The following is a 72,089-nucleotide window of genomic DNA, read 5'->3' as shown; positions in this document are numbered from 1 at the left end:
CTTATTTCTTGTTCATCGATGAAAGCACAGATATCAGCCTAGAGAAGCAGCTATGTGTGCTACTACAGTACTTCCTTGAAGTGTATTACCACCACATTTCTAGGAATATTAGCCCTTGAGACTGGTACTGCACAAGGAATATTCAGTGCCATAACCAATTTTCTTGAAGCAAATCATCTTCAAATAGACAAATGCATTGGCTTAGCAACCGATGGCTGTATTACCATGTGTGGCAGAAATAATTCAGTAATATCAAGGTTTCGTGAAGTGTGCCCCAACATTGTACATATAAAGTGTATTTGCCATTCAATTCAGCTGAGTTCTTCACATGCCAAGGAACATTGAATTCATGGTTGCTGAGACCTATAACTGGTTCTGCCATAGTACTGTTTGCCAGCAGAAATACAAACAGTTATATCAATGCATTAATGTTGGTGAAGAACCACTAAAGATCCTGAGGTTGTCAGACACTCGCTGGCTGTCCATAGCTGCTTGTGTTCAGCGTGTGCTTGACCAATATAACGAACTGAAGCTTCACTTCCAGGTAGCGAAGGATGAGACATGCAGCTACACTGCTGACCAGCTGTATCAGATGTACAACGCACCAGAAAACAAGCTGTACTTGATATTTTTGAGGCCCATACTGCAGGAAGTCAACCGAGTGAACAAGCTGTTTCAGTCTAATAAAGCGAGCCCTGTCCGTTTGCTCGACGACCTGATAACATTGTATTGCACCATGCTGCTGCGACTTGTGAGACCGACCACATTCACATCGTGGGGAGCAACTCTGATGGAAGACAGGTCTAAGCATCTACCACTGGCAGCGATGAACTTTGGTATCAAATTCCATGACTCTCAAATAGAACCCGCATCAGCAGAACACATTAAAGAACGCTGTAGGGATTACATATTTCAACTTCTGACGGAAATGCGTCAGAGGCTACCGTCAAATGTCCAGCAGCTAGAGTCTCTGTCAGATCTTTCTCCATCTGTTGTCCTTGGAGCCCTGAAACCACAGCTGTCGAGGTTGTCATTTCTACCTCTGTATAACGGCAATGTTGGAGATCTGGAGCAACAGTGGCTGCGGATCAGCTCAGTGTTATGGCCAACCTACAGTGACAATGAGATCGAGCAGTTTTGGGTGACTGTAGCAAATCACACAGATGCTACAGGAGATCATGACTTCCTCCAGCTAGGGCATTTTGCCCTATGTATGTTGGCTTTGCCTTTCAGCAACGCAGCTGTGGAAAGAACCTTTTCTCAGATGAACCTTATCAAGACAAAACTGAGAAAAAGGATGCGACAAGGCACTCTGGAAGCCTTGTTGCATATTCGTAGCTACATGAGGCGCAAAGGCATATACTGCAATGAGTTTGTTCCTACAGATCAGATGCTGAGTTTATTCCACTCTGATATCTATGCAAGCACAAGCCAGGAGGAGGAGGATGACTCGATACCCGATGACTATTCTGCACCTTCCTGCAGCAGAGTTTCCATCGCTCATCCTTGATTCCCTCCTGTTGCAGCCTCTTCAGCTTTCCTGCGCCAGAGTCCAGCGTGGGAGAGCCCCAGTGTTCCTGCAGCAGAGTTTCCAGTGTTCCTGCAGTATATCGTCCAAGGCCGTAACAGCCCGGTGAGTACTCTTCTTAGTGGGGGTGGGTGTCAGTAACCTGACCATCGGGTGAGACAGTAATCCTTTATTCTCTCCTGTTTCTTTTTCAGTCCGAATTCCCGTGCCTGGCTGCGTCAAGAGAGCCGGGGGGGTTTCTGTGCCTGGCTGCGTCAAACGAGTCAGAGAGGGTTCCTTTGTCTGTTCGTGTGGAACGAGTCAGGGGGGGTTCCTATGCCTGGCTGCGTCAATCGAGTCAGAAGGGGTTCTTACGCCTTGCTATGCCACTCAGTGTTCCTGTGACACCTGGCTGTGTCATAGCCTGGTGAGTTCTCCTTTCCTTCAATCTCCTAGTGGGGCGATGGAAGCAGGATCTTTGCTGGGTCTCGGTAAGCAAGGGAGGTCGCTTATCCATCCTTGATTCCCTTCTCCTGTTGCAGCCTCTTCAGCTTTCCTGCGCCAGAGTCCAGTGTGGGAGAGCCCCAGTGTTCCTGCAGCAGAGTTTCCAGTGTCCCTGCAGTATATCGTCCAAGGCTGTAAGAGCCCAGTGAGTACTCTTCTTGGAGGGGGTGGGTGTCAGTAATCTGACCATTGGGTGAGACAGTAATCCTTCATTCCCTTCTGCTTCTTTTTCAGTCCGAGTTCCTGTGCCTGGCTGCTTCTGCGTTGGTGATGTTCAGCGTTCCTGTGCCTGCCTCGGGACGGGAGTTCAGCGTTCCTGTCTGTGTCAGTTCCATTTTCATCTGTTTCAGTGTTCTTCTAACTGTTCCATCCTAATCTGTTTCTTTTTCTTTTTCTCTTTCAGTTTCAGTGTTCCTGTGCCTGTTCCTGCCTTGGTGATGGACGGTGATGTCGTGATGATCCTGTTTTTCATGGACAGGATCTTCTAGCCTCACCTCTGAATATACGCCACGGTGATGTGCGTGACCCGGCCATCCAATAGGAATGCTTAAAAAGTAAATATATTCAAATTAGCATATTCCCGCTCACATATACAGTATAAATACCGATGACAGGTCAGACAAGTCAGTTTTATTTTTTCTGCGTTGACACAGCGACCCGGTATTTTTTCTAGTCAGTCAGTCATTCACCAATTTGATTTATCTAAATTATTATTGTTATGTCACAGAAATAGATTAAGGATTGTGCTACCTGCACAAATTATCCCTCTTCGCAGCGGAGAATTCATCAGTGAAATAAACCTTCAGCAGTGATGTCTTTACTAGCATCGGCTGGTTCAGACCTTTGGAGAATGTTATCCCTGCTCTCCCCCTTGCCTTAATGCCCGGGGATCAGGTGACTTTAAATCCTGCTCTCCCCCCTTGCCTCTTTGCCCGGGGATCAGGTCAATCGGACAGCAAACGCTTCGAGACGGTTTGCCTGACTCCGAGGGCAGGTCTGTGGATCGACGTTGAAGTTCATCGCGGGATCGGCGATCTCGAACAGTGACGTCACGATCAAATTCAGGAAGTGAACTCGACATCGATGTCAGGTATGGTACTTCATCTCGACATCGCAGTCCATCTAAACATAGCCGTTTTTATCGGCATCGCTGTTCTTCTCAGCACAGCTGTTCTTCTAAGAATAGCCGTCAGTCTATCCACTGCAGAGTATCGATGTCATCATCGACATCGTTCTCAGTTACTCCACCAAGGAAGCGCAGGAGAGTAAAGTCTCATGGAGTTCATGCACCTCCAGAGCATACAGATTCCAGGTATTCTGTTTCTCGTGCCTCTCCTATGGCTCATTCATCTACTTCCTCTCTTACACAATTGAAGTTGATGAATTTACTGATAAAGCTTATTCAAAATCAACAGAGTGTTAAAGAACATATAGCTTCTATCTCTCAATTTAATCAAATTAATTCATACAGATACCCATATTTGTTGTCTCCGCTGTTTGGGAAAACATCATGATGATTAAAAAAAAAACATTGTTTCACTTGTCTGGAACTTGTCTCAAAAATCGCTAGATATCAGAGCTTTTAAGTTACAACAATTGTTGTCATCTAAAATAACTTCTCTTCTTCACACACCTCAAAGGTACCAACTCAGGGCTGTATCTCCTTCAAATTCTGTACATGATAATTTATCATTGAAATCACAATTCAATTCACCAACATGTTTGGTGGTTTCTTCACTTCATAATACTCAGCTGATTCAGACAGAGCAGGAAATGCCTTCCACTTCTTCTAACTTTCTACTCATCAGGATGACGGTTTGCCAGTCAGGATGAGCCTTATGCTAAGTTTTTACAAAAATTGGTTACTGCATTAAATATTTCTTGATTCCTCAGGGTGATATTTCTGAGGATAAAAGATCAGTCACTATGTATTTAAATTTAGTTAAGCAATCTATAGCCTTACCTATACCTCAAGTGCTTCAAGATCACCAAAAATTGATATGGACACGCCTTATTAGATTAGACCTACTCAACGGTCGTTAGAGAATAATTATAAAGTTCAAGACCTCTTAGGTCATGGTAAAACTCAACTTCCCCATGCATCATTGGTGGTGAAATCTGCGATGCGCAGAAATAAGTTGCAGAAAGATATAACTAATCATCCACCTCCTAAAGATCTAAAATTTATGGACATTATGGCAAGAAAGAATTTTCAATCTTTCATGCTTTCAGCTCATATTGCAATTCATATGTTTCTCCAAATAGAATACTTATATACTGTAATGGAGGATTCGTCTAGATTACAGTCATTGCTTCCTCAACAAAACGTTCCGATGTTTCAGCAAATTATGTCCAGCTTGGAGGAGAGTTCTAAGCAAATGATCCGTACCACACATGATCAATCTGACATTTCACTCAGAAATGCAGCTTCTTCTATTGCGTCAAGATGCTTAGCTTGGTTTCGAGCTTCCACATTAGGTGAAGATGTTCATGACAAGGTAGCTGATGCTCCTTGTTTGGGTGATTCTTATTTGGAGATAGAGTTAAACAATTGATTGAGCATCTCAAGGAAGTTTGTACAACCCTTGATACTTTGGAGCAGGATAAGCACCAACCTTCTAAATTGACTTTAAAAAAATTACCTTATTTCAATTCTAGAACTAGATTTCAGCAAAGGAAGTATTTTGTTCATCAGCGTCCTGCTTATCAATTTAAATCTCAGTCTTAATGTTACAATTTTCACTCGAGACAAGGTAGAAAGCGGCGTTCTCAGAACCCTGCCGGATACCACAGCAACAAAAACTCACTCCTTCTTTTTGACCTCTCCCGGTGTCACTCTCAGGTGGGGGGCAGAATTCAACACTTTTTCAGTGCATGGAAATCAATAACAACGGACCGGTGAATTTTGGATATCGTTCAAAACTGTTATTCCCTGGTATTTTTACAACCCCCACCACTTCGATCACATACACATCTCCATGTTCCAAGTTTTCAGATTTCACAGTTCCAACAGGAAGTGTACAGGCTCCTTCATCTCAATGCTATAGAGAATGTTCCTACTCACGACATACTTAAAAGGTTTTAGTCCCAATTTTTTCTTATCCCCAAGAAGGATGGGGGTTTAAGAGCAATCTTGGATCTCAGACAACTCAGCAAATTTCTCCCGAAACAAATATTTCGAATGCCATCTTTGCCGACAATACTTCCTCTCTTAAGACAAGGGACATGGTTTTCAGCCCTAGATCTTCAAGATGCTTACCTTCATATTCCTCTTCATCCGTCTTCACGACGATTTCTTCAATTTGTATGTCAAAGTCACCATTACCAGTACAAGGTTCTACCATTTGTATTAACATCAGCTCCCAGAGTGTTCTCAAAGTGTGTCATAGCTCCTGTTGATTATTTACATCGACGAAGGTTCGTCCTTTTTCCATATCTCGACGATTGGTTGATTGTAGCTCAGACTCCACAAAAGAATCTTCAAGACTTATAGACTTCCATTCTACTTCTTGAAAGGTTAGGTTTAATAATCAATTACAAGTAATCACATTTGATCCCAACACAAAGATTGACATTCATAGGAGCAGATCTGATTTCTTGGGAGTCTTTAGCGAAGTTACCACTCGCTTGAGCTCATTTCCTGATACAATTAGTTCAACATCTCCAATCGGTCAGGACAATTACTGCTCGCACTATTCTGGTGCCATTGGGACATATAACTTCGACAGTTACTGTTCTTCTACTAGCACGACTACACATAAGTCCTCTGCAGTGGTACTTAAAGAAAAGGTGGATTCAGTATCTACACCCTCTTTCTTCAAAGATTTTTCTATCCAACCATGTCAAACTACAGATTTTCTGGTGGACACATCAACAAAATCTCTTGGTAGGAGCTCCCTTCCAGTCACCTCTACCAACCAAGATTCTTACCACTGATACATCCAAGGTGGGATGGGGGGCACATATCGGACACTTGTCAACACAAGGTCACTGGACGCTTCAAGAGAGCTTCCACTCCATAAATCTCCTAGAATTGAGAGCAGTAAGATTGGCTGTTAAAATCTTCAACATCTCCTTCAATTCCAAGTGATACAAGTTCATATAGACAACCAGGTAGCTATGTTTTACATAAACAAGCAAGGAGGTATGGGTTCTCATTGTCTTTGTCAAGAAGCTGTCAGACTCTGGACTCTAGTGCTATCACTCCATTCTGTGATTCAGGAAGGAAAAATCACATCGCAGATGTCTTAAACAGAAAACTTCAACCACACGAGTGGTCTCTGAAGACCACAGTTATTCACGACCTGTTTTCAGCTTTGGGGTTGTCCTCAGGTAGATCTATTTGCGTCCCCACTGAACAACAAGTGTCGCAAATATTACTCGAGGTGGCCTTCAAGGAACAGAATAGCAGCAGACGCATTTGTTCTCCTTTGGACAAACTCTCTGTTTTACGTTTTCCCTCCAATTCCTCTCATTCCAAGACTGTTACAGAACATCATCCGGGACAGATTGTTTATGATTCTAATAACACCATACTGGTCGGGGCAAAATTGGTTTCCTGTACTAACGTAGTTAGCTGTCCTCCAGCCACAAATTCTTCCGTCAGTTCCAGACCTCATATCGCAGAACAACGGTCAACTTCTATATCCAAATCTCAGCAAACTTCGTCTGACTGCTTGGTATCTTCAAGCAAATCACTAACTTCTTCCATTGTTTCTCAGCCACTTCTTAATGTATTGTTAGCTTCCAGGAAGCAATCAACTAGACTACTTTATGCGTCTAAATGGACAAGATTCCAGTTTCTTGCCCAATTCTACATTATTGAAATATTTCCTCCATTTATCGATGATTCCACAGTAATGGTGCATCCTATTTCAAAGAGATTTTGAAAGGGTTGCTCAATCTTAAACCTCCGATTCAGTTACCTCCAGTTTATGGGATTTAAATTGATTTTGGAAAAGTTCATGGAACCTCCATTTGAACCACTTCAATCGGCTCAACTCCAATTTCTTACTTGGAAAACATCGTTTCTTATCTCTATTACTTCAGCGCGAAGAATTGGAGAATTACATGCACTTTACCAGTGTTTTTCCACCTCCACATCAATCTCCTCAGCACAGTAGATTGCATACTTTGGACTGTATGAGAGCATTATCAATATCTTTACAGCGTACGTCAGATGCTCACAGACCTTAGCAGTTGTTTCTTTCTTACAGTAAAAAAAAAAAATCGACAACCAATATCTAATCGTACTTTTTCTTCATATGTTACTCACTATATACATTTTTGTTATAATCAGCATGCTTCATATCCTCATGTTACAGCTCATAAGTTGCCAGCTATGGCGGCCTCAACTGCGTTTTTACATAAGGCACCTCTCCTGGATATTTGTAGAGCAGCTACATGGTCATCTCTGTCAGGATCTTGATACATAAGCTAAGTTCTTGCTTAAATTAATTTTAAAATCTACTCAAAAATGTAATTTGAAAAGTGTATATATATATTTTCGAGTTCCTCATTAATATTCATAATTTCCTCAGTAATATTCATAATTTTTCATGAATATTCACAATTCCTCATGAATATTAACTTTGGGCTACTTTTGGCCACAAATTGGGCGGGAAATTTTTTTGCCATCTGGCAACACTTTGTAGCCTGGATTGGCCACTGTTGGAAACAGGATTCTGGGCTTGATGAACCTTCGGTCTGTCCCACTATGGCTCAAAAGCAGCGTTAGTCCTCTAAAGTGGAATTCAGCAACCTGCAGTACTGGGATCCCACAGGTTGCTGAATTCCGCAGGGCATCAAGGTATGGTAAAGGGCAAACTTTTACCACACCCTGATGAATTCCCCCCCCCCTTAAATCTGTTAGTGCACCTGTAATAGGACCCCTAAGATACCACAGGTTAGTAACTCCTGCAGTAAACTAAGGTGAGTACAAGCCCAACTTTTACTGCAGTTTGATAATAGGTATCTTTTACATTTTTCTAATATTGTACAAGTAATTTTAAAGAAGGCAACACCAACTGCTGATCATTCTTTCTAAAATCTTTTCATTATTCAAAAGAATAGCAAAAGGAGTAGAGCGAGAAAGAAAATATGGACATAGTGGGAGAAAGGACTGAAGTATTAATCTTTGAAATGGAGGATGAGGATGAAAATGGAAAACAGAATGAATAAAGGAGGAAGCAGAGGGTCTCAATGATGAGGAGGAATCTACAGTTGAAGAAGAAATGTGGGAAACTGTGAAAGAGAGGGGATAATTTTGTACAGTTTATGTCGTTATTCAGATTTTTTGTAGAATTCATATATAAATTAAAAAATTAATGAAAATTGCATATGGCATTTTCCTTCCAGAACCTGTGTTACACATGGACAACTGTATGGTGCATTTTCAAGAGTAAGAACTCTTCTGATGCAATTGTTAAAGTGATTGATGGACCTCAACAAGGACAGCTTTTACTTGATTGTAACAAAGTTTATACAAAAAATATTGTTTATAAAGAAATCTTACAAATGTAAAAAAAAAAATTACATTCGGAATACAACTGAATTTAATGTACATACATTAAATATCAACCACAGAAAAAGAAAACAATACAAATACATACAAGAATATAAATCTCATTTTACTCCATAATATTACACATAATACAACAATGAAAATTATTCATTACCATCACAGCACATTTATCCTATACACTTCCATTAAAACATTAATGGGAGAAGGTCATTACCTTGCTAGCGCCCATTTCATTTGTTTGAGGAAACGGGTCTTTTTTCCTAGTAGAAAATAAAAAGTTAATAAAACATAAACAAAAATATTAAAATATAAAATAAGTTTTAAGGTTGAGCTTAAATTGGAGTTAAAGAAGCTTCCTTCCTCGCAAAATCTGATGGGAGTTCCATACATAACGAACTTGCCAAACGCGTAACAGCGACACGTGCCTGATGTGTATTCGGGTAGGGTCAGTAACTACCTACTACTTATCATTTCTATTACGCTACTAGACGTACGCAGCGCTGTACACTTGAACATGAAGAGACAGTCCCAACTCGACAGAGCTTACAATCTAATCAGGACACTAGGACAGACAAACAGGACAAAAAAAGTGATAAGAAAATTACTTAAGGTGGGAATGATAATCACTAAGAGGAGTTTGAACTGTATGTGGCAATGGATAGGGAGCCAATGAAGGACTTGAGGAGAGGCTAATAGAGCATAGCGACTCTGGCGGAATGTAAGTCATGCAGCAGAATTTTGAACAGATTGAAGGGGAAAGAGATGGCTTAATTGGAGACCTGTGAGAAGCAAGTTGCAATAGTCTAAGCGCGAGGTCATAAGAATGTGGATAAGGTTTTGGTAGGGACTCAGGGGCGTAGCTACAGGTGGGCCTGTCTTTTGCAACCTTCCAATCAGTGCTGCCCCTTTCATCCACCCACCGTAAGCTGCAGATGCCTCCGCAGCAGCAAGACCCGACCTGGTGCTTGTTTCTTTCTCCCTCTCTCCCCTTTCATCCACCTGCCGTGCAGCACAATCCCTCCCGTTGTACCTCGCCGGGTCCGCACTAATAAACAACCAAAGCAGAGGCGCGGGGTGGGGTGGTCGTCTCTGCAGTGCCCAAGCATGAAAAAACTAAAATGTTTTACATTTAATGCTGATTGCTGATGAGCTTAAGGGTGGAGGGAGGGGGAGATTGGGAAGGAGTAGGGGAGTTGCAAGACTATGGGGGGGGGGGGGGTGACATGTAGACGGTAGTACAGGGCTGATGCTAGGCTACAGGGCGGGGTGGGGGGAGCTAGGGTAGAGATGATGCCTAGCTGCGGGATAGATGATGGGGAAGGGATGGATAGGGCTAATGCTGGGCTATGGGGATGGATGAGGGTTAAAAAAGAAGGGAAAGGTAGGGCAGGGAAGGGCTGATGCCGGGCTACAGGACAGTTTGTAATTTTTGGTCCTCTATTCTGTAATTCATGAGGGTTGGTATGTGTTCTGCATGTGACCAAGGTGAGAGAATCTGCTGGCATGTGGTTTGTGTGGTGTTATGAGTCTGACTTGTCTGAATTTTCCAATGGAATGCAAATTCCTGCTATGTATATTCACCGCTGTCTTTATAAAAGTACTGTTGTTAGTATTTGTGTTCAGAATTGGTTTTAAGAAGCTTCTTTGCAGGCTTTAGTGTTGCTTCATAAAGCACCTGGCAGTGAAGGCATTTTGTATTGCTATTATTGAGGTGCCACCAGAATTTGAATATATTTTTCCTATGTAATTATACTGTAGGATCCTGCCATGTGTGTTGAGAGGTTTGCCGTTGTAGTAGACATATGTATGATCAATTTTAAGATAATAGGATAATGTAATTATATTTAAAAATATCAATTTTTCTATAAGTAGGTATGTGGTTATATTGATGCAGGGCAGCTGTTGGGCAGACTACTTAGAAATCCATCATCAAGTGAATTCTAAGGCATTATTTTGTAGGATCCCAAGAGACACTACTCATACTTATATACACAGTGCGTGCCTACCCATATTAGTTCTGGGCCCACCCAAAATCTCAGGTCTGGCTACGCCACTGGGTAGTGTGCTCAGAAAGGAAGGGATGAATTTTGGTGGTGATGTAGAGAAAGAAATGACAGGTTTTAGTAGCCTGTTGGATAAATGCAGAGAGAGGGAGGAGTCAAAGATGACCCCAAGGTTACGAGCTGATGAAACAGGGAGGATGAGAGTGTTATCCACAGAGATAGAGAATGGGGAAAGAGGAGAGGTGGGTTTAGGGGGAAAGATAAGAAGCTGGGTCTTGGTCATGTTTAGTTTCAGATGGCGGTGAGACATCCAGGCAGCAATGTCAGACAGGCAGGCTGATGCTTTGTCCTGGATTCCTGATGAAATTTCTGGTGTGGATAGGTAGATCTGGGAGTTGTCAGCATAAAGGTGGGATGAGATCAGACCACCAAGGGAAGAAGTATAGGTGAAGAAAAGAAGAGGTCCCAAGACAAATCTCTGAGGTACACCAACCGATAGTGGGATAGAAGTGGAGGATCCCCAGAGCATACACTATCCTATATAATAAAAAGCACCTCCAACATTCTAAAGCCGACTCTGTGGCACTGTAGGTTCGTAAAGTCTGTAGTTCAGCGTTTCATTGGCTCTCACTGTCCCCGCCCTCACGTCGAGGGAAACGGAATGCTGCATAGTTGCCAAGCAAACAAACGTGATGTCACAGGAACGAAGAACCAATCAGACAGAACGGAACTTGGAGGAGGGAAGTGGAGTGGAGTGAATCTCTAACAAACAATCATATACAGGGAGCAGTGTTGCCAGGTGGGCGGTTTTACCGCCCAATTGGGCGGTTTTCCGCGACCCGCCGCGGGAAATTTTTGCCCGCGGCGGGTCGCGTTTTTTTGGGCTTCTTTTTTTCTTTTCTGCGGTTTTTCGGGGCGGTTTTTTCAGCCGCGGGGGGCGGGATTAGTGACGTTTGGGCGGGGTTAGTGACGTTCTGGGCGGGGCCGATGACGGCGGGGGTGGGGGTGTCAGGGGCGGGGTTTGAGTTTGGGCGGGTTTTGGGCTGTTTTTAGGCTGGATTGGGTGGGAAAAAATTTTTCCACCTGGCAACCCTGACAGGGAGGTACAAGCATCAGTGGAGGCAAGTGCACAGAACGGAAGGGAAGACAAACATTTAATCACTTTGTCACTCACTTACACACATCACACACACACACACAGACAGACATCACACACACACAGTCACTCTGTGTATCTCTCTCTTACACGTCTGTAAAACACACTGTCACTCTCAGTCTCTCACATGGGCAACTATATGTTGCATTCTCATGAGTAAGAAGCTCTTCTGATGTGATTGTTAAACTGATTGAAGGGCCTAAACAAGGAAAACTTTTACCACATTGTAACACAGTTTACACAAAAAATATTGTATATAAAGAAATCTTACACATGTAAACAACAATTATATTCAGAATACAACCGTGGAAACATTAATGGCAGGAACTCATTACATTGCTAGCGCCCGTTTCATAGCGTTAAGAAACGGGCCTTTTTTACTAGTAAGTGTATAAGAGATAAGAAGAAAACCAGGAAAGAACAGAGCCCTGAAATCCAAGTGAGGACAGCTTATCAAGGAGTAGGCGGTGATCAACATTGTCAAAAGCCGCAGATAGCTCAAGAAGAATGATGATAGAATAGAGACCTTTGGATCTGGCCAGGAACAGGTCATTGGAGACTTTAGCAAGGGCTGTTTCAGTTGAATGAAGAGAGCGAAAGCCAGAGTGAAGTGGATCAAGCATAGCTTGATTTGAAAGAAAGTCAAGACAACGGTGGTGAACAGCACGTTCAAGGAGCTTGGATAGGAAAGGGAGGAGGGAGATGGGGCAATAGTTGGAAGGACAGGTAGGGTCCAATTAAGGTTTTTTGATGAGTGGAGTACCTACAGCATGTTTGAATGCATCAGGAACAGTCGCAGTGGAAAGTGAAAGATTGAGGATATGACAGATAGAAGGGATGACAGTAGGAGAGATAGTGCTGAGTAGATGGGTCGGAATTGGATCAGAGGAACAGGTAGTCAGTTTGGAGGAGAAAAGAAAATGTAGTTTCCTCTTCAGTGATTTCAGAAAAGAAAAGGAGGCAGGGGTTGAAGGAGGGTTGACAGAATGGACTGGGGAAGGAGAGGTGGAGATCACTTGGTTGAGAACTCAAGGTCAATCTTGTGAACCTTGACATGAAAGCATGGGCGTAGACTGGGGGGGGGGCGAAGGGGGCATTGCCCCCCCCAAACGAAACGACTGACGTCACGATGACTTACAACTTTCTCACCCGAAGTCGCAGTAAAAGCACCAACAAACAGGCAGGCTCGACTCCGTCCTTCGCTTCCCTGCCCTCTCTGCGTCCCGCCTTCCTCTGTCATTTCCTTTCGGGCGGGCGGGATGCTGAGAGGGCAGGGAAGCGAAGGACGGAGTCGAGCTTGCCTGTTTGTTGGTGCTTTTACTGGCGCTAGCTAGTTTGCCGCTGCAAGCCTGTCCCGAAGACGGTACATGAGTGGAAGTGACTGAGCCAAGAGAGTGATCGGGAGTGAACCTGGGTATGAGTGTGCAAGACATACAACCGAGATACAGTAATGAGTAAAGAAGAAAAATCTATGGAAATTCTTATAATTGGTTTTTAAGCACGAGCACCCGCACTTCATAATCAAGCCCAGCTGGTCTGTAACATCACGAGTTTGACAAGAGTTAAAGATTCAGCCCCAAGCTAAGTACTGTTTTTTGCCTCCTTCTCATACATATATATACTTTCATTTTTTTACTTAATACCATGAGAGTGCACTATTATATGAGAGTAGAGGGATGGCAGGTAGGGCTGAGTGCGATGATGGTATAATGTAAGTCGTTGCAATCTTGTAGACCAGCCGCAGCAATTGACACTTAACTGAGCACTCATATATTATTTTAAAAGGATTTATTCACCTCTATTAACTTAAATTGCATATCAAAAAATTTAAAATTACATTCAACGGTTTCTGTTTTATGAGGTTGTTATAACATTGAAACCAGGCCTTCAAGTTACCCCAGAAGTACAATAGTATTCCCAAATAAAGCCAGCTCTTTTTCCCTTCCTTCCACCATATTAGCATATTCATTTGTGTATATATATATATATATATATATATATATATATATATATATATATATATATATATATGCAAATGAATATGCTATTAAGCTCCGCTCCATCCTTTGCCCCCCCAAATGAAACAGTCAAACTACGCCCATGCATGAAAGTAGTCAGCCAGAGTCTGGGAAGAAATTGAAGAGGGGGGGTTGGAAGGAAAGGCACTTTGAGGAGAGAGTTCAGTGTGGCAAAGAGACGTCGAGGGTTTGAGCCAAGAGAGTTTGTCAAGGGGATGTAGTAGTCCTGTTTGGCAAGTGAAAGAGCAGACTGAAAAGAGGTCAGCAAGAATTTGAAATGTATGAAGTCAGTATGGGCACAAGATTTCAGCCAAAGGCATTCAGCAGAACGGGCATAGAAACGTAGGTAGCAGATTTTAGAGGTCAGCAAAGGCTGGGGTTTGGTACGCTTTACAGAACGGGAAATGGGAGGAGTGAGAGTATCCAGAGCAGTGGAGAGAGTAGTATTATAGGAAGAGACAGCCTTATTGACAAACTTGGATAGCATAGTGGTTGAGAAGAGGGTTGAAACACTGATGGAGAGAGTGCAAGAGTCAAGGCAGAATTAGCTAATTTCAGTTTGAGAGGGACAATTTACAGGATGCCCTTCCCATCCTTGAGAGGCCTCAGTTGGAACTAGGTGTCAGTGTGCTGGGTATGATAGGAAGCATCACCTGCATCTATGGAGGATGCATTTGTCCAGTATTTCCAAGGGGGCACCAAGTAACTGTTAGCCAGTAATGCTCTCCATTTTGGTTGATGTGAGAATCTTTTAGTCCAGTTAATAGTGACATGCCATATTGCCTTGGGGACTAATCACAATTACCTGACCCCAGACAGAGGACAGGCAAAGAGGGAAGGTAAAAGGTGACAAACTAGAAAAAGTAGCACTCTGGAATGGATAGGTCATAAAATTCCCTCTTTTAGATCCAAATTCCTAGTCCAAAATAAACACTGAAAGAACAGAACACAAGGCTCAGGTATTATAAGACAAAATATAGAAAAGCTGATTTATTACATATATATATATATATTGGTAGCAATAAGCAATGCAATTCAGAGTCAATGCACTTATGCAGAACTACCCAAAATGATAGTAAAGTACTGAATTTATGTACCTAGTAAAATAGGGCAGAGAACGCACGCTTAAGCTAGTCCTGAACTATTAGGACACCTAACAGATGGAAAAGGCTCTCCCACACTCATGAACTCTGGAGACGGGGGTTATCAGGAACTTCTGTAAAGGAGGCAGGCAACACAGCTGGAATGACCGATGGTCTCCCTGTCTGGATGGTCAGACAGCAAGCAGGTAGTCTCACTCTCACCCAGCCAGGCAATAGCATGTAGGCATGTATGCCACTATTAATAAGCCTTCATCATATGGCTGGCTCAGGCCAGCTGTCAGCAGCTCTCACGTGAACTGCAAAAGATAACAGCCAGCATAACTCATTGTGCCTATAAAGGGCTTCTTATACCCTTTCTTCTGGTTTAGTACCATGCTGACTAGGACAACAAAGTCTGAAGATTTCTAGTATTGTGTCTTTAGGGGTCCAAACATCAGGCCCTGGGCGCAGCAAGTTGATTTCTTTGGACCATGAAGCCCGAAGTTCTGTAACCAGGGTTGTTATTGAAAGTTATTTTGCATGGCTCTAGCCTTGATGTGTCAGCAATGTGCCTGAGGCCTGCTTCATGAAAAAGCCTGTACATGGGAACTAACACTGGCCTAAGTCTGTAACAAGAAAGTTCATAGTGCTACATACTACCATATGCAGGACCTGTTTGTCCCTACATGCCCACACAGTTCATCACTACACATTCAGGTAATGTGTGTCCTAAACTTGTCCCTGAAACACACTCAAAACTGAGTAATCCGTTTGCATATGTAAAATGTAAACTTCTATAAATGACAAGAGGTGATGTACCCCAATGAAAGAGTTTAATTTTACTGCCAATCTTTACAACACCAGGCTTCCCAAGCCAGATTACAACAGTTATGATGAACCCATCAGCACACTGGACATCTATTACTGTATTTATAGAAGTGTAGAAAAAGGACCACAAAATATAGCCTTTATTAGTGCTGTTTCCACTAGCTACAACCATTTTTAAGCAGTTTGCGTGATAATTCAATGTTCTTTTATATGTATATGTAAATAGGGGAAGCTTTCAAATAAAAAAAAATAGAATCCGTTATCCTGCAGTTTTTAAGGCAGTGGCTATCGAAGTGGAACGACTTTTTACAGATGGACCAGACATAGATAGTGCGTTATTTTTTTTTTTTAAGCTTTTGCTCTTGTTTTTGGTATACTAAAGCTCCTCCTTACTATCTTCAGCCCCCTTATAACGAGGTAGATCGGCTCCCGTCCTTAATCTACCCTGTACCCTCCTTCAAGCTGCTGCTCCTCTCCCCCCGCCGCTCGTTCCCTTTTCTCTGCCCGCCTAACAGTCTCGAGACACGGGAAAACTTCCCGCTCTTTTCCACCCAAGAAGACTTCAAGCGGTGGCCTTGCAGGACTTCCGCCTAGTCTCGCGAGGCCCAGCAGCCACGTTCAAGAAGCGTTGGCCGCGCGCCCGGCTCCGAATAGGCCACTAGGGCGCCGCGACGCGCTACGTTGGGGGGGTGGGGCGAAGAAGGCACGCACGCACGCACACACACGGGCCGGCCAACCCTTGAAGCGGGAGGTCCGGACGGCAGAGGTAGAGTAACCAGGTGGTGCTAATTGTCAGTAAAGCTTGATGCATGCGTTTTCTTCTGCTGCTGGTATTTGTGCATGCAGAAAACTTGTGCAGGCTTGTTTTCTTCACCTTCTCGCAAATATCTCTTTCCCAGCGCAGTCCTCTGTTCTTTTCTCCAGTTATACGCACGAGGTTCTTGTCTCTTTATGGGAATTAGGAGGCAGCTTAGTCTTTTTGTTTAATTGCATTGCCTCGATTTCATCTCGGCTTCCAGAAATGGACGCAGAGGTCTCGTCATGTTATCTTCCTGTTAATACTGAGCCTTGTGTATTTCTGGCATTCTTCAGCTCTTGCTGCTACCTTTTCACAGTTCGGACACCTTGCAATCATCAGATAGGATCATCACCGCCGTTGAACTTCTGTCTCTTCTTCCGCCCCTTCCACTGTTGTGCATTTCTGCAAACTGATTTACATCTAATCTTTCTTGCCAGACTCTTCACTTCTCATTTTATCTGCTGCATCTGCAGAGCTCAGTATCAGCACAAATACATTTTTTTCGCCCTTACCATCCCTTTTGCAACATAATTTATAAAATACTAAACAGAACTGGACCCAGGACAGATAGATAATGATCAGCCCCCCCCCCCCCCCCCCCTTGCTTCCTTAACCGATGCATGTTCCTGTACAGGACACTCATATACATACACTCACAGGACGAATCAACATCAGCTGTGCTTATCCCATACTGTTTGAGTTTTACACATCACGCATATGCTGCTTCTTTCTTATCTAGGGACTCTCACCAGCTCTGGTCACTTGGTGAGGCTGAGGCATGCCATATTTTCACAAAATAATTTAATTTTTTAAATTGCATCTCTCCATAGATAAACTGGACATAGAACAGTACAGTAACTTAATACTGAAAGTTACATTCGAGTCGTGGGATTCTTGGCACATTTTGAAACTTTTTTACCAGATCAGCATATGAGTCACCTGAAAATACACATAGGTTTATTTATCACTTTATTTAAAAAACAAAAAACTTAGCTATGAATACTTGAGGCAATAAAAACCCCTAAAACCAGAATCACAATAGATAAAGCATGTTAATTACAATATTCAATCCATACAAATGTGCATTAATATCATCACATTCCACATTTCTAAAACCCAACCCAGACAATTATGCAACATTTCACTCAGAGCCTCATTAGTCTGCTACCTTCATAATCCCCATAATATAACTGATCCACTGTTGTCCCCTTCCATTATCTCCCTGATTTGTTCCTGCCCCAAAGCCTGAATCACCATCACCCCTATCCTACAAAAGCCATAATCTGCTACTGCCCCTCCACCCGTTCCCCAAAAGCCCTGATACACCTTACTACTACTACTACTACTTAACATTTCTAGAGCGCTACTAGGGTTACGCAGTGCTGTACAAATTAACAAAGAAGGACGGTCCCTGCTCAAAGGAGCTTACAATCTAAAGGACGAAATGTCAAGTTGGGCCAGTCTAGATTTCTTGAGTAGAGACTTTTCACATCTGAAGAATGGATGTGATAGTCATTCTAATCTCTAAACTGAAAATAACTTATTTTGTATACCTTTGTGTTTGTGTGTGTGTTTGGGAGGGAGAAGAGATTTCTGTTGCTCGCTGCCTCTCTATCATTTATCTGTCTTCTGTTCCTTTTCCAAGCTGCCCTTTCCATTTATTTCTCCTTTGTCTTAATTTCTTTCCTTCCCTGTCTTTCCCTTTTGTATCATTTTCCTTTATTTCTCTTCTTTGCCTCTAAAGCTCTCTACATCTCCACGTCACTGTTTCTATCCTCTCACACCTAGATATCATCCCTCCTTTGCCCTCACTCCTGTCCTTCACCATCTCTCATTCTCCAGTTCTCACAGTGAAGGAGTAGCCTAACAGAGCAATGGGCTGAGAACCAGGAAAACCAATACAAATCCCACTGCCATTCCTTGTGATCTTGGGCAAGTCACTTAACCCTCTAGTGTTTAGATTGTGAGCCCTACAGGGATGTGGAAATGTCTAGTGCACCTGAATGTAACTCAACTTGAGCTACTACTGAAAAGGGTGTGAGCTAAATCCAAATTCCCTTCTCCAAAGTCATCCCTCCATTGCTCTCTGAAACCTCTGTACCCCTCCTGGGTTTCTTCCCCAGTCTGCTATCTGGCTCATTTCTTCCCCAGTAACTAACCCCCCACCCATCATCCCACCAAGGACTCTCTAAACATTTAATTTTTGTCACTTTTTTCATGTTCTGTTCTCCCTATTCTAACTCCTTCTACCTAGTGATCTCTTTTGCATTCTTTCTACCATCATCCTCTCTGATTTACTCTCATCTTCAGCCTTTCCCGTTCCCCTCTCCCCTACATCTTTCTACTATAAACCCTCCCTCATCACCCCTTCTTGTTCTTTCATACCCATCTCCATTTCCCTTCTGTTTCTCCCTCTCTCAAATCTTCCACTCTCACATCATACATCCCATCATACCACTTGTTCTCTCACCTTTTTCTATCTCTGTCATGACCTCTAGCTCTTTGTCACTGTGCCTCCCCATTTACTTCTACTCAGTGTATCTCAGAATCCCTACTCCATCTCTGCCTTATCTCTAATTCTCACCCCCACATGACCACTTAATAGCTTTTTTTCACACAAACCCTCCCACTTTCTTGCATCTGTGCTCTGATTCACAAGGGAAATGGGACTTGATATACCGTCTTTCTGAGGTTTTTGCAACTACATTTTACATATATTCAGATACCTATTTTGTACCAGGGGCAATGGAGGGTTAAGTGACTTGCCCAGAGTCACAAGGAGCTGCAGTGGGAATCGAACTTAGTTCCCCAGTATCAAAGTCCACTGCACTAACCACTAGGCTACTCCTCCACTCCAGCTTTTTTACACCCCTGCTGTACTCTCCCCATATTAGATACATCTTACCAAATGGTTTTTATGACCCCCTGACTCTCCAACAGCCCAAATTTGTATTGCTGATTTCAGCAACATAGGGGTGGAAACCACATTCACTTCCCTTCTTATGTTCCCCGTAGCATTCAGGTCCCTCTTCCCCCTAAATTAACCTCTCACAGTACCCCACAAGTATTCACCCCTTCTAACCTGCCTTAAATTCATGCCCTCTCGTACCACCTACATTCACCTGTATCTTTCTCCTCATAAATTACTTGCAGCTTCCTAATACCCTTTAGGATGTTTCCTTCTCCCTTATTTTGCTCTCAGCTGGTATTACAGGTTGTGGCCTTGTCTGTGTTTGATGAAACCTCTCCCCTCAGTGAGCAAGGAAGAAAGGGACATCAGGGGGTCGATAAATGACTGCTACTCGGAGAGGCAGAGGAGAGAATAGATGGATGGAGTGGACTTTGAAGGAAGAAAAGCAGTGAGACTGAGGTGGAAGAAGAGATTGAAAACTACAAGAGGATGAAAGTAGTAGTCCAACACCACCTCCGCGGCCAACTGGGCGAGGAGTATGGGAGAAAAGATAACCTCCATGGCATAGGGCCACGACTGAAGCAGAGTCTTCAGGGCAAAGCCAAGTTCAGTTAGGGCAAGCAGATGGAGAGTACGAGAGATAAAGAGGTTGTGGATGTAGGAAAGTTTGTTACAGACAGAGTGGGCATTCCACAGAGCACATGAGAAAGGCAGGGAAGAAGGGCGGAGGAGAGGAACAGAAATTAGATTGGAGATATCAGGGTGTGACTTGCACAAATAGGATGAGAGCTGATGTGGAGGACCAGGATTGGGATTGATGTCCCCAGTGGAGAGCAGGAGAAGGAGCAAGAGAGTACGGAGAAGAGTAGGAGAGGTATGACAACAGCGACAAAGGCGAGATGTACTCAGATAGAAAAGAGATGGCTGAATGGAAGGAAGGAACTGTTGAAGGTTGAGAGCTGAAAAAAAGGAAGAGGACAAAAGAGATGGTGAGATGATGAAAGCAGAGGATGGGCAATGTGTTCCTGCAGTGTACAGTGGTTCCAAATGGAAAAAACATTAGGAAGGGACAGTACCAAGTAGAGAAAGTGTACTGGAGCCATAAGTAGTAACTGGGAGAAAATATAAATGTATAAAGAAAATGCTGGCGCGCAGCACCTTGAGCGGAGGCCCTGAGTGGATCCGAGTGGACCAGGAGTCACCCCAGAAAAGGCTGTGAGGATATGCAGATGAGCTGCACGTCCTCCACAGCACCTGAAAGGCAGCCAGTGGGAGAGCTGGGCACCTCTCAGCTAAGGAAAGGCTTATCAGGGGTTTGGCCGAAGCCAGCATTCCTCCCCCTGAGGGTCACCTCAGGGGGAGGAATGCTAATTTTGGCAGAGTGATTCAAGAAAGTTGGCAACAACTTCCAGCCAGGAGCTCTTTGTGCCCATCATACATGGAATTGGGCTCAGATGGCAGTGCTGACCACTCCGCTGCAGATGGTCTCTGTTAGGTGTCTGAGTCTGGCCTTTTGTTGTCTGATGATACTGAAGAGCAGTGTTTTACAACTCCAGGGTGGGGAGATGAAGGTAATTTATGTAAAAAAAATGTATATCCCACCCTATCTGAAATTCTAGGCAGTTAAAACATATATGAATTCAAGACAAATAACATAAGCAAAGTGAGAAAAGCACAGTTGGGTCGCCAAGGATGGATTGGCATCTAAAGTTTATTAAAGGACCCAACAACATGGGTGGTGTTTCGGCAACATGCTTAGTAAGGCAGTTGAACGGTCAGTTCTTGAACAGTCTTAGTGTTTTTTAGCTATACAAATTAGTAATTTTGTTTTAACCATTATTTATATATTTATTAGGATTTATTTACCGCCTTTTTGAATGAATTCACTCAGGGCGGTGTACAATAAGAATAAATCAAACATGAGCAATAGACAATTACAGCAGTAAAATATTCAAATAACAATGCAAAGTATAGATTAGTATATTACTTACAATGTCAACAAAATACATAATACAACATTTTAATTGACAGTGTAGGGTATAAGCAAAGATGGAACATATAGATAGGTAAGAGAGGAAGAGGAGTTTGAAAGTAAGTGGACTAGTATGCTTTAGTAATACTGATCTTTGAAGAAACAGAAGACTTACAATGACACTCTATGATTACATGGCAATACTTTTAAAACAAATAGGTGGAAATATTTTTCACTCAAAGAATAGTTAAGCTGTGGAACTCACTGCTGGAGGATGTGGGTAATAGTGGTTAACTTATCTGGGTTTAATAAGATTTGGACAAGTTCCTGGAGGAAAAATGTATAGTCTTATTGAGATAGACATGGGGAAGCCACTGCTTGGTAGCATGGGATGTTTCTACTGATTGGGTTTCTGCCAGTTACTTGTGATCTGGATTGGCAACTGGGCTAGATGGACCATCGATCTGACCCAGTATGGCTATTCTTAGGTTCTTATGACAACCCCTGATGCAGGCACATCGTCAAAACATGACCTGTGTCAGGTCCATTAATAAACTTCTTAGATGCCAGCCCATCCTTGGAGGCCCACTCTGCTTTTTTTCACTTTGGATTCCCTTTCTCCTGTTCGATTCAAACAAATACCTAAGTCAGGATTTAAATTACATTAGTACAACTTTAAAATAAAAAGGACAAAATTATATAAAAACAGGATCATAAACAAACCAAATATTGACTGTGAGCATTATATGCCCTTCAGCTGGACAAACACGAAAGATTGCAAAAATACAAACATGTAACACAAAATCAATCAGGAGGATATATGTATATATGAAAATATTTAATCACATCAACATAAGAATCATAAAAATCCTTCAATAATGTTGGCAATAGTGTGGTCACTATCCACTTTTAGTCCATCACAAACAGAATCCCCAAATATTAAAAATGCTTGACGTGTTTCGGTGTGTCGCCTGCTTCAGGGACTTCCTAAAGATTTGGTGCTACAACGACGCAGAGCGGTGTATCATCTGCTAAAAAAATGGAAATGGCCAAGATATTAATGTTAAATAGTAGATGACCAATTATTACTAACAGTTATATATTTTATTTATTTATATAGCTAGATAGATATACCAATAAGAATAAAGATGTTCATCAGTGCCAATTCCACCCCCTCTTGTACCGTTGGGCAATTTATAAGAATCCAATTGAGTGTGTAAAACACTATTCTACATATTAAATTATGTATATGTGCAAATACACATGGATGTGGTGTGTGTTCTGTGCAGTATTTGATCTGAGGACCTCCCCTATTTCTGTAGTTAGCAGGAACATCACAAGGAAACATCCTTTACTTCCTGTGTTGTGTCTTAAAGCTGAGAGGCTCTGTCACAGGCTGAGGCACAGAGAGCAACTTCTGTTTCTGCTTCAGGATCGGGGAGAGAGGCTCCGTTACAGGTACTTCCTTCCACTTTTACTTAATGCATATAAATATTGGTAAAAATTCCACATTTTCAGCAGGGATTTTCTATATTTTCTGGGAGGCTTAATCTTGGTCTGGCCATGGTAGTTACATCATTGTGTTTCCAATTGCAAGGGTGGTAGGACGTTAATACCACCACCCACCACCACCCGTGGTTTGATTCTCATCTGTTACAAAAGATTCAAGATTCGTTATGAACTCATAGTTCAGACCCTGCACTTTGAACCCAGGTAGAAAAGTGGTGAAGAGCATTACTCCTAGTTTTGTTTTGAAAAGAAACCCAAGAATAGATCTTTCCTGACCCAACACTTCCTGCATGCTGTTGTGTGATGTTAGGACTTCAGAGTGCTTTACATCTAAAGGTGAAAGAGTTCTCGGTGACCAGACAAGAAAGTTTACTGCTGGGAGTCCTCATCTCTGATGAACTTCAGATAAACAGTGTGAAAAAATACTGTGGAGAAGGTCAAGTAAGGAAGTCTTTCACTAAGCCATAGTAGTGTTTTTATCTCACAGTAGAAATCAGCTGGCAGTAAACGCCAAGACGCCCACCGGTGTTTACCGCCAGCTGATTTGTACTGCGAGCTAAAACGCTACCGTGGCTTAGTAAAAGACCCCTCTGCAGGTCTCTTTTGAGATCTCTTCCAGTGTGTCCAGCTCAATCTACAAAAGGATTTTGATAAGGTAGAGAAAGTTCAAAACAGGGCCCCCAAATGAGACATAACCTGCACTTTAACCTGCAGCCAGAGATCTGTTCTTGGACACAGAGCAGCAGCAGATGATAGAAACTCATGAAAACAGTAAGAGAAGTAGATACAATTAAGTGGATCCCTGAAGATAAAATGGAAATATGCTGTTATTTTTATGCCCAAATCCTAATGTTTTTTAAATCAACAGAGTATATACAAGAGACTTCATATTTTCCTGTACTATTATTTCATTTCATTTATTGTACCATACGAGCTCCAGAAGAAGACTTTCTTTTGCATATGTAAGCCGCATTGAGCCTGCCATGAGTGGGAAAGCGCGGGGTACAAATGTAACAAAAAATAAAAAAATAAATATTGCAAGTATTAAGAGCACTAACAAACACTGAGATTATATCTGGTGTACTCCGGTTTACCATGTCAGAAGTGAATCTCACTTGTATGTGCAAGATTAACCCATGTGCACACATTACTCTGAGGAAAGGCTGAGGTGACTCTTGAAGGAAGAAAGGAAAACGCAGAAATGATATTCAAATATCTAGTAAACTTCAGTAAGGTCCCGGAAAGTAGCATTTTCTATACAGTACGAAGGACAAGGGGTCATCATATGACGCTGAAGGGAGGCAATCTCAAAAACAGCATGAGAAAATACTTTTTCACTCTTGAGAGGGGGAGGGAAGGGCACAGACAGACTTCCAGTCAGGGTTGTAAGAAGAAATTGGTGGTAGAATTCAAGCATGTAAGGGATAGATACGTGGAGGGTGATTTTTTTTTATAGCATGCCTTTATAAAATTACTCCAGGTAAAGCAGGTGCATATGTTTAGAACTTCTCCAAGGCAGATTTAGTTGTGTGCATGTATGTGTGTGTGTTTATTCTTTCCAACCAAATGGAAGTAGAGAGATGCACAGGGACAGAAATTTCACCCATCCCTAATGGAATCTAATCCATATCCCCCTGTACCCACTAAGATCCATTCCATTCCCACCCATCCCCACAATTAATCTCCAGCTCCACCCGTACCCACAGGAGTTAATAATATAGTAACATAGTAAATGATGGCAGAAAAAGACCCGCATGGTCCATCCAGTCTGCCCTACAAGATAAACTCATATGTGCTACTTTTTGTGTATACCTTACCTTGATTTGTACCTGTCCTTTTCAGGGCACAGACCGTGTAAGTCTGCCCAGCACTATCCCCGCCTCCCAACCACCAGCCCCGCCTCCCACCACCAGCTCTGGCACACACCGTATAAGTCTGCCCAGCACTATCCCCGCCTCCCGCCACCGGCTCTGCCACCCAGGGAAAGAGGACTTGATATACTGCCTTTCTGAGGTTTTTGCAACTACATTCAAAGTGGTTTACATATATTCAGGTACTTATTTTCTACCAGGGGCAATGGAGAGTTAAGTGACTTGCCCAGAGTCACAAGGAGCTGCAGTGGGAATTGAAATCAGTTCCCCAGGATCAAAGTCCACTGCACTAACCACTAGGCTACTCCTCCACTCCAATATTATTTACTTGCTCGCAGCCCTCTGTTTCCTCCCAACCTCAACAGCCTCCTGTTGGTTTTTTTGGATGGTATTCACTATACAACCAATGAGTGTTGCAAGCCTCATTCTGGAGCTCCAATTGCCTCTCTCATTTTGGAGTCTCCAGAGATTTTGCCTCCACTCCCGTGGGAATCCTACGGCATCTGCTTCCATCTCTGTGGGAATCTCATGATAACTTACGTAAACTGCTTTGAATGTAGTTGCAAAATACCACAGAAAGGCGGTATAACAGGTCCCATTTCCCTTTCTTCCATACTCGTGGGAATCGCACAATCCCCATTCCCATGCAGCTCTGTAAATGGAAGTTGGAAAGGATTACACAAAAGAGGTTGAGTGTTTATCTGCTGCCCTAGGGGCAAAATACCTCTTCAAAAATTTAATGAAATGGGATGAAACTTGGCCTATGGGAAGAATGGTAAAAAGACACATTGAGTTTGAAAATGAGAGAACGCCCCCTTGCAACAGCCCCACCACCCCACAAACTGCTTTCACTCCCAAAAGCTACCCTCACAAGCTGCCCTGCAATTGCCCCCCCCCCCAAAAAAAAAAAAAACTGCTCTCACACAACTGTCCCCCCCCCAGCATCCTGCAAATTGTCCCTATTCTGAAAAACAATTCCCTTCAACTGCTCACCGCCCCACAGTTGTGTCAGTGTATACATTCACACACGCGTACATACATGCAGAGGGGTTGGGAAGAATTCCATGAGCTATGCTTTACATACTTTCTCCACTTGTATAAAATACGTATTTTAAGTGCTACCTATTGTCTGCTCTCGGGGATGTGTAAAAGATTGGCCTGATTCTATAAAATGGTGCTGAAAAATCAATGCTCCACACTTTAAATAGCGCCTAGCTGGGATTCCCATGCCCCATTTTGGGTGCGAGGACTTAACGCCAGCTGAAACCTGGTGTAAATCCTAGCGTGCAAGATGGGCCTGGAACCCCAGAATTCTGTAACTCTGCTCCTGAGCTGCCTGGGCCCCTCCCATAGCCATACCCCCCTTTTGGGCTTCATGCTGTGGGATTTGGGCATTCAGACTTATAGAATAGGATGCAGCCAGATGTGCACTATTAATTGGCTCATTAATCCATCCAGATTCGGATGCCCTTTATAGAATCCAGGGGGATATGTGTCTCTGGCCCTACTTTCTACATGCATATACCCCCTGGCAAAATTATATGAGCCTTCCTTACCCTTGTCTTCAAAGGGACTATAACAACAGAAGGAGGAAGAGAGAAGACCTGATATCGAGTATCTGTGAATTGAAGGATTTTTATCTGCTGACTTCATCTATGTTTCATTGTGGGTAGAGGTCAAAACCAGAGGAGCAGGAATCAGGGGTGGCTGCTTTTTTTTGTTCTAGGTGTGTCTCTGTTACTTAGCTGGAACTAGGTAGTAGAAAATAGGCTTTATATACATTTCTTATGTCTGTGTTGATCTTTATATATTTCTAAAAATTATCATCTTAGTGAACAGATGGGCTCAACTATCTATCCCCTATTGCTTATCTCATATTTTATAATAACATTTTAGATATGTTCATAATTCTGATTTCTGTCACATTCACTTTAGTGTTACTGACTTAACAATAAGATTAGATTATTTTAAATCATGTTATCCTTATGATATTCACCACCACCTGAATGTGTCAGGCATAATGTCCAAGAAAGCAATGAATCAATTACCAAGTGGATAAAGCATGTGGAGTGTGGCTTATGAAATTCTTATAACCTGATCTGACAGTGTATGCATGTGTATCTGTGATGTTTCTTTGCGTCTCTGATGTAGATGGGATGGACCGAGAGAGCAGATATTTCCTGTGTCAAAGCTGGGGTGTGAGGGGGTGACAACGTGAAATGTGTCTCAAAATAACACTTGTCCTCAGTGTGTGTACCATAGTCTCTGACATGGAAGTAAAAGGAGAGATCTAGTTTGAATGAAGCAGTACCAAAATGTTCCATTGGTAAGGAAAGGAGAAAAAATGAAACCAGAATTTGTATCAAATAGCTTAGTAAACTTGTGGGGAGCCATTTGACTCAGTTGGCTAATGTGTGGGCAGGAAATTGCTCCTTTCATACCACCTCTCACCTTTTCTCTATTTCCCCAGACCCCTACACCCCCAAAACACATACACACACAAAACATAGGTGCTAGGTGCACATATACAATCAAAACACAGATGTTAAAAATAATTCCATGAAGCATAGTCTACATGCTTTCTCTACCATATACCCCTCACCCTCCCACTGCTGCCATACCCTATCCCAACTAAGTTGGTGCTATTGGTTCAGATGTGCATTTTGTTTCATTTAGTGTAAATTCTACTGTAAAATGGAGTGACCAAACCATATAGCTTTCTTCAGGTTCCTGTGTGGGGGGGTAACAGATGACGCAACCCATTAGCTACTGATTCTGGGCATACTGCCAGCTAGTGGTAGAGAAGCACAGCAATACCTGTTGCCATGGGACAGAAGAACCCTGTGGTTAAACTGTGAATGCTATGGGGCCGATATTCAGACCGCGGGAGGCAGCCCGGCTAATTCCCACAGTCGGCAGTGTGCCCAGATATTGACGGTTTAAACTTAACCAGCCAAACTAATGTTCAGCGTTGGCCAGTTAAATTTATAGCTATTTGAGTGGCCTGATTTGACTGCCAAACTTAGCTGGTGATGTTCTGAATGTTCACGGCTAGTCGGCTATATCGCGCTGACTGCAAATATTCAGCCATTCCTGGCTGGTTAAATAGCGCTGAATATCAGGGGGTTATTATACAAGGGAGAAAAGAGGATGCAGTTCCTGCAGAAATACAGGTGACGATAAACAGTGGTGACAGCCAAAGAGAGGATGAATAGACCAACTACGAGTCCTTCTCAGTCATAAGAACATAAGAATAGCCATACTGGGTCAGACCATCTAGTATCCTGCTTCCAACAGTGGCCAATCCAGGTCACAAGTACTTGGCAGAAACCCAGATAGTATCAACATTCCATGCTACCAATCTTTTGGCAAGCAGCTATGGACTTTTCCTCCAGGAACTTGTTCAAACCTTTTTTTTAAACCCAGGTACACTAACCGCTGTTACCACATCCTCTGGCAACAAATTCCAGAGCTTAAATATTTCCTTTTATTTGTTTTAAAAGTATTTCAAAGCATTTATTATGATATCCAATAATGGCAGAATATAAATACAGCAAGTATAAACAAATAGAACATAAACAAGCTTGGGACAAGTACATAGATCGTAAGGGAGTGACAGGGAGAGTAGATGGCATGAATGGGCAGACTGGATAGGCCACATGGTCTTTGCCTTCATTTTTCTGTGTTTCTATTAACATTCAAATTGACCTGTCATGGCCCCGTTTTGGTGTTAATGCGCCTGCATCAGATGTCAACAACTGAATAGCACACATAGGGCAGATAACTCAAGCTAAGCTTTAGTAAACGGGGGGGGATAACATCTCATAAATATGACATACCATAAAATAATTAAAATCCAAAACATATACAACAGTTTTAATTAGTAAAAATTAAATGGTTATTTGAAATGTATTTTCCGTCTCATTTGTGACATTTAATTTATTTAATTAGTATCTTAGTCATTAAAAATTGTTGCATATGATTTGGTTTTTATGCTATATTTCATATTTATGAGTTATAGAATTTTCATCCTGAAAGACCTAGGTGGCTAATTCCTGAGTCAGCCAACTTTTTCCATTTCAGTATTTAACCGCATAGTGAATAGGTCTGTTTTTTGTTTTCATTCACCCCAAAATGCCTAGGGTACTCGCTGTGAGTGGAATAATTTTTGTTTCTCTGCTCGGCTCAGTTAGGGATTCTGCTTTGCATATTCTTAGTTGAAGCTGTTTTTTTCCTGCAGCATCTTGCGCACTTTTGTTTAAGTTATTCTGACTTTACATTATGTTAAGAGAAAGGGAAATATATGGATAAGAGTTAACACACTGAGCCCAGAAGTGACCCTTTAATCAAACATAATCAGCATACAAAATCCAGAAATACTTTTTGCTGCCTGACAGCCTCTTTGCCGCTTACTGCTCATTGCTCAAGATTGTGGTTCACACTTCAGCAATCCTTCTGGGTGCTGGGAGCTTTTATTTACAGTTACTGTATTTTTTTCCCCTTTCCTTTTTCTTAAAACCCTCCCCCCCCCCATAAAATATGGTCCATCATAGCAAAAGTCCTTGGTTAGGAGGCATGCATAATGGTTTCATTCAAAATCTGGTAGATAGGATTCTCAGCTGTCCAACAGCCAGGACTTCTTCCTTCCCTCCAGGGGGCTATCGCTAGGCTTGAACCCCCAGTCTCCTGTACAGCTGCACACAGTATGACCACTGGGTCACTGGGCTAGCCTAGAAATATTCATATTAGAATCACATCCCATACAACTATCCCAAAGAAGGGGAATGATTGCCTGAACATGAGTAGGCTCTGGCCTTCTTACATGAGATTTCCTCAAGCTGATGATCTGAGGTTAGTAATGTAGGTGACCACCTCAGGCAGTCTGGAGCTGTGATCGTGGAGAGAGTATCCTTAGGAGGCTTAACCCAATCCATAGCAGTGGTGGCAGTCACCATATACCTGGCATTTAAATTAAAGGGTTGGCCACAGTGTAGTTTGACCCGAAAAAGGAAGACACCAAAAGGGGGAAAGTTGACGTGCTGAGGAGAGATTATAAAGACATCCTTGAGGGTTGAAAGGGGGCCGACTTGGGAATAATGTCAGGAAGTATTTTTTAACTGAGATTGGTAGATAGCTGGAATGCCCTCCCATGGGAGGTGGTGGAGATGCAAATGGTAATGGAATTCAAAAATGCATGGGACAAACACAAATCCTGTTTGGAAGGAATGGATCCAAAGAAGCTTAGCGGAGATTAGGTAGCAGCACCGCTAATTGGGAAGCAAAGCCAGTGCTGGGCAAGACTTCTACGGTCTTGTGCCCTGATCATGGCTGAATAGATTTGGATGGACTGCAGTGGAGCTTTTCAGGGGCTTCGACAACTTCAGAAATTTAGAATAAGGCCAGTGCCAGGCAGACTTCTATAGTCTGGGGTTCCCAGACCTGGTCCTGGAGGCACCCCAGCCAGTCAGGTTTTCAGTATATCCACAATGAATATTCATGAGAAAGATTTTCATGCAGTGGAGGCAGTACATGCAAATCTTTCTCATGAATGTTCATTGTGGGTATCCTGAAAACCTGAATGACTGGAGTGACCAGGACCAGGTTTGGAAACCACTGGTCTATGCCCTGAAGATGGCAAGGACAAAAGGAATACATGTGAAGTATTGCATCATACCATTTGTAATGAGTTTATCTTGTTGGGCAGACTGGATGGACTGTACAGGTCTTTATCTGCAATCATCTACTACGTTATTTTACTATCTAGTTCTTCTGTCTTTATATGATGGTGTTTATAATAAATTGAAAATTTAGATATTTTTTGTTTGTTAAGAATTGGGTATTTTATTTTGTGTATTTTGAACAAATTTGAGTCAGGAGCTGGTTGGTAAGTCTTCCAGAGTTTCTGCTTAGTCTGGCAAGCCAGAATTGAATGTGTAGAAAAATGATACTAGAGTGGATTGCGTGGTTCTTAGCTCAGAGACGGAGGAAGGGATAGTGACTAGAGGCTTTCTTCTGGAGATGTTCCTTCTGGGATTTGTGAGAAGTGAACAAATCTTGAGACAATATAAGAGGTTAAATTTTGTTTTAGCAAAAATTGAAAATCACAGGAGATCCAAGTCATAAATAGTGGATGGTGAAAGCTACATTATTAACAACACAAGCCAAATTGCTGTTGAAGATTAGTAATTGAGGCAGTGGAGGGTGATGTGACTTCACCAATGATACAAAGGAGGAAATGATAGATTGCACGGCATCTACACATTGAAATAATGACATTTAAACAGTGCCATGATATACCACAGGAAGCATAGATTTATAAAGGGCTGTGTTCTAGGCATTGTTTGGAAGGTCCAAAAACTTTGTGTATTTCCCATTTTACAATGGCAATATATGTAATTTTATTTCTAAAAAAAAGTTTCACAGTGGTATTTTCGCTGGCTCCGGGCACACTTAAATGTTGGCTACCTTTTCATTTGCAGCTGATCAGTGGCGTAGCCAGACCTGACATTTTGGGTGGGCCCAGAGCTAATATGGGTGGGCACTGGGTGTGAGTAGTGTTTCTTGGGATACTCTAATAATGCCTTAGAGTGCACTTGATGATGGATTTCTAAGTACAGTCTGTGCAACAGCTCTCCTGCATTAACACAAACCACATACCTGATTCATGGAACACCGACATTTTTAAATACAGTGATTTTATCCCATATCTTACACTTGACCAGATATGACTGCTATAAGGCAAAGATGTCAGTGGCATATATCCTTCAAACTTTGTAAGAAATGCAATGCCTGATTAAGCTGTATTCATAAAACAGGTAAATGCCTGACATCTACAATACTACTTTATCCTAAAGCAAAAAAATAAATATATATATTTTATTTACAGTTTGTCGTCTCTGGTTTCTGCTTTCCTCATCTTCTTTTCACCGTCGTCCTTCCATCCAGCATCTGTCTTCGCTGTCTCTCTGCCATCCAGTGTCTGCCCTCTCTGCCGTCCCTTCCATCCACTGTCTGCCCTTTCTCTCTGCCGCTTCAATCCACCATTTGCCCTCCCTCTCCCATCTATCCAGGGTCTGTCCTCCCTCTCGCTGCCCCTTCTTTTCAGCCCTCAGTTCCAGCCCCATTATCCCACCAGTCCCCAGTTTCAGCCCCAGCCCCTTTTCTCCCACCAGTCCGGAGCTTCAGCCCCCAGCCACTTCTCTATGTCCCCTTTTCAGCCCCCAGTCCCCACAGTTTCAGCCCCTGCCACTTTTCATCCCCCTTATCCCACCTACCCTCCTTTTCAGCCCCCAGTTCCCTTCATCCATATGCATTAGGGCCCCCCCCCTTTTCAGCCCCAGACCCATTCTCCCTCCTGCCCCCTTCTCCCATCTGAGCCCACCCCACCCAGACCCCTTCTCCCATTTGAGCCTCCCTCCCTGACCCAGTCCTTACCTGCCTACCAGACCAGACGACCCTCTTCTTCCCCTGCCACCCGGAACCTGACCTGACCCAGCCTTAAAAAAAAATGTCCGTGAAGCGCCTGACGTCTCTGCTGTGCTTGGCGCTGCTGCTGTAAGGCAAGCAAATCGCCTCCCTCATCGCGTTCGCGTTGGCCCTTCCTTCACTGTGTCCCACCCTCGCGGAAATAGGAAGTTACATCAGAGGGTGGGACACAGTGAAGGAAGGGCCGACGCGAACGCGATGAGGGAGGCGATTTGCTTGCTTTACAGCAGCAGAGCAGACGCCCGGCGCTTCACGGACTTTTTTTTTTAAGGCTGGGTCAGGTCAGGTGGCAGGGGAAGAAGAGGGTCATGTCCATCGGGGTAGCTGGTAGGCAGGTGGGGACTGCAGCGCCAGCAGAGCACCGGCCCACCTGCTGACACCGGGATGTTGGCTGGGCGGGCCTGGAGGGAATGTGGCTGGGCCCGGGCCCATCCAGGCCCGCCCGTGGCTACGCCTCTGCAGCTGATGTCTCTGGCAGAGATCGAGAGGAGCAGTTGTGCTTATCTCTGTGATGTCTACCACCCCCTCAAAAATTCAGAGAGAATTATTTCAGTTGACTCCTTAATTGCCTCTCTCATGTGCAGTTGTGTGTAATCTGGCACTTACACATGAGTGTTGCAAAATCAGCACCTACGAGGTGTTTGCTGCCACACACGTAAAGCCTCACGTGATGCTGCTTTTTTATAAGACATTCAGTCTGTGAAACTGATAATTGTTCTGTGCATGTCAACAAATACACATGTGTTTGCAGGTGTCATGTTTATAAGGCTGTGTGTTCAGCAGAGCTGTTTGTAAAATACTTGTGGAATTGTGAACTTCCCAACTTGGACATTCCGGTTTTTACTTGGATGACCTATGCAAAATGAGGCTTTAAAGTGTGTCGGTGGGAAGAGTGGGCTGCTGGTTCTCAAGCTGCAGCTCTAACCGTCATGGGGTCAATTATCAATGGGAGATAATTGGGCAGGAGAGGCTCCTTTCCGGTTATCTTGCATTAACTGAGCAATTCCCGGAATAGTGCTGAAAGTCCAAAGAGACTGCTGTGGTCTGTGGGCAGAGCCAAGAGTTAACTGGGCACCACTGATATTCATTGGTGGTACCTGAATAACTGTGTGGTTAACTTAGAACAACAAAAAGGCCATGTGAGGGGTGGGGCCATAGCAGGGCTGTCAGGCCCCACACTGAGTTTTGTTCAAGTTATTGCTGCTGCTGAATCCATGGATGAGGACAGTAGAGTCAGGCTCTCTCTTGACAGTGGCCTACCTTGTCTGTGACGAAATCTGGACCTACTCCCTGATTTTTATCTTCCTAAGTTTCTCTTTCTGATCTCATTCCACCCTCTAGCCTGACCAGAACCTGACTAACTTTATCCAGCATTTGAATTTTAGCATGTTATTTTTATTTATTAAAAAACAACAACATTTCTTGTCAGGTGAACCACAGGTTGACCAATCTCGGGAAGATCTCTAGAGTAAGCAACATTCTTAAAACAGTCATGTGGTTGTAATATATTCCAATTTTTAAAAATAGTATTTGAATAACACGTGTTTAAGTATGAGAAACATAGAGTACACACTAAATCAGAGACACTTTTATATTTAGACCCAGTTTTTAAGAGATCTTCCTGTGACTGATTTTTTAGCTTTGACATAGCCTCATTTCTCTAGATAACCACAGGTCTCACATTGGAATCATATTCTATTCCTATCCTTTCTGAACCAAGATTCATAAATTTTATATTCTGCTTTTCCAAGGCATCAACATTATCCTTTTTGCCAAAACACTGGGTCATCCATATGTAGGAGTGCCCACTGTACACTGCTCTTTATGTACTTTATTGGATATTGTACTGTTTCATTTGTCCTTGAAGACTTATTTTTAATAAAGTGAACCATTTTGTGACATCTTGACTTGTGGTGAATGGCAACTTCCGTCCCCTTTATCTTGGTTTGACTTGTTTTAGGGAAGGATTTGTTCCCCCCCCCCCCCCCCCCCCTTGTGCTTGTATAGCCCCAGTGCACATTGCAGCTTACACAGAGTTTGGCCTTTAGAACATGACTGTCCCTCATGATACATTGAACTAGAGTAATAATGCAACACTCCCCCCACCGCCTATCCCAAGAATAACAAACATCAAGTAACTAAAGGTTCTTTCCCTGTACAAATCATGAGGTGTAAAAGGCAAATTTAGCATTATATGTAATATTTATTTATTAGGATTTATTAACCACCTTTTTGAACAAACTCAAGGTGGGGTACAGTAAGAATACATCAAACAAGCAATAGATAATTGCAGCAGTAAAAATATTCAAATGACAATACAAACTGTGGTATAGTATACATGTCAACCCAATATGTAATAGAATATTTTATAGACATCGTAGGGTGTAAGCAAAGATGGAACATATAGACAGGTAAGAGGAGTTAGAAAATAAGGGGACTAGTTTTAAAGAAAGTTGCACATGAGGGCATAGAGGTGAGTAAATATCTCAGCTAGGGTAGGAGTGGATAAACATATTGATATGAGCTTAAACAGGTCATTATTTATTTATTGCATTTGTATCCCACATTTTCCCACCTATTTGCAGGCTCAATATGGCTTACATTATGCCGTATTGGCGATCGCCATTATCAGAATGAGAAATACACCCCTTTCCTCACTGCTCTTCTAGGTATTGAAGGTTGAGCAAATGTTTGTGAAGAGAGAAGTGGCAGTTAGTCAACCCTTATCTCCTGATAAGACTTAGGCTTGTGGGTTTAGCAACGTATCACACCAGTGGTTCTCAACCCAGTGCACAGAATACAGCAGTGAGACATTTTGTGGAAAGCTACAATGAATATGTAGGAAATCAACCTGCATGCATTTTCTTCATTGTATGCAAATCTATATTGTGGATTTTTATAATGAATATGCTGAAAACCTGACTGGCTGGGTGTGTCCCAAGGACTGGATTGAGAACTCCTGAGATGGACTGATCCCATGCACCAGAGGCCATGAAACGTCTGGGCAGGACTCCCTCCTCACTGTTCTGATAGTGAATCCAATATCTGTCTCCCAATAAGAGAGAGTATTTCAAACCCTCTTCAGATGCAAAAGAAATTGAAGGGTTTTGTATCTTTGTGTTTGTAGTGAGTTTAGAATACCATTTTTCCAAGTGGCTCTTTGACACCTTGTTTCATAATCGGTTCCTGATACTATCCAACTACTGTTGGTTTGTATGCTGTGTCTCGGGGAGCCCTCACTTGTCCTCTCTTTAGTGGACTTACAGATTGTAGCTCTATTGTATTTTCCATTCTCTTCCATGTGGATCTTTGCTACCAGTTGTATGTGTGCTGCTTTCAGTAACCACAGTGTTTTGCTTCATAGAACCCAGTTCTGTGGGTGCTTGAGCACCCCCAATATTGAATAGTCTCCATTACTGTGACCAGGGAGCATGCACTTGTATTGTATTTAGCATCCCCTAATCATTTTGAAAATTGGCTCCTATGCTTTGCTTCTTATAAGTATCAAATGATTGACTATAATTTGAAATGACTGATAAAGTTCTGACACTTGGTCTTTATCAGTGAGAAGATGGGCTCTGAAATTCTCACGGTGGTTCCCCTTCACCAGAGGCCAGATTTAATTGAAGCCTGTGCTGACCTCATCAACCAGGAATGGAAGAGAAGCCAGGCCTCTCGTATCCATTCACTCCAGAAGTCTTCAGATGATTTTCCAGTATGTCTGATACTGGTTAAAACCCAGAGAACTATAGAGGATTCCAGTGAAGGGAAGGAAGCAAAGACATGGTGCCAACTCATTGGACATGCAAGATTGTCGCGTGTGGTCAACCATCCCAAAAGTTTGTTTGTTGAGTCGGTCGTGGTCAGCAAAGAACTACGTGGAAAGGGACATGGCAGGAAGCTTATGGAAGCCACTGAGAACTATGCAAAATTGCGTGGTTTTAGGCATCTACATCTGACTACCCATGACAAGCAACACTTTTATGCTCATTTGGGCTATTCCCTGTCTGAACCTGTACAAAGTGCTGGAGCTATGACCTCCTTTGTTTCTATGGAATTTCTAAAGATCTTTTCTACTCCACCTCAGCAGCAGAAGATGTGTTCTCCTATGATGCCTAACCCTGGATTTTCCAATTTTGGTGATAGATCTTTAGTATCAGGATCACCTTCACCACTGTCTTCTGCTGCCCATTTAAATCCTGTAGTTCCTCCTCCTCCACCACCACCACCACCACCTCCTCCTCCTCCTCCTGCACTTCCATCTCCACATGTACCCTCATCTTCATGTAATTTTTATTTAAACTCTGTTAATCCTCTGCTGCCTCCACCACTCCCTTCTTCATCTGAAGCATCACAACAGATTCATCCGTGCAGACAATCAGTTCTTTGTGAAAATATTTTGAGTCCACAAATGGAGAAAAAAGTTGAACAAACTCTTCTGGAGACTCCATATCATGATGTCAAAGGGCTCCCTATCTTTTGGATGAAGAAAGGTATCTAACTTAAATGCAACAGAATATTAGTTAAGAAGGCAAAGCATAGTGGGGCCCTTTTACTAAGCCTTGTAGGTGCCTATGCGCGCCCAATGCGTGGCCCATGCGGTAATTTCATTTTTTACATGCATCCACTACATGCGTGAAAATCGGGCAGTAACTCCGACTTGATGCGCAGTTAACATGAGAGACCTTACCACTAAGTCAACAGCTGGCGGCAAGGTCTTAGACCCAAAATGGATGCGCGCCATTTTTTAATTTTGCCGCATGTCCATTTTCGGCAAAAAAAATGGATCTGCGTGCATCCAAAACACGCATCTACACTAGCGCAGCCCATTTTTCAGCACACCTTAGTAAAAGGACCCCAGTGTGAATAGAATATGATAGTGTAACTAGAAAATATGTCCCAAAAATTTATGCGCCAGAGCCCTAAAATCATTCAAATTTGCTTTTACATAGAAAGATGGCAAATTGTGGGTCTGTATATAATGTAAAAGAGTGTTAATTGATTTCTTGACATCTAGGGAAAGATGCAAACTGAATGTTCAAACTTGGTCACTTAGAAATACACTGACAAAATCGGTGCTATAACAATTGCAAAGTGACTTTGTTATACTTATTTACTGAGATAAATTGTAAAGGATATTGAGAGAAAAAAGCTGGTTTTGTTAAAGAACAGATAATAAATTCAGACTGCAATAACAGTTTTCTTGTGTTTAAATTTATACTCCAGGAATCTCTTCTTTTTATGGAATACCACATTGGTTTTGTTCTCTTACAAGAAATTTAGCAGTATTTCCATATCGATGGCATGTGTGGTGTGATATGATGTGACTTGATTCTTATAAGCCCACCAACTACTAGTTCATAGCGAGTTACAAAATTAAAAACAAAATAATGAGAACAGTTTAACAGTAATAGAAGTCTTCAAATTCGAACAGGCAAGGTACACCAAAATTTGACAGTCTGATAAGAAAAAGATAGTTCTAGCAATTTCTTATACTTAACACCGACTCACGACAGAAAATAGTCTTTCCTGATGTATAAGAAGGGGATAATGGAAAAAAAAACAATCTCACCAAATAATCAGGACAGGAACCATTTCTGTCCATTCCTGGATGTCTTTTTAATTTAATTTAATTTGGCATTTATAACCCATTTTACCGACAAGTTCCAAGTGGTTTACATTTAACAGTATGTTATCAAAAGATTAGCAGACATTAATTAGTAATAACTTATAGTGGAGCTGTTAGTATACAGTAAATAATATCGCATTACATCTTATTAGCTAGACATGGTTGAGCATAATTGTTTATGTAAGATCATATTTAATATGAAACTTGATAGTCTTTTTGTATTGCCCAGCATTTTTCCTCCTACAATTAGAATGGGCCTTTCTTAGGCAATAGTGTAGTGAACTCTTGTAGACAAATATCTGTTTTCTTTTTCCTTGACATACCCCCTCCCCGTATTGCAGTGACAATCAGTTGACATGTGCCAAAAACTATTGCTCCCTATGGTTCATATGCCTCCACCTCCTCCCGAGTTGGCCTTATTAGACTGGAAATCCACATAGAATATTGGAGTCTGTGAACGCACACTGAGTTATGGGCCCCGTTACATCACTGTTGTGTAGTCTTCCCGCTTTGGATGAATGGGGGGAAAGAAAAATGTAAACTTGCTTTTTCAAAAAAAAATTTTCATCATTGCCTGGAGTCACATGAATTTTTAGTTGTTAAAATGGGGTTATACTAGATAACAGAAAAATACTGTACTGAATTTTTTTTCCCTTTTTGTCTGTGTAGGGAAAATGCTCAGTGCATATGTTTGTATGATTAGACCACAAAGTGTTGCCAGCCAACAGTGTGCCTACTTTATTTGCCACCTGGGGTGGAGCCCCCCTCCCCCAACAAGGGGATGCACGGAGCAGGCACACGTCTTTCGGCTCTGCCGGTCCCCTGTCCCCTGTGATGTCAACTTCCTGTTCCAGGGCAGAGCTGACAGCCGAGCGCCTGCTCCATGCACCACTTTGCTGCCTGCACTCGGGGCAGACTGCCCCACCACTTCACTCCGCCCTGCCCTTGGGACACTAGAGTTGCCAGCAAATGGTGGATGAGACTAGCATTCCCAATGGACTCCTTAGCTGATCTAGGGAATAGAAGCCTGGCTTGGGAATTGAATCCAAACCTTCTATATTGCAGTGTGTAGCACTTATCAGTGAGCCACCAGGCTAGCCCCAGTCCTGGTTTTCTAACTTGTAGTCCATGTAGTTTTGCTTCTTTATGAAAAATTAGAACTATAATTCCTGGCCCCCAGTCTATTGTAATTTTATGACTTTGTCAATTGCTACAGAGTTTGCCTTTCACTGTAAAACTGCAGCCATTCTTTGTTAGTGTCATCACTGCGCCTAGCACTTCACAGTCCCTGCCACTGCTTCTCTGCTGCTTAATGTAAGACCATCCTGGGGACTCTTGATATCTTTTTTCAGTGTTCTCACCAACTTCCAAGGCTGACCCTGCTGCTCCTGTTAGGCAGGAGTCAGACTGATAGGGAGAATGGGCGGGAATCATGAAGGCATGAGATATGATTCAACACGGGTAAAAAGAATATACAAGTAGCAAACCTTGTGCTTTGGGAACTTAAAGATTGGGGTTTAAAGGAGGAATTGTAGGTTAGTGATAGGCAAAATAAAAATATAAAAAGCAAATTTTATCAGTTAATCTCCATAGTCTTTTCCACTTAGTTTTGAAAACTTTGTACCACAGCATTAACAGATAGAAACTAGCAGGCACTGCAGGATCTAGTTTAGTATTAAAGGGGGAATAAAAAAAGAGAGAAAAGCAAGCATTATTAACTAGTTGCCGTGGAGGGGCATAATCGAACGGGGACGACCATTTCTAAGGACGTCCCAGCGAAGGGGCGAGAGAAACCTGTATTATTGAAACAAGATGGGCGTCCATCTTTCGTTTCGATAATAAGGTCGGGGACACCCAAATCTCAACATTTAGGTCGACCTTAGAGATGGTCATCCCCCTTTTCAGCCATAATGGAAACCGAGGACGCCCATCTCAAAAATGACCAAATCCAAGGCATTTGGTCATGGGAGGAGCCAGCATTCGTAGTGCACTGGTCCCCCTGACATGCCAGGACACCAACCAGGCACCCTAAGGGGCACTGCAGTGGACTTCACAAATTGCTTCCAGGTGCATAGCTCCCTTACCTTCGGTGCTGAGCCCCCCAACCCCCCCCCCCAAAAAAAAAAACCCCACTCCCCACAACTGTACACCACTACTTTACCTTTAGATTGTAAGCTCTCTTGAGCAGGGACTGTCCTTCCCCATGTTTAAACTTGTACAGCGCTGCGTAATCCTGGCAGCGCTATAGAAATGCTAAGTAGTAGTAGTAGTAGTACCATAGCCCTAAGGGGTGAAGGGGGGCACCTACATGTGGGTACAGTGGGTTTCGGATGGGTTTTGAAGGGCTCACACTGACCAGCACAAGTGTAACAAGTGGGGGGGATGGGCCTGGGTCCACCTGCCTGAAGTGCACTGCACCCACTAAAATTGCTCCAGGGACCTGCATACTGCTGTCATGGAGCTGGGTATGACATTTGAGGCTGGCAAAACATTTTAAGTTTTTTTTTAGGGTGGGAGGGGTTGGTGACCACTGGGAGAGTAAGGGGAGGTCATCCCCAAATCCCTCCGGTGGTCATCTGGTCAGTTTGGGCACCTTTTTGAGGCTTGGTCGTGAAAAAAAAATAGAACAAGTAAAGTCGACCAAATGCTCGTCAGGGATGCCCTTCTTTTTTCCATTATCGGTTGAGGATGCCCATCTCTTAAGCACACCCCAGCCCCGCCTTCGCTATGCCTCCGACACACCCCGTGAACTTTGGTCGTTCCCGCGACGGACTGCAGTTGAGGGTGCCCAAAATCGGCTTTCGATTATGCCGATTTGGGCGACCCTGAGAGAAGGACGCCCATCTCCCAATTTGTGTCGGAAGATGGGCGCCCTTCTCATTCAAAAATGCCCCTGATAGTGTACAAACCCTTTTCCCATAGTTTTAAACTGAAATTTTCTCTAGAAATAGGCATTTTTCCCATCATTGGGGTATGGGACGACTACCTTATGAGGAGAGGTTAAGACGGCTGGGACTCTTTAGCCTGGAGAAAAGGCGGCTGAGGGGTGATATGATAGAGGTCTACAAAATAATGAGTGGGGTAGAGCGGACAGATGTGAAGCGTTTGTTTACGCTTTCTAACAATAATAGAACTAGGGGACACAAGATGAAATTAGAATGTGGTAGGTTTAAAACAAATTGGAGAAAGTTTTTCTTTACTCAGCGTGTGGTTAGACTCTGGAACTCATTGCCGGAGAAGGTAGTGATGGCAGCTGGCCTTGCTGAGTTTAAAGGGGGTCTGGACAGATTCCTGAAGGAAAAGTCCATTGATCGTTATTAAATTTTGGGTTTTTGCCAGGTTCTTGGGGCCTGGATTGGCCGTTGTCGGAGACAGAGTGCTGGGCTTGATGGACCTTTGGTCTTTTCCCAGCGTGGCAGTGCTTATGTACTTATGTTTTAAACTGAAACCTTTTCTATAGGTAGAAACTAAACAGCCAAAAACTCTTGTTCTAAAAGGCAGTTATTTTCTGTTCCTTGGCTGCTGGAGAGGTAGCACATCCAGCGACCTCAAGTAAGTGTTAATTAGGGTATGGGGAAGTAGAATACTTGCATAGGTTGCTGAGTCCGCTTCAAACAGCCTGTTTAAAAAAGGCACCTTAGATTCAAAACTATATAAAGAGAAAAAGTCTCACTGAACTTTCTTTTTGAGAAGTTCCGAGAGAAGAGGACATTTCTCTGGTAAGTGAACACTATCTTGCTTTGGAAACTTAAAGATTGGGGTTTAAAGGAGGAATTGTAGGTTAGTGTTAGGCAAAATAAAAATATAAAAAGCTAATTTTATCAACTAATCTCCATAGTCTTTTCCACTTAGTTTTAAAAACTTTGTACCACAGCATTAACAGATAGAATCTAGCAGGCACTGCAGGATCTAGTTTAGGTACATAGAGGAGACCTACAGGGATGTTGTAGAGAAGTCCCACCAACAGTCTGGTAGCCCCTGTGCTACCTTGGAGGAGGGAGGTCTCCTAGAAGGAGAGCATCACCCTGGTGAAATAGGAAGTACTCCTGTAGCCAGGACCTGCCCACCAGGGGATGTACTATCCTCTCGCACTGAGGATATGTCTCCACGTGCTGCCTGGGAGGGAGAGGTTAGGCCTTATATTCTCACAATTGGTTAACATGGTCCTACGTTGCCCGGTCTGGAGCTTATGACAAGCCTTACAAGGGGAGGAGGGAGGGTTTGTGAGAATATAAGGCCTTCTGTCCTCAGAGAATACCTGCTACAGGTAAGTTATCACTTTCTTCAAGGACAAGCAGGCCTATAATTCTCACAATTGGGGTATTTCTAGCGTCCAGGCTCGCCAAAAACAAACATTGGTCAATTGGGCCTCACAGTGGCGAGGACAGAACTCGGATTAACCTGAAAATAAAATGGACCTAGAGGGGCGGAGTTGGATTCTAGATTCCAAACAGATTCTGCAACACTGCCAGAACTGACTATGGCATGGGGTATCCTTCTCAGTGCAGTAATGAGATGTGAATGTGTGGACTGCAGACTACGTTGCTCATGGGAGGGCTGAGATCAAGCCTGCCTCGACTTAGAGGAGCCATGTTCTCGAGAGGGGCGTCAAGGAGTTGGCTCTCGCCTCGACTCCAGTGAAGCTTCCTCCACCAACATCGAAGGGATGCCGTTTTGGTGGCAGGCGACACCAGGGTCGGGGGCTGCACCACAGACAGGGCTAAGCAGGGTCGCAACGGGTGGCAGGGTAGGTGGAAACACCCCCGATGCTGACACAGTGTTGCAAAAGGCCATCCAGCAGCTTAGGGAGCAAGGCCCGTATGCACTCATCAAGGGCCGACACCAGGAAAGGCTGAGATGCCAGCTCCGAGACAGGCTGCAGAACTGATGGAGCTGGGTCCTGGCTGCTTGGGGACCAATGCATTGGCAACTCCTGAATGGAGGGGGAGCAGGCCTCCCAGCGCCAATGCTTCTCGGGTGCCAAATCTCTTGATGTCTGACACTAGACAGTTGCAGGGGCCCTGCACAGTAGTCATCGTCGAGACAGGTGGAGACCCACTCGATGCACTCCCAGTGTCATGAGGTTCAGTAGCAGCCATGCGGACTGATATCCCGATGTCGATGCTGATGCCGACATCGAGGAATCGGACCTGGCTTCAAAAATCCTCTCATGTTGAGCCTCTTTGGCAAACTGAGTCCACCTTTTCATCTGAAGTAATGTGCCTGAAAAAAGGGGCAAGGTGCCAGAAAAAGACAAGGGGAAAACCCAGCCTAAATACACAGAAAATAAAGGAAGCTTAAAAATTGGAAAAAATGAAACTAAGAATATACTGGAGGAAAAACCACACACACACGCACGCACGTACACACACACACACACGCGCACCTATAGGCACTAAAAAAGCTCTTTCCAGACTAGGAACGAAGAGATGCCACAGAAGTAACTTCTCCTACCGTGGTAGAAAAATAGCTAGCTTTAGGAACCACACTCTCGGAATGGACGGGAAGGCACTCGAGCATGTGTGGTGGAGCGTGTCTCACGCTCAACAAAGCTCTTTTCATAAGCTCCGGTCCAGTGAGCTTATAGGTGAGAATTATAGGTTTGCTTGTCCTTGGAGAAAGACCATATGGCTGATATCCAGTACTGAGCTCTACAATCCCTTTCTCTCCCTCAGACATCCTCTGTGCTTGTCCCATGTTTTCTTGAATTCTGATTAACCAAGTAATACCTCCAGTGCAAAAGAATTAAAACAGGTGTTTATAGTACTCTCTCTCTCTCCTCTGGTTTGTCTTGTATCCTCCACTAAGGGGTCACAGGAGTGGCTACGAGGTGAAGGGAGAGTGGAGTCAACCCGGCCATAGCCTAGGTATTAGGGTTCCTATGATCAATGGGGACTGAACTCCACCCTAGCTAGAGCCTGGGGACTGAGGCTAGGTATTCTGGGACTTGTATGCCCCCCTGGGCCAGGAGAAGGGCGGGGTTCTAGAAGCACCTGGCTGTCAGCCCTAGAAAAGGGATTTGCAGACAGAGAAGGAAGGGAGGAGGGAACTCCCTAAGAGCTGGCCAGTGAGGAGAGTAAGCTGGACCAGAGTCAAGTATTCTCTAAAAGGCAGACAGAAGCTAGGAATGTGGCTAAACCTAGCCTGATGAAAAGTGTGGGGAGAGAGACCCAGCTTGAAACAGAGTGGCCTGAGTGTGACATCATTTAGGTATCTTGCAAGGTTTCCCTGAAATGTTTTGGGACATTTGTTTGTTGGGCAAGATGCACTGAGAGCAGACATAACTCTCATAATTTTGGACTGTGGTTTGAAAGACAAGAGCAAGTGAAATACTGTGTTTGCTGCCTAAGGAAGGGAGGAGGGCCCCTGGAATGTAAAGGGAGTCTTCCTTTCTGCCTCTGCAAAGGCCCTGCAGGAGCAAAAGTTGGCATGACAGCCCTGGATCGAAGGGAAACCTGACCTGCAAAAGCTGTTCCCAATTCTGGTGAATGTAATGTCCACAAACGGAAGGTGACTGCCTGCTGTAGTCATGAGTGCTGCTTTGGATACTGCTGGGCTAACTCCACTGCTTGTGTTAAGTCTGTGTTCTGTTTTGGAAAAAGTATAATAAAATTAGCGTTTCATTATTTATTCAGTGGCGTACATATTTTACTTGACTGAAAAAGGTAGCCAGCAATATGGCATGAATTCATCAATGAATGGCAATTTTTGTATGCTCAAAGAACCCCTAAATATCTGGAAAATAAAAATCTAAATTTACAGGACTGATATTCAGCTGAGGCACTCAGCATTTTGCAGACTACCTCTGGCATTATGCCTGTAAATTCAATGCTGGGCCATGGCTTTGGGATTGAATTTCTGGGTTTGCAGAACTAACTCAAATATAGCCAATTAAGTGTAATAGCACTGAATTGGTGATGGGGCTCCACATAACGATAGGACTGACTTTTATGCAGTCCGATTTATGTGTTACCCTGGCTAGTTAAGCCACTTTGAACATCACACCAACGATTTATAAAAGCTTAGAACAGAAACCCTATATATAAAATATCACTTTACTGCTAGGGATAAGTAGTACCCCTGTTGCAGATAAATAGTTATATTGTACTTTCAGAGTCTGAGTAGATCTCTGTGGCTATAATTCTTGGGCACTTACTGATCTGGGTCTCATAATCTAAAACACTATCAAAACTAGCGAGGCGGTTACATGTATATCTTCATTAAAGAGCTGCACCAAAAAGGGTTTGCGGGAATCCCTCTGCGATTCCCTCCAGAAACACAGGACCCCCCTCAAACTACTCTTTGGCATTCAGACTGAGCATCAAATAGCAGATGACATTTAATGTGAGCAAGTGCAAAGTGATGCATGTGGGAAAGAGGAACCGAAACTATAGCTATGTGATGCGAGGTTCCACATTAGGAGTCATCGCCCAGGAAAAGGATCTAGATGTAATTGCTGACAATACACTGAAACTGCCTGCTCAGTGTGCAGCTGTGGCTAAAAAAGCAAATAGAATGTTAGGTATTATTAGGAAAGGAACTGAAAAACAAATAAGATGTTATAATGCTTTTGTATCACTCCATGGTGCAACCGCACCTTGAATACTGTGTGCAATTCTGGTCACCGCATCTCAAAATAGAGATGGTTAAGGGGAGATATGATAGAGATCTATAAAATAATGAGTGAAATGGAAGGGGTGGAAGTGAATCGCTTGTTTCCAAAAATACTAGGACTAGGGGGCACACAATGAAGCTGTTAAGTAGTAAATTTAAAACAAATCAGAGAAAATATTTCTTCACTTAATGTGTAATCAAACTCTGGAATTTTTTGCCAGAGAATTTGGTAAAAGCAGATAGTTTAGCAGGGTTTAAAAAAGTTTTGGATAACTTCCTAAAAAAAAGTCCATAAGCCATTATTGGGGACTTGGGGAAAATCCACTGCTTATTTTTAGGTAAGCAGCATAGAAATCTACTTTTCTGGGATCTTGCCAGGTGCTTGCCAGTACGTCAGGCTCAGTCTCTGGCTGTCTTCAAGTCTAGGCTTAAAGCCCACCTCTTTGCTACTGCTTTCGACTCCTAACCATGACTCTCTTACTCAACACCCTCACTTATCACCCCTACCACTGCAATTTCCCCACCCCTAGCTGTCTGTTCGTCTGTCCAATTTAGATTGTAAGCTCTATTGAGCAGGGACTGTCTTTTCATGTTAATTTGTACAGCCCTGCGTAAGTCTAGTAGCGCTATAGAAATGTTTAATAGTAGTAGTAGTGCTTGTGACCTAGGTTGGCCACTGTTAGAAGTAGGACACTGGGCTTGATGGACCTTCAGACTGTCCCAGTATAGCAACACTTATGTTCGAACTCTGCAGAGACTTGAGCCTCTTGGTGCAGGAAGTTGGGGACGTCTCGGGGGACTTCAAAACGTGAGACTTCCTGCAGCGCATGGCTCAAGTCTCTGTAGAGTATGATTGCCATGCAAGGGAAGAAGAGGAGTTTGTACCAGTGCTGTGAGTAATGGCTGGAGGGAGGCCATGAGAGATTGTGGGAAGGATGGAGGGGTGCTGCAGAGAGACTAGGGGAAGGCTGGGGTGGGGGCAAGAGAGAAACTGGGTTAAAGCTAGGGTGAGGGGTTTGAGAGAAACTGGTTCAAAGCTGGGGAGGGGGATGAGAGAAACTGGTTCAAAGCTGGGAAAAGAGCATGAGAGAAACTGAGTAAAAGCTAGGGTGGGTAGTATGAGAAACTGGTTGAAAGCTGGGAAGGGAGTATGGGTGAAGGCTGGGGAAGGGGAATGAGAGACTGGGGGAAGGCTGGGAGGGGGCATGAGAGCAACTGGGTAAAAAGCTAGGGTGGGGGGGGGGGTATGAGAAACTGAAAGCTGGGAGGGGGGATGAGAGAAACTGGGTAAAGGCTGGGGGGCATGAAAGAGGCTGGGTGAAAGCTAAGAAGGGGGGCTGGTGTGAGATGGGCTGGACCCATGAGTAGACAGGGATACAGAAGAGAGGTGCTATACAGGACAGATAGGGACGCGGAAGATGGATAGCAGACATGGAGAAAGAAGAAATGCCAAAGTATCAAAATATGCTTGTGCACAGCCGCAGACACTGAGCAGTACTTTTGAAGCAAGGCAGCACCGAGTCCCCCGAGGAAGCCACATGGTGAAACGGGTCCCCATAGGGACGTTTCTCAACTGCCTCACACTGCTGCATATAAGCTAAGTTTGTTTTTTGTTTCATTGTCGCATTTTGATTAAGTTTTTGCACACATAAAAACATATTGTTGGGGGCTTTTATGATCCATGATCAAAGTCAGCACTGTCATTTAGCCGCTGTAATTGAATAACAGAACAGCGAAGAAAGTGTCACAGGCGTCTGGGGTCTTTCCCCTAACTTTTTTTATACAATATACATATAAAAATGAGGTAGGTACAGAGAACACTTTTCCTCACTTGATTTTTTGGAAAGAAGAAATGCCAAATAGAAGATCTTGGAAAGGCAGGAAAAAAACAGAGAAAATCAGAAGACACAGACAAAATCGAATGGAAAAATAAAATGCTCAAACTTCAAGGTAGAAAAAATATTTTATTTTATTTATCAGCTGGACCATGTCAGGTTTTGGACATGTGCATCTCTGATATCATTCATTTGCCGAATGATAGCATAGGTTGGGTTATTTTAGAACAGGAGTTGTACAGACTGAAAGATCTAAACGTGTATACCCTGGAGGAGAGGTGGGATAAAGGAGATATGATAGAGACATTTAAATACCTCCAAGGAAAGTGCACAGGAGATGGGACTTTTTCAACTGAAATAAGGCTGTGAAAGAAAGGGAGAGGAAGAGATTGTTGAAAAGGATTAGGACTGAAGAATGGGAAAAAGTGTGAAGGATCTGCTGTGGAAAAAAACTGGTAGCAATTGCCAGAATTTTACATGATGGTGGGCAGACCTGGTGGAGGGTGGGGGCACTGCCTCAATGAGCAGCAGGACAACACTAGACAAGAAAGGTTACCATATTTGCGGAGACAAAGAGGATAAAAAATAAAAATAGTTGCTACCTTTGCTAAAGAAATATTTAATTGTAGTTAATGAACACACATCAAACAGTGACTTACTTATAGTAGAGCAGTAGACATTCTGCTTTTCAAAAACTTCTGGATTTGAGTTTGATTATAGTAAGAGCAGATCACTTTGGCTGGCTTCTGAGATACGTGTGAAAGTCTTTGCATTAAGTCTTTGCTTAAAATCGTGCTGCATGAACAAAATGCCTTTGACAGAGCCGGTGGTGGGAGGCAGGGCTAGTGCTGGGCAGACTTCTACGGTCTGTGCCCTGAAAATGGCAGATACAAATCAAGGTAAGGTGTACACAAAAAGTAGCACATATGAGTTTATCTTGTTGGGCAGACTGGATGGACCATGCAGGTCTTTTTCTGTCGTCATCTACTATGTTTTACTATGTTACTATGACAGATTCAACCAGCAGGGGAACAGCGAAGGGCTCAGCGATGCCTTTCTCTCTCTTTAGTACCCCCATGTATCCAGACTGACTGGCTAATAAGCCAGAGATAGTTTCATTATGTGGGTAGGTGTTTTGGTCATAGGCACATAAATGAAAAAGAGGACAGTTCCTTAAAAATTAAAAATCCTGAGGGAGGAAGTGACGTCACCGAAGCTGATGGCTGCCTAGCGTTCTAGCTCCCGTTCCTCGACAACTACAAAAGCTATAAAAAGCTATCACCAACCTGTTTGGATCGGCCTGCAGTGTTCTCCGCTGCTCCTCATTGAATTTAAGATGAGTAAAGCGACTTCGGCGCGAGCTAAAGTGCAGGAGAAGGCAGCTGACGGCGGGCCGGCCAAAACCGCGAAGCGCCACGAGGTAATGGCGCCGGTCTCTCCTTCTGACTCTGACTCAGCGCTTTCACTAGCGGAATCGCGGAAACCGCATATTAAAAAAGGAATCTCAGGCGAACTTCGCCAGATCCTAAGCGGTATACAAGCTGATATAAATAAATCGAGGGATGAGATTTTGGAAAGAATGGAGTCGTTGAGCTCTGACCTCCGTGAGCTGGGGAACAGAGTTGAGGAGGTAGAAGCCAAGGTGGATGAGCACTCTGAATCCATACACTCAGTCGAGACCAATCTCCAAGCTTTAGATCAAAAACAAATAGATCTAACATATAAGCTTGATGATCTTGAAAACAGGGGAAGGAGAAATAATCTGAGATTCCGTGGAGTTCCTGAGGGTGGAGAAACAGAGGATGTTATTCAAATTGTACAGACACTGTGTGCCAGCTTGCTGGGGGCCGACGCTGAAGGGGTAAAGATTGAGATCGACAGAGCACATAGATCCCTGGGTCAGCGGCAGGAAAACAGAGCGCGGGACATTATCACCCGATTCCATAGGTATGAAACAAAGGAACAATTGCTTAACTGCGCCAGGAAAAAGTCTAACTTGGAATTTGGTGGGGCCACTGTGTCTGTCTATCAAGACTTATCACAGTTCACTCTGCAGCAAAGACGACTCATGAAGCCAGTTCTGGACATTTTGGCCAAGGAACAGATAACATATAGATGGGGCTTCCCCTTTTCCTTGATGTACTCACTTCAGGGGGTCAAGATGAGAGTGACGTCGATGATGGAAGCTTGGAAATCCCTGCATGGAGCAGGCCTGGTACAGACTAATAAACCGCCTGGCGCTTTGGCCCCAGCCACGAAGACAAAGCTTCAAAAGTGGCAAAGGATTCCTGCCACTCCTAAAAGAAATATTCCAAAAAGAAAAGTGGCTGTGGATGAAACCTGAACTTTACCAGAAGAAAAATGGCTGAAATTGATATCCTGGCTGGTAATGTTGCAAAGAGTTATTGGTGTTACTCTTTGTCTCAAGTTTGAATATGTTTTGTTTCTTGTTTATTAATGCTACCTTTAGCAAAAGTGAACTTTAATATTATAGTTAATGGAGGAAATGGTAATTAAGGATGTGAGGCTCCTTGTGAATGAAGTTGCATAAGTTACAAGATATTAAGAGGAGGGGAAATTTAAGGTTATGAACAATGGGCAGGGACCAATCATGAAGATGGGTAATTAAGGTTGCTCAATCTGGGTCCATAAAATTGGTGATGACATAGGTATTTGGGGGGGGAGGGGGGGCTGGGTTGCCTGAATGCTGGTGGGTTACTTCCTCGCTTCCCACTACTGGGACTTGATCCCGTTAGTTGGTGCTAGACATGGGGGGATGGGGGGGACATGGGTAGGGGGAGGGTCATCACTAGGGGGAGGGAGGGTTAGGGAGGGAAGGGAGCACAACTGGTATTGGATAGAACAAAGACATGAAGTGGATGGATCCCTCTTGGAGGGAGAGAAAGCTGATGTAATATCCCAGGCATGAATACAGACTTAAAAATCTTATCATATAATGTCAAGGGGCTGAATATGCCTCAGAAAAGACAGAAGTTTTTCAAAGAGATGCAGATGTTTAGGCCGCACATTGTATTGTTGCAGGAGACCCATCTCCGTAGGGCACATGAGAGGCTGTTAGCTCATCCAGAATACCCATGCTCCTTCTTCGCTTCCTCTGCTGATGACTCCAAAAAACGTGGGGTGGCAATTCTGTTCCACAAAACAATATCAGTCCAAGTAAAGAAAATTAGGCGGGACCCGGGAGGGCGTTTTTTACTTTTGCAAATTGTCCTGGATCAGGTGGATCTCACGCTTGCTTCGATTTACGCCCCTAATGAACATCAGGGGTCCTTTTACACTAAGGTGAAAAACACTCTGGCTGCATTTATTCGGGGTTCTTTGATTATGGGGGGTGATTTCAACGAGGTTATGGACCCCGGGTTGGATAGATCTGGGAACTCTCAACATCCAACGTCTAGGGACTCGGTGGCACTGGGCTCTTTGGTCCGTTCACTGGGCACCCTGGATGTATGGAGATTAACTCATATGACGACCAAAGACTACACTTTTTTTTCTCCTGTACACAACTCATACTCCCGGATCGATCATATCTTCCTCGACGTTACACTAGCAGAGAGGGGCCCGAAAGCTGAAATTGGCAACATTACATTTTCAGACCATGCCCCAGTTTGGGTAACCTTGTCGAGTATCAGAGCTGAGGCCAAAGATCAAAGATGGACACTTAACACAGACCTATTGCTGGAGGGGGAGGCTGTAGAGGGGTGTAGGAAGGTCCTGAAGGAGTATTTGGAGTTCAACATGGAATCGGGCCCCCCCCTTAGCGTGGTATGGGATGCTATGAAGGCAGTCTCAAGAGGGTACTTCATACAGTTAGCTAGTAGGCGAGCGAGGGTTCGGAGGGCCCAGCTGGCACAGTGCTTGGACAGGATTAGGATCCTAGAGGCACAGCATAAATCAGGTGGTTCCCCCTCTGTTCTGGAGGAGCTGCGTGGACAGAGGCTCCAGCTGGATACTATTTATTCTGACCAGCTAAGTTGGTTACAATCCAGAAACAAAGTCCAATCCTACGAGTTTACTAATAAGGCAGGTAGACTCCTGGCAATAAAGCTGCGTAGGCAAAGAGTGGACCGAACGGTCCCTCACATTAGGGACTCGAAAGGAGAGTTGTTGAACACCTCTGAGACCATAAGGAAACGCTTTAGTGAATTTTATCAGAAACTATATGCGCAGGAGACCAATCCACCTGAAAATGCTATCCTGGATTATTTGGCAGAGAGTGAACTGACCTCTATAACCAGCCAGCAGAGGGCAGCCCTAGATGCACCGGTAACTCCGGTTGAGGTCCAAAAAGCCATTCAACATTTACCTTCCTGTAAATCACCAGGCTTAGATGGCATCCCGAATGAATTTTACAAGAAATATGCCCCTGAATTGGCCCCCCTGTTGGCTGATTTATTTAATTTGATTGGGAAAGGGGAGTCTTTGCCCACCTCCATGTTGGAAGCATGGATTGCAGTACTGCCCAAACCGAATAAAGATCATAAGGATTGTGGATCCTTTCGCCCTATATCTGTCTTAAATGCTGACGTCAAAATTCTAGCTAAAGTCCTGGCCAACCGTCTAGCACCTTTGCTCCCAGCTGTTATTCATCCTGATCAGGTGGGATTTGTCCCTTATAGAAAAGCAACTGATAACACTAGGCGAGTGGTCGATTTAATATACTTGGCTAAGAGAATGAAGAAACCCCTTTGTCTCTTAAGCTTAGATGCCGAAAAGGCTTTTGATAGGGTGCATTGGCCATTTATGTATAAGGTGATGGAGACCTTTGGGATAGGACCACAGTTTCATGGATGGATACAAGCATTCTATAGCTCCCCTAAAGCCTGTGTTCGTGTCAATGGGGGTAACTCAGGGATGATACCCTTACATAGAGGCACTAGACAGGGCTGCCCTTTGTCTCCTTTATTATTTGCAATGGTAATGGAGCCGTTTGCAACCAGGTTGAGAGCTGACCCCAATATATCGGGACTCACCATGGGTGGGAGAACACATAAATTAGCCCTTTTTGCAGATGACGTTCTGTTATTTGTTACTAACCCCCTGACCACTTTCCCTGGGCTCCTGCGGGAAATAGAGGAATATTCGATTGTGTCGGGATTTAAAGTTAATATGTCCAAATCTGAAGTCTTAAACATAACCCTTCCGACGGAGCTTATGGAGTCATTGAGGACTTCCTACGCATTTAGATGGGCGGCTAAGAGCATTCGCTACCTGGGGATTAACTTGACAGCAGATCTATCAGATCTCTTTTCGGCTAATTATAAAGGTTTGGGAGAGGCAATTACAGAGGATCTGGGTAGATGGGGGGATATCACCCTCTCGTGGTTTGGCCGAATAGCAGCAGTAAAGATGAATGTCTTACCGCGCCTGCTCTACTTGTTTCAGGCCCTTCCAATCAACATGCCACGTAGATTTCTATCAATGCTACAAGATCGTATAATGCGCTTTATCTGGGGAGGGAAACGCCCACGCTTAGCACGTACGATTCTGTATCAGGATAGGGCGAGGGGAGGGCTGGGAGTACCCAATTTGGCCTGGTATTATAGAGCAGTTCAGGCACGCGCAGCAGTGGAGTGGTTCCAGGACTACCCAGATAGGCAATGGGTGCAGCTTGAACAATATACCCTAGGTGATAGGTCCTTGGGGGCCCTTATGTGGATACCGGGCTCACTTAGGTCCCTGGAAACAGGATTATGTCCTTCAATATATGTTACCCTTTCAAACTGGGATAGCATGTTCACACTCCGGCGCACAACACTATCTCGTCTGTCACCCATAGCCTATAATCCTTTGTTTTACCCAGGTACGACAAGGGGAATATTCACAAGATGGTACACTGAGGGACTACGACAATGGGGCCATTTATTTGATGGCGAGAATTTGTTGTCCTACTCTGCAGCTCTTGAGAAATTCCCGATAGTGGGATCTGATCGATACGCCTATTTTCAATTGGCATCCTTTCTTAAGACAAGGGCAGTTCGGGAGGTTATGGCCAGAGAACAAACAGCGATAGAGCTTATCTGTGAAGGTCCTCCTACGACTACTGGGCTGGTCTCTCGCCTGTATCACATTATTAATAGACAATCCCCGAGTTGGCAGAGGGAGCTGGGTATGGAACTGGAGGAAGCTACATGGGAGAGGTTGGAGCGGGCAGTGGTGAGGGTGTCGTCTCATGTGCCCTTCCGGGAGAATGCGGTGAAGGTGCTGTATCGTTGGTACTTGACACCTGAGCGTCTTCAGCGTATTTACCCCACATTGACGGGGCTGTGCTGGAGGGGTTGTGGGGTACGTGGCACAGCTGGCCACCTATGGTGGACCTGTAAGAAGGTTAGGGCCTATTGGAGATCGATTCATAGTAGGTTACAAGGATGGACGGGCAGCCCAATGCCATGGAGCCCAATGTTCTTTCTATTTTTTGGGGGGAGCAGTGAACCTTTCCAGAAACCAACATATATTTGTGGGACAGGCCATAACTGCCGCAAGAGTTATAATTGCTGCATGTTGGAAGCAGCCCATGACTCCGCCTATCACTAGATGGGTCCAAAAACTGAGATACACCTGCGAGATGGAAAGACTTCTAGCAGAGAGGCATAACCAATTAGGCAGATGGCATCAGATCTGGGATTCTTTTCTTCTTCATGTATAATTTGATTTAAGGTTTCTGTTAAAGTTGTGCCGGAAGGGTGGGTGGGAGGGGCAGGGAGGGAGGGATGGGTAAATAATAGAATATTATAAATGAAAACTCTGAAAATGTGAAGTTTTGGAACCATAAATCTGACTAATTTATTTGACACTTCAATGCAATAAGAATTACTTACTTTTTGGTACATAGAGCAATAATCACTTTGACTTGTATTGTATAAACGTGAACTTTTGAGAATACTTTGGCCTACATAAATGACATGTACTATGGCTTGCATATTGTACTATGTTTCAGATGTTTTGTATTATCTATTAATAAAGACTTCAAAAAATTAAAAAAAAAAAAATTAAAAATCCTGTAGGACAGATCTGAAGATGTCCAAAAAGAGGATATGTGGTAACCCTACCATATAAATAAAGCTTCCCTTTGAAAATCTGGGCTGGAATGGAGAAGTTCACTTGTACAAATGTACCTGAGGACATATTAAGTGAAGGGAAGTTTTCAGCCCAGGGAATTTAGCTTGCAAAATATTAAATTACTTGGGCAAATTCCTAGATTGACCTAAAACTGCCTCCACTCTTCCTATATCCTCTCAGGAGCATGAAAAAAAAAAGCTGGATATTTTATTTTGGTTTTTCCGTTTATTAAACACTTTTCACACGTAAAAAATGTGGCCATTTTGTATCTTGCACACATTGCCCTTAAATCTCACTCTTTTGGCCAGTCCACTCTTGGAACCACTGGAGAGTGAAAATGACTTGCCCAGCTTCCCTCATTCTCAGCTCACTGCTGCAGAGCTGCCAATGCCAAGTTACCCAGCGCTAGGAGGGAAATGTTTTTGCCAGTCCTATTTTTGAACTTAGAGCACTGAATTGAATATATTTGTAGTCCCTGATAACCACCAATTGAAATTAGCACTTCAGGTCCCATAACATACCAGGATAGGGATGCAGAAATCCTGGACTTGCTCAGAATGTCCCAACATGTAATTAAACTCTGGAATTTGTTACCAGAGAATTTGTAAAAACGGTTAGCTTAGTGGGGTTTAAAAAAAGGTTTGTCTAGTTTACTAAAAGAAAAGTCCATAAGCCATTATTAAAATTGACTTGGGGAAATTCTATTGCTTATTTCTAGGATAAGGGAAAGGGAGGGAAATGGGACTTGATATACTGCCTTTCTGAGGTTTTTGCAACTACATTCAAAGTGGTTTACATATATTCAGGTACTTATTTTGTACCAGGGGCAATGGAGGGTTAAGTGACTTGCCCGGAGTCACAAGGAACTATAGTAGGAATTGAACTCAGTTCCCCAGGATCAAAGTCTACTGCATTAACCACTAGGCTACTTTTCCACTCCCAAGCAGCATAGACTGTATTGTACTGTTTGGGGATCTTGCCAGGTACTTGTAACCTGGATTGGCCACTGTTGGAAACAGGATGCTGGGCTTGATGGACCTTCGGTCTGTCCCAGTTTGGCACTGTCCTGGAACTGTGTAACTTAGCAGTTCTTCAGCTCTAAGCATTAAGCCTCTCCATTCAAATCATGTGCTTGCAATAGCCCCATGCTCACTCACATACTATTACTGCTATCATACCCACAGCTAGGCGCTGCAGTTTTCCCTGCTAATTTAAAAGAGGTGAAGTGGTGGAGGAAGGAGTCCCTAGTAGGGGGTGTCCTCAAGTATATGTTTGCCTAGGGACCAATATAGTTCTATCTGTCCCTATCTCCGCCTGATGCCTTCCCAATACTGCCCTCCCTATCTCCCCCCCCCCCCCAAGCCGCCCACCAGCATGCAGCAGTTTTCATTCCCTCCCTCCAGTTGCCTTCTCTGCCGGGCCCGCGGTATTAATTACACAGCAAAGCCTCATACAATTGCGTCTGTCTGCACACTGAGGCTGCTTCCTCCAGGCCAACTCTGTCTCCTCCAAAAAAGGATGTATCAGAGGAGGTGGGGCCAACCTGGAGGAAGCAGCCATAGCGTGCAGAGAGCTGTGGTCCCACACTGCTTTGCTGGCAGAGTTTAAAAAGGGGTTAAACAGTTTCCTAAAGGACAAGTCCATAAACCGCTACTAAATGGACTTGGGAAAAATCCACAGTTCCAGGAATAATATGTATAGAATGTTTGTACGTTTGGGAAGCTTGCCAGGTGCCCTTGGCCTGGATTGGCCGCTGTCGTGGATAGGATGCTGGGCTCGATGGACCCTTGGTCTTTTCCCAGTGTGGCATTACTTATGTACTTATGTACTTACTAGGAATAAATGCCCGTTTCTGAGGGCAATGAAACGGGCGCTAGCAAGGGGCCCCCTCCCTCCGAGCTACTTGCCTTGTTCGGTGTTCGCGTCGCTGTGTGTGGGTAGGGTTTTGGTTTTTTTTTTTGTTTGCTGCGCCTCCGTGGCCGTGCCTGTGGCGTTTCGGTTTCGGGCGTCGAGTGTTATAGCTCCGCCCTTGACGTCATGACGTTTTGACGCGAGGGCGGTGCAGACACTCCAGGGCACACCGGATATCTCGGACGCCTCAACTTCCGTGGAGGCCTCAGAACGTTGGGGTTGCCTTTTATATAGAGAGATTAATACCACCAGCCTGGTGGTGATGGCAACTGGAGGGAGGGGAAAAAACCCAGCACAAATAGGCTTAGACCTTTTTTGGTTAGTGTTTATTAATCTAAGTGATTTTATCATACACAACCAAGGATAATTTCACCACAGGCACCATTCACCTTCTGGTCTCACCATCAGAGCTACCTTTGACCCCTGAGGCAGGCGATTTTTCTGACATGCTTGGTGCAATAAAGATGTTTTGATTGATACTTCCTATGTTGGAGTTCATGTCACACTTTCTACTCATTCTGTTTGCCTTGGACCTTTCATAGAGGTGTTATCCTGTTTGGTGTGGACTCTTATTCAGTATGGCACATATTCATAATTCCGTTCCTTTATGAGCACTGAGGGCTTTATCCTGTCGGTGATACTCAGAGGAACTACATCTTGTCTGGCAAAGTGACAGACATCCAGAGACAGGTGTTTCTGTCTCTCAGTCTAACAGGCTAATTGCCAACTGCCCTAGCTGTGTAGACTAACTTCATGTGTAGGCCTACTTGAGTCTCTCAGTCAGTGTCCCTCATATAGTGCACATCGTATCACGCATAGAACAGTTTTCTGATTGGATGAGCTGGGCAGACAAAGACTGCTGGCGTGAAGTGTGCATGTGGACAGTAGATGGTGAAACTTTGTCCCCTAGGATCACTGAGCTAACCAGATGGTAATTGTTGTTAGCTTGGCATAGAAATGCTTGTCCTACAGATGATATATCGAGGCTCCCGGCTTTGCAGATGGCCCTCCTTATCAGAGCTGGTACTGCTGGTGCCTTACAAGATGGTCAGCAAGACTATGAAAGTTTTTCTATGGATATAGCTTTATCTAAATACAAACTGAATCCTTACAACCACTGTTGGGAACAGCTACAGAAGTGTTTCGATTTGGTGTAAGCTCTAGGGGGTGAGGGGGCTGGGGGGATGCTGGTGGGTTTGTAAGATATGAGTTGCTTGGTTTTGTTTTCTCATTCATTACTTGGTATGTACTAGGGTTTGCTGGTTTATGGTCTTAATGTTTGCTATGTACTGCTGTACTGCTCTTTTACAGGGCATGTTTGTTAAACATTAAAATGTCAATAAAAATTCAAGTTAAAAAATCTCAGTATGTATACTTTTGAAGAAAGGAGAGAGAAGAGATAATATAGAAAGATGTAAATACCTCTGTGGCATAAATTCACAGGACGAAGCCCTCTTTCAATGGCTTCTCAATTGAGGTAGTAGAGATGAGGCCTGCATCTCAATTTGAGAAAGCCTAGGCCAAGCACAGAGAATGTTTGAAGGAGAGGAAGGGATTGTCTGGTCAATAGTCAGCCAGCAGCGGTTAAAACTTCTAAAGATCAGGCCCTGTAAGAGTTTAATAGTTGGTATGGCTGGGCATAGTTGATAGGTCATGTGGTCTTTATCTGCCATCATTTTCTGTGTTTCTATGCATTCAGTATAGTATGTAAATATTTTTCCTAATGCTGATTCACTTATGCAAATAATTTAGAAAGTTATGTACCTAATCTTGAACATTACGTTATATCTTGAAAAAGACATGAATGGACAATGACAGTGCTTCTTATAAAGACCTCCTAGTAAAAGTCATGTTTTGCTTTCATACTGAAGACCAAATATGCCTACACAGTGAACAGACCATCATTTGTCCTGTTTTATCCTCTAACATTGTATGTATCTTGTGGGTATTTTTCAGGTTTTACCTAAAGAAGGTTACACAGGAAGCGGAACAGTCTCCATTATAGCAACGGTTCTAGGCCCTCCGCCATGAGTTTTGACTTAACTTCCTTGACCTGTATCACCTTCTGGTTCAACATCATGCAGTTGAGAGGGGATGGTTGTGAGAGACCTTCTTACACTGCTGTCTCCCAAAAGCCATTTATTGTGGTATGGAACATTCCCATAATGAGATGTCAAAAACGTTATGGGATCAGCCTTCCTCTTCAGGTCTTTGACATTGTGGAGAACAAAGGCAATCATTTCTGTGGCCAGAATATAACAATCTTCTATAAGAATAAGTTTGGTTTATATCCTTATATCACCCAGCACGGCTCTTGGATCAATGGCGGCATACCTCAGAATGTGAACTTAAAAAGACATCTTGTACAGGCTTCCAATGACATACATGATTTACTGGACCAAGACTTCCAAGGGCTTGCAGTCATTGACTGGGAGGAGTGGCGACCCCAGTGGAACCAAAATTGGGGCTTGAAGAAGGTCTACAAGGAGGCTTCCACTGAATGGATCCTCAGGAAATATCCAGAATTGCCCAGTAAAAAAGCCATTTCCCTTGCAAAGTTAGAGTTTGAACACACGGCACAGCTCCTTATGACAAAAACACTAAATGTTGCAAAGGAATTGAGGCCAAGGGGTCTCTGGGGCTTCTATGGGTTCCCTAATTGCTTAAACCACAACTGGAATAATGGCGATGAGTACTCTGGTCAATGTACAGCTGCATCTATTTATCGAAATGACCTTTTGATGTGGCTCTGGAAGAACTCCACAGCCATCTACCCAAGCATCTACCTCCAGCAAAAATTGAAGAATTCCATGACAGGCCTTCGTTATGTGCACTACCGAGTCAAAGAGGCCTTGCGGGTAGCAGAATTCAATCCCAGCATTCCTCACCTTCCTGTGCTGGTATACTCCAGAGTGTCCTACATGCATTCCCTAAAATTTCTATCTGAGGTAATAGAGATCAAAAATACTCAGGTGTACTGTACAACAAGCAATGAATCTAGAAATCTGTCTCTGAAGAGGTAGCATCATAAAAGCTGCTTTTTCCACCTACCATAGATTTCATATAGGGCTTCCTGCACACCTTTCTTAAATCACAGGTGTCACACTTAAAGATATAGTGCTACATAAATTGTACAGAATGTTGTTGATTAAAATGTCCATTTACAAATGATATACACAACGTTGCAAAACCCTTCTCCACACCACATTTGACTTCATCCTGTACCCCTTGGGAGTGTAGGCACTACTAGTTAAGAACCCCTGATATAGGGGATCATTTTCAAACTGTCCGCATTGATAAGTCTGCAGCTATGTTTTTCTTGTTAAATTTGGATCCGTTTCCAAAGCAAAATTATACATGTTCTCTTGCTTTGAAACCTGCCATGGTACAAACTACCTGTGGACATTTTTATTTTAAGCAGTCGATATACTGTAAGTGATCTCTGAGGTGACTATGTGGTTTACAATTTCTATTACAGGTACTAGCACTGTAATGGGCTCACAATCTATATATTATACCTGGGGCAACAGAGGGCTAAGTGACTTGCACAGGGTCACATAGAGCTGCAGAGGGAATTGAACCTGGTTCCCCAGGATCTCAACCCACTGCCAACCATCAGGCAATGGCGGGAATCAAGCCCAGTTCCCCAGGTCTGCAACCCACTGCACTAACCATTAGGCCACTTCTCTGTGTCATAGAAAATAATATGCATAGATTTGACCATGCCATCTCTGCATGTTATTTTCTTTCTCCAAGGTAAACGCATCCCAGGAATGGCTTTTCTAAGGACAAGCATTGTGGAAGAACGCATGTCCTTTTCATTAAATTGAAGAAAGACAGTTTTCAGACAATTGATTGACATAGGTAAATTCTCTTTTCCCATATCAATGGCTTTGAAAATGTCATTCGTATGACAAAGACCTATTATCCAAAACATGGTTGGATATTTGATAAAGCCTCTGTAGAAGGAGATGGGGGACAGAGAAGGTAAGAAGTGTGGGAAAACACGCAGCGACATACATTTGTAGAAGGGGATGATCAGATTCTTACATTATATATTGAGTACTTTGCTATGCCTCAGTATGGTTTTGGAGACTGCCCAGCATGAAAGAGTGAAACTCCAAACTTATTCAGGAGTTGAATCCATGGTGCTGAATTCCTGTGCCCCATTAGCATGATGACTCTGAGATGCCCACTAGGTTCCTTGTAAGGTAAGGTTTAGACCACCAGTGTCCTAAAGTCTGAATTTCAGGATAACTAAGCAGGGCTGTCGAGAGACTGAGCCGGGCTTGGGGCAAGACTGCCACCGCCCCCCCCCCCCCCCAGGATCATCACTGCCGCTGGGCCCTCCCCATCGCTACTGCTGTTGCCACCCCAGTACCGCCACCCCCGATCGCTGCTGCTATTGCTGCTACCGCCCGCCCACCGTAACTGTTAAGTACCTTGACTGGCGCGGATCCCAAGGCCCCGCCAGCAGAACAGTTCGTCCTCCAGCACTGCTCTTCTTCCTTCTGCCGCGTGGCCTTCCCCTGTGGCTGCTTTTTCTCTCAGGGCGCTCATGCGCGGCCTAAGGAGAAGATCAGCTGCAGGGGAAGGCAATGCAGCAGACTGTGAAGAAGAGCAAGCTGCTGTGTCTGTTCCTCCAGGTCCTCCCCAGTCTCCAAGGGGGGCCCGGCGCCGGAGTTTTCTCTCTCCTGCGACTGTCAGGCAGGGGCGTAGCTACGTGGGGCCACGGGGGCATGGGCCCCCACAGATTACGCCCTGGCCCCCTCTACATTTGACCCCTGCCATCGCCCCCCCCCCTCGCCACCACATCAGGTACCTTGTTTGCTGGCAGGGGTCCCCAAACCCTGCAAGCCGAAGAGTCTTCTTCAGCGCCGGTCGACTCCAGCACCTTTGTTGTGGGATCATCTGTTTCTGACGCCTTCCCTGTGTAGGACGTAAGGCGTCAGAAACAGATGATCCCACAACAAAGGTGCCAGAGTTGACCAGCGCTGAAGAAGACTCTTCGGCTGGTGGGGTTTGGGGACCCCCGCCAGCAAACAAGGTACCTGATGCGGCGGCGGGGGGGGGGGGGGTTGCAGTTGCAGGGGGGGTTTCAAAGTGGCAGGGGGATCGGCGGCGGCGGCGAGGGATGGTCAGCGGCAGGGGAGGCGGCTAAACAGTGCCCCCCCACCTCGGGTTCTGGCCCCCCCTCCTGCCAAGGGCTGGCTACGCCCCTGCTATCATGACACGATCACCTGAGTCTCATCAGGAGCAGGAGAGAGAAAGACCCTGGCACCGCCCCCCCCCCCCCCCTTGGAGGCTTGGGGAATTTTGCTCCCCCTGCTCCCTCCCCTGTCAGCGGTCCTGTAACTAAGTGATGCACATTAATTTGATATGCAACTATATCTAATAAATATTCATTGTGGATATCTTGAAAAGCAGATGTGTTTGTTGTTCTTGCAAGGAACCCCAGGTTTAGACTGAGTTCTGGCAAATTTTGGAGGCTCACAGTTGAGTGAATCAAATATATCTCTCAGGAGACTCTCAGAATTTTAGAATTATTCCTACCTAACACCTGATTTTATAATCCAAGGTCTACAGAACACATATGAGAGCTGATTAATGACTTTGATGACACAAAGTTATTCAAAGTCGTTAATTTGCGACAGGATTGTGAAAAATTACAGAAGGACCTTACGAGACTGGGAGACTGGGCAGCTAAATGGCAGATGACGTTTAATGTGAGCAAGTGCAAAGTCATGCATGTGGGAAATAAGAACCCGAATTATAGCTACATCATGCAAGGTTCCACGTTAGGAGTTACGGACCAAGAAAGGGATCTGGGTGTCGTCGTTGATAATTCACTGAAACTTTCTGCTCAGTGTGCTGCTGCAGCTAGGAAAGCGAATAGAATGTTGGGTATTATTAGGAAAGGTATGGAAAACAGGTGTGAGGATGTTATAATGCCGTTGTATCGCTCCACAGTGCGACCGCACCTTGAGTATTGTGTTCAATTCTGGTTGCCGCATCTCAAGAAAGATATAGTAGAATTGGAAAAGGTCAGCGAAGGGCGACTAAAATGATAGCAGGGATGGGACGACTTCCCTATGAAGAAAGACTAAGGAGGCTAGGGCTTTTCAGCTTGGAGAAGAGATGGCTGAGGGGAGACATGATAGAGGTATATAAAATAATGAGTGGAGTGGAGTGGAACAGGTGGATGTGAAGCGTCTGTTCATGCTTTCCAAAAATACTAGGACAAGGGGCATGCGATGAAACTACAGTGTAGTAAATTTAAAACAAATCAGAAAATTTTTTTCGTCACCCAACGCATAATTAAACTCTGGAATTCGTTGCCGGAGAACGTGGTGGGCGGTTAGCTTAGCAGAGTTTAAAAAGGGGTTAGACGGTTTCCTAAAGAACAAGTCCATAAACCACTACTAAATGGACTTGGGAAAAATCCACAATTCCAGGAATAACGTATAGAATGTTTGTACGTTTGGGAAGCTCGCCAGGTGCCCTTGGCCTGGATTGGCCGCTGTCGTGAACAGGATGCTGGGCTCGATGGACCCTTGGTCTTTTCCCAGTGGGGCATTACTTATGTACTTATGATTTATAGCAGCGGTTGTCAACCTGGGCCTTGGGACCTACCCAATCAGATCTGCTTCCAAGCTGTAAGCAATGCTTGCAATATTTCTCTTTTAAGTCCTTGTGAATGGTCAGTGTTGTCCCCTTAGTAATTGTATTTTGTTCTTGGGTCTTGATAAGTTTCATGCAACATTATGTTATTCTTTTCTCTATTTAAAAAAATCTTGTTATTAAATTTTAACATAACCAAAATTCTTTTTTTCCATATTTCTGTAATTATTTTCATGCAGTCTTTTTCTTTGTCATGTCTTCTTGGCTTTGGGCTGGATAGGGTTATTGTATCTGATTTATTGTGTTTTAGAGGGAAAGTTTTCACCATGAGCTACCATTAAGACATGTTATTTTACTGTTAACCCCAGTTACTAGTAACTATGGAAGTCTTTTACTAAAGTGCAGTAAGATTTTACATTTACTGCCCAGGACAGAGCTATAGTACCGTGTTAGCATAAGCTATGTGGTTCCACATGTATCTGGCACTGTAGATAATTGAAATAAATTAAACAATCACACAGCCAAATGCCGTGTTGGTGCTCCCGCTCCCCACAAACACATTCCCCCCCCATCCGATCCTCTTGACAGTGAGACTGCTGCTAGGGGTATTGGTGGCCATTTTGAGAAGCCCACAGGACAAGAGAGGGACCACTCTTGCCCAACCCATGATCACATTTGGATAAGGCCCAAGGGTGATGAGGGGTTTCAGACAACTACATGTAGGTAGGCTTTGCTTGAGGGAGGGGCTTCTCTAGTTGTGCTTTTCATTGGGGGGGGGGTGCGGGAGATTGGAAGGCTATGCAATTTGGGGGGTTGACTATTGTAACAGAGGGAGGTTGGAGTGGGAAACAAATTGGGCAAGTGTCAGGTGTGGGGAAATGGATTCTGGAAGGGCATCAGATGGGGGAGTAGGGAGACCTTGTGGAAAGGGCAGTGGCTGAGCTACCAGACTGCCAGAGGTGTGACTACATTTACCATCTCAAAGGTGGTGGTAAGTACAGCCTTGATATCAGCAGTTATGACAGCTAGCATGTGCAACTGACCTGCGCCAATGCCAACACCTCCGCTTCATGCCACTCAACACATTAGGCAGCGAGGACTAGATTCTATAAATGGCGCCTAAAAAAATCAGTGCTGAAAAAAATACTGCTTAGCGCTATTATAGAAAACACGCTTATAGTTAGGCACTGTTTATAGAATAGCACTTAGTGCCGGAAACCGTGACTATATTTAGGTGTGACCATTTACACCAATGAAAACCTGGTGTAAATTGCCATGCGTAAATTTAGGTGTGGATCCTGATAATTCTATAAAAATGTGCATAACTCTTAGGAAGGCCCATGACCTGCCCATGCCCCTCCCATGTATGCTATGAGAGACTTGTCTCTCGCCAACTTTCCAAAATAGGATTCAAGGAGAGTTACATCTGTTTAAATAAGGTTAAATCCTCTGTAACCCCTAATACAGGAAGAATTAGGGGTTACAGAAGATGGGCAGACTGGATGGGTCATATGGCCTTTATCTGCTGTCATGTTTCTATGTTTCTATGATACAATCATCGGGGTTTACATATAAAAAGATACATAATTAAAAAAAATAAAATTATAACTCCCCCCAGGCCTAGTAAACAAATACATTTTCAAAGCTTTTGAAACGGTAAATAATCTCTTTATCGAGCGTAACTCAGAGGGAAGACAGCTGAAAAGAGAAAAGATTGAGAAAAAATAGCTTCAAACCATATATTTTTAGTTGAAGAAAAGCTAGCATCAAATAATTACAACTCTTGGAACTTGTCCTAATTTTAACAAATTCACTAGCTGAGATCCACCTTCATGGCCAGTACCATCCAAAAAACTTAAAGGTGGGAGAATGTGGGATACAAATGCAGCAAATAAATAAATAAATACAAAGCAAAGTATTTTAAAAATAATCCAAGGCGTAAAACGCTCAACAAAGCAATTATATGATCCCTTCGAGTTTTCTGAAATATCAGCCTAGCAGCTGAATTCTGAATAACTTGAAGTTTAGCGAGTTGCTTAAAGGACAAACCCAAATAAAGTGAATTCCCTTAATCTAATAGTGATAACATTGTTAATTGCACAATAATCCTAAAATTATCTTGGAAAATAAACAAGTTTTCAGTAATTTTAATTGTTTCAATTTAAAATAAGCTTTTCTAATCAAACCATTGATTTGTGGCTCCATTGTCATTGATGAATCTAAGACTACTCCAAACTTTAGAAGTTCTCTCTACATTAAACTGAGATCCATCATCGCCCAAAATCAACCTAGGAAGTTTAGTTAAAGCCAAGAGAACCACAGTACCTTAGAGGCTGTTTTACTAAGCCATGTAGGCAGCAACGCACGCCAGTTTGGAACTAACGCCCAGCTACTGTGTGGCCCGGGCAGTAATTTAATTTCTTAGGCGCATCCACTACCCACGCAGGAAAATTTCTGGTGCGTGGTGCTAACCGGGTGGTAATTGGCAGTGTATGCGCAATGATTACCGCCCGGTTAACACGTGAGATTGTACCGCTAAATCAATGGGTGGCAGTAATGTCTCAGGCCAAAAATGGACGGGCGCCAATTTTTATTTTGCTGCACGTTCATTTCCAGCAAAAAAAAAAAAAAAAGAGGCCTTTTTTGCAGTTGCACTGAAAAATGGACCTGCACGCATCCAATACATGCATCTACACCAGCACAGGCCATTTTTCAGTGCACCTTATCTGCAATGAGCTTAAATTTGAATTTAACAGACCAACCTTTGATCCTGTTGATATAACGATTGATCTTGAAAAAGATAGAATCCACACCCTGACCAACGGGAATCAAGAAAAAAATGTCGTCTGCATAGGCCAACATAAGCTCAGCAGTTCAACAAATTTGACCTAGAGAGCTTGTGTTCAAACTGTACAGGAGCGAGAGATGGGAGAACCTTGTGGGAACTCCGTAAGGAGATACCCATGAAGATGAATAACTGTCGTCCTTCAAAACTAATACTGTCTAGTCCTCAAAAAAAAGATTCAAACCAGTTAAAAACTATTCCACTAAGCCAAATTCTAATAACATACTTAATAAGAATCATATGATTGACAGTATCGAAGGCAGCAGAAATGTCAAATTGTACTAAAACAACTCTCCACCACTGCGCAAAATGCATCTTACTTCAGATCTCAAAAGCAACAGCAAGGTCTCCATGCCCCCTTTTAGATCCACGCATTACAATTTACGCCCACCTCTTATAGAATATGCTTAAAAAGATGAGCGCGTAAATTCTAATTACCACCAGGTACACACTGGTGCTACAAAAATGAAATATTTTTGTAGTGCTGGATATGACACTTACTGGGGGAGGGAACTGTCGCCGGGCTGTTGCGATAGCCCGGTGGTATTTCCCTTTTAGCGAATGGTAAGCCCCGCCCCTTTGTAAAAGTATTATAGAATGCAAGAGATCTGCACCTAATTTAGATGCGAAGATTTACACCAGATTTCAGTTGATGTAAATCCTTGTACCCAAAACTGGGTGCGGATCCCGTCGCTAAGAGCTATTTTATAAATGGCACCCAACTCTGAGCGCTGTTTATAAAATAGTGCTTACCCCCCAGATTCTTTATGTGGCACCTGAAAATCTGCGTGGAAACTGAAGCATATTCTATAACAATGTGCATAACTTAAGTACATAAGTATTGCCATACTGGGAAAGACCAAAGGTCCATCGAGCCCAGCATCCTGTTTCCAACAGTGACCAATCCAGGTCACAAATACCCGGCAAGATCCCAAAAATGTACAAAACATTTTATACTGCTTATCCCAGAAATAGTGGATTTTCCCCAAGTCCATTTAAACTTAATTGGTTAACTAGGTAATCAGTGCTGTTCATTGGATGTTAAGTAATTATCAGCACTAATTGGCATTGATTGAGATTTGCATACACATCTTGCTAAGCCTAAATTCAAAGTCACATGGTTGAAAAGGGGCAGGGCATTGGCATTTCTAAAATCTATGCGCATTATTATAGAATACACCCGATCTGCACCTAATTTGTGTGTTGGGATTTACACCAAATAAAATGTGGCCTAAATGGACACCACCAAATTTGGTCATGTGGCAAGTCACTTGGCGTATTCTATATACCGCGTGGAAATTTGAAGTTATTCTGTAAAATGTAGGTGTACTGTAGAGAATACGCCTAGGTGTAATTTTTTTGCACTCGGATTTTTCAGGCACCATATATAGAATCTGGCGGTAAGTGCTATTGTTTTTGGCAGCGCTTGGAGTTGGGGTGCCATTTATAGAATAAACTTAGCGCCGGGGATCCGCACCCAATTTTGGGTACAATCTAGCCCTTGCACTAAATGTTTTCGGCACCCAAATTTGGGGCATCAGTTACCACCCAGGAAAAGGATCTAGTCATCATTGTGGACAATAATGTTGAAATCTTAGGGTCAGTGTGTCTGATGGCAGCCAAAAAAAGAACAGAATGTTAAGAATTATTAGGAAAGGAACAGAGAATAAAAGAAAGAGATTCTATCTCTCTATGGTGCAATTCTTTTCACCACATCTCATAAAAGATGTGAGTGTAATTAGAAAAGGTACAGAGAAGGGAAACCAAAAATGATTAAGGAGATGGAATATTCTAATATGAGGAAAGGCTAAAGAGGTTAGGGGCTTTTCAGCTTGAAGAGATGGGTGAGGGGAAATATGATAGAGGTCTATAAACTACATAAGAAACGTAAGAACATAAAGAGTAGCCATACTGGGTCAGACCGAAGGTCCATCTAGCCCAGTATCCTGTTTCCAAACACTGGCCAAGCCAGGTCACAAGTACCTGGCAGAAACCCAATTAGGCAGCAACATTCCAAGCTACCAATCCGGGGCAAGCAGTTGCTTCCCATGTCTGTCTCAATAGCAGACTATGGACTTTTCCTCCAGAAATATGTCCAAAACCTTTTTTAAAACCCAGATACGCTAACCGCTGTTACCACATCTTCTGGCAAAAAGTTCCAGAGCTTAACTATTTGTTGAGTGAAAAAATATTTCCTCCTACTGAGTGGAGTGACTGTTTATTCTCTCAAAAATTACATAGACTAGGGGACAGGCCATGAAGCTACAAGTAGTACGTTTAAAGCAAACAAGAAAATATTTTTTTACTCAATGCATAGTTAGAGTCTGAAACCATGGCTGGATGATGTGGTAAGAACAGCACCAGATCGGGCCAACTCCCATACTGCCGCCGAGGAGCTGGATCTCTTGCTGAGCAGCCTCCCTTTCAGCGGCAGCAGAGAGGCCATCCTGAAACATCATCTCCTGCTTCCACTGGTCCCACAGCAGCAGGAAATGATGTTTTACGAAGGCTTCTGCTACTGGCACTGGAAGGAGGGGCTACCGCTGGTGTTGCTTTGGGTAGGGCTGGTCATTATTTTGGATGGAATGGGATGGGCCCTAAATCTCCCGCATAGGAGGTCGGCCCCCTCAGCAGCTCTGCAGCACAACTGGGTTTAAAGAAGATTTGGACAAATTCCTGGAGGCAGTTCTTATGTTCTCATATAGAAAAAAAGTTTGCATTTATCCAACCCACCCTCTTTCAGGATCACCCAAATCCTGCCCCTTCTATTTGCAGTATATTATCTGTCTGTATTTATAACTCTGCTGCTGTTGTACCCTAGCTGGACCTGGTGCACACGATTGGAGAGAGTGCTGCTATGGGAGCTGCAGGGGTGGTACTCTGGGGAGACCACTCTTTCTCCAGTTCTGCTGTAAGTATGTGAGTCACCTTCATCTCTTTCAGCATCTGGGGGGACAGGAATAGGGGTGCAAGTGAGAGATGTGCGTTTTGTTAAATCAATTCAACCCACAGTTGGAACATTAGAATTGCCCTTTCTTCCTGGGTTCTCTTTTTTTTCTGGTGCTAGATAAGGGACCCTTTTACTACTACCACGTGCCCCGGGCGGTAATTCCATTTTTGACATGTGTCCAAAACACACGGTAGAAAATACTTTCTATTTTCTACCACATGGCGCTTACCCGGCAGTAATCGGCATTTTATGCGCACTGACGCTTACCGCCCAGTTAGCGTGTGAGACCTCACCACCAAGTCAATGGGTGGCGGTAAGGTCTCAGGCCGAAAATGGACGTGCGCTGGTTTTAATTTTGCCGCACATCCATTTTCGGCCACGAAAAAAGGCCTTTTTTCCAAGTGTGCTGAAAAATGGACCTGTGCGCGTCCAAAACACGCGCCTACACCAGTGCAGGCCATTTTTTGTTGCACCTTACTAAAAGTGTCCCTAAGTGTTTGAAATCACCTAATGGCACTGTAAGACAAGTCGCTCTTCTTGTGTAGTTTCTCAATGGCTGCCTTTCAAAGGCGTGCTTTACTCTGTGTGAGTTGCACCGGTACAGCCAACCAGTGGCCACTTAATCTACTTGGTAGTCCCCGCTCTCATTTTAACTGTGATTCCGGAGAATCCTTGGCAGGAAAATTATTTGGAAATCTGAAGAAAAATGAAGGCTCAGGTCCAAGTTAAAATCTTTCTGCTGAGAGCTGTGGATGCAGAGAGTAAGTGGTAATGATCAAACCAGTGCCAGAGCTCAAAGGTGCTGTGGATGGATAGAGAGGGTGGCAAGGAAGGAAGAGGACCAGAGACGTAGGGGCCTAAGTAGAAAGACATGTTGTAGAACCACATGCAGAACTTTCTTCTGTAAAAATAATGCTTGGGCGTAGCCAAACTCCTAATTTTGGGTGCCCCATCCCATCCCCGCTCCCCAGATGATTCAGTCTCTCCTTATCCTGCCCACATGCCATAGGGTGTCTCAGCTCCCCCCCCCTCCCCCAGAGTACCTTTTAAATAGCAGATCTTCGCTAGCAGCGACTGATATACACTGCTCACACTGGCCCCATAGGCTTTCTTCCGATGTACTCCCATCTATTCAGAAACAGGAAGTTGCATCAGAGGGAAGGCTGTGGGGCCGGTGCAAGTTGCTGCCGGCGAAGATCTGCTATTTAAAAGTTACGTGGGAGGGAGAGTTGTTTGCAGTTTTCAGCTGGCAGGGCTTGGGGATCCCTGTCAGCCGTATCATAGGTATGTTGCTAGTGGGTGGGCCTGGGCTCACCCAGGCCAACCCGTGGCTACGCCACAGAGCTGAAAGTCTAAAGGGGCAAGGGGAAAATAAAACAAACTAAGATCGTACATATTCTGTATACAAAGGGAGGGAAAGACATCTTTCTTAAGATTGAAATTAACAAGTAAGATGTTGTTAGTAATATTTTTGATTTTATCATGTATTGATTATAAATGTGATTATGCTGTAGCCATAATAATGCAGTTGTAGCCACCTTGTTGGACAGACTGGATGGACTGTGAAGGTCTTTATCTGCCATCATTTACTATGTTACCAGTTCTTATTAGCTGTTTTTATGTTGTGGTATGATTGCTCTCTTGTACGTTTGGACTCTTGTTCTGTTTTCATTCTTTTAATTTTGATTGTTTTTAATGTATTGTACACTGCCTTGACCTGTATTTTCAGAAAAGTTATAATTAAGCATAAACATGTTACTGTGTAATTTTAATTCTGTAAGAAGAATGACATTAGCAGTGATGAAATTGGAACCAGGATCTCTAAGCTACATTACTGCTGTGTCACTGCACTTTCCCTTTTGTTTTCAGAGGCAATGCGTGAACCTGCGCAGAAACCTGATGACTTCATTGGGGAAGTACATCGTGAATGTGACAACGGCGGCAGAGATATGCAGCGTTCAGCTGTGCAGTGGGAATGGGCGCTGTGCCAGACGGGACCCTGAGAACCTGAAGGCCTTTCTTCACCTCCATCCCCAGAGCTTCCAGATTGTTCCGGGTGACAGGGGAAGAGGAGATGCAATGGTTGATGGAGAACTCAGGGAGGGTGACTTGCAGCAAATGAGAGAGCTATTTCAGTGTCGTTGTTACAGTGGTTGGAGTGGAACAAGATGTCAGAAAGAATGCTCAGCTGATTAGCTGGCACTGAAGTAGGAAAGAGAAACAGTGAGGGGTGGGTAGAGCAAGACCACCACAGATAATGTGATCATATAGTTACATGTCAAAAGGGACAGGCTGAGCCACTTCTAATGCATGAAGATAGAGTCCTATGTTTGTTACAGAATCCGAACTAGATTTACATCCATGCAGTGGGATAAAACCAGCACTGGCTCACTCTGGGGCTCTTCTACTCAGGTGTGTAGGTGCCTATGCGCTTACAACGCGCGTCAACTTAGAACTACTGCCCGGCTACTGCATGCCCTGAGCGGTAATTCTAATTTTGACGCACATCCAAACCACGTGGCAGAAAATAATTTCTATTTTCTACCGTGTGGCGCTAACCGGGTGGTAACTGGCAATGTACATACGCTGACGATTATAGCCCGGTTAACGCGTGAGACCTTACCGCAAAGTCAGTGGGTGGCAGTAAGGTCTCAGGTCCAAAATGGACACATGCTGATTTTTATTTTGCCGCACGTCCATTTTTGGCCTTTAAAAAAAAGGCTCTTTTGCAGGTGCGCTGAAAAATGGTCCTGCGCGCGTCCAAGACATGCACCTACACCAGTGCAGGCCATTTTTTGGGCTCGCCTTAATAAAAGGGCTCCTCTGTCCCTTTTGATTTGAAGCTATCTGGTTAATGTAGCTCAATGGTTCTCATTCCAGGCCTTCGGATACACCCAGCCAGTCTAGTTTTCAGGCTATGCAAAACAACTATGCATGAGATAGATCCACATCACCTGCTCCTACTGTTCGCAAATCTGTTTCAGGCATATTTATTGTGGATTGTGTGACGACCTGACAGGCCATGGGGTTGGGGGGGGGAGGGGGAAGAGTCCTGAGAACCACTGCACGCCACAGATTACAAGCTAAGGGATCCTTTCACCTGCTAAAATGCTCTTATGCAGGTCTTTCTTGCATGTTAAACACCATTTTTTACTTCACCGTAAAAATGGCTTTTTCCTATATATTTTTTTTTAATTTAATGACCATCCACTAATGTTGACAGCAAACCAGCAGACCGAAGATAAAAAGATCTATTGTTTTTCACCATATACAAGCATAAAACACAAATACTGAAATGCCCAGCATGGCCATGTTTCGACCTCTCAAGGGCCTGCATCAGGGTCTATTAAAAACTGTTAATAGATATATTAAAAAAAAAAACATGTTAGTTCAAATCATAAATACAATCCAATTAAATAAATAATAACCAACCCCA

General features: G+C 43.6%; 2 protein-coding genes across 2 annotated transcripts; both read left to right on the top strand.

The window, feature by feature from the left end:
* Positions 1 to 16,361: 16,361 nt before the first annotated feature.
* HYAL3 (hyaluronidase 3) lies at positions 16,362 to 70,849 on the top strand. The gene is made up of 5 exons (XM_030206786.1): positions 16,362 to 16,387; positions 22,626 to 22,761; positions 58,194 to 59,185; positions 68,525 to 68,614; positions 70,523 to 70,849. The coding sequence occupies exons 3-5, from the start codon at positions 58,265 to 58,267 to the stop codon at positions 70,847 to 70,849; spliced, it is 1,338 nt and encodes a 445-aa protein (XP_030062646.1). The 5' UTR covers positions 16,362 to 16,387; positions 22,626 to 22,761; positions 58,194 to 58,264.
* On the top strand, positions 16,366 to 36,778 carry NAA80 (N(alpha)-acetyltransferase 80, NatH catalytic subunit). The gene is made up of 2 exons (XM_030206961.1): positions 16,366 to 16,400; positions 35,733 to 36,778. The coding sequence occupies exon 2, from the start codon at positions 35,740 to 35,742 to the stop codon at positions 36,667 to 36,669; it is 930 nt and encodes a 309-aa protein (XP_030062821.1). The 5' UTR covers positions 16,366 to 16,400; positions 35,733 to 35,739; the 3' UTR covers positions 36,670 to 36,778.
* Positions 70,850 to 72,089: the final 1,240 nt, after the last annotated feature.

The sequence above is a fragment of the Microcaecilia unicolor genome, chromosome 6, assembly GCF_901765095.1.
Source record: "Microcaecilia unicolor chromosome 6, aMicUni1.1, whole genome shotgun sequence".
Taxonomy (NCBI): domain Eukaryota; kingdom Metazoa; phylum Chordata; class Amphibia; order Gymnophiona; family Siphonopidae; genus Microcaecilia; species Microcaecilia unicolor.
This window is presented reverse-complemented; position numbering and strand designations above follow the sequence as displayed.

Excerpts from the sequence above, each read along its gene's own strand:
- NAA80 (XM_030206961.1), top strand. The coding sequence starts at position 35,740 with ATGGGCTCTGAAATTCTCACGGTGGTTCCCCTTCACCAGAGGCCAGAT.
- HYAL3 (XM_030206786.1), top strand. The coding sequence starts at position 58,265 with ATGAGTTTTGACTTAACTTCCTTGACCTGTATCACCTTCTGGTTCAAC. Across the intron at positions 59,186-68,524 it reads CCCTAAAATTTCTATCTGAG|CTGGACCTGGTGCACACGAT; the intron begins GTAATAGAGATC and ends GTTGTACCCTAG. Across the intron at positions 68,615-70,522 it reads ACTCTTTCTCCAGTTCTGCT|AGGCAATGCGTGAACCTGCG; the intron begins GTAAGTATGTGA and ends TTTTGTTTTCAG.